The sequence below is a fragment of the Macrotis lagotis genome, chromosome 5 (genome assembly GCF_037893015.1).
Source record: "Macrotis lagotis isolate mMagLag1 chromosome 5, bilby.v1.9.chrom.fasta, whole genome shotgun sequence".
Taxonomy (NCBI): Eukaryota; Metazoa; Chordata; class Mammalia; order Peramelemorphia; family Peramelidae; genus Macrotis; species Macrotis lagotis.
In genome coordinates this window covers 69,538,211-69,610,299 of record NC_133662.1, presented here as the reverse complement: position 1 = coordinate 69,610,299, position 72,089 = coordinate 69,538,211, and positions in this window count along the sequence as shown.

Here is a 72,089-nt window from a genome sequence, read left to right as displayed (position 1 = left end):
ATTATCTGATATTGTATCAGACAGGAAATATCAGAGACAATGGAGCTCAAGTATTTGATAAAATGGAAAATATAAATAACTTGAAAAAGAACTCTTTCTTCCTTTAATAAAAATTGTGGGAAAAACTGAAAAGCAGTCAGTAGAAATTAGGATATAAATATACATTTATATACATATTATATAAATACATAAAGTATTCCTTCCTCTGTAAATAAGTGGTTAAAGGATATGAAAAAAACAGTTCTGACAAGAATTACAAAGCCTTAGCAACTACATGAAAGAATGTTCCAATCCTTAATAATAAAGCAAATGCAAATCAAAATATTATAAGGATTCACTTCATGCCCTACAAATTGGTAAAAATGATAAAAAATGAAAATAAACAATGTTGGAGGACAGATACAATAATTTACTTTTGGTAAAGTTATCAATTGATATAAAAGCTTTAGAAAGTAATTTAGAATTATACAAATAACTAAAAAAGTCTATACTCATTAAAATCAGAAATTCTATTACTAGGCTTAAACCTCAAGGAGGACTGATAAAAGAAAGGATACACACACACACACACACACACACACACACACACACACACACACACCACAAATATATGCTCAACAACTGGGGAATGGCTATGAAAATTGTGGTATGTAGAATATTCCTATGCTATAAGAAATGATGAATGTGTTGAATTCAGAGAAATATGTAAAGATCTATATGAACTGAAACAGAATAAAAAAAAGCAAAGCCAAATGTACATAACTAGAGCAATGTAAATGGAAAAAGCAACCACATAAAAATATCAAAGGTGAATGTAACAAAATTATATATGTTAAGCATGATTCAATAGAATTTGACCCTGATATATCCCTTTCTGGAGGTAAGAAATTACAGGTGTTGTACATTGAACATATTTTCAAATTTTTTATTGTATTGATCAGTTGTACAGATTTTTTCCCATTTTCTTTGCTTTTAAAAAGTACTATTTATTATATAGGTAGCTCTCTGCGAGGGATGGGGAAGAAACAAGGATGATGTAAAAAAACAAAAGATATTAATAAAAATTATTTTTAAAAAATCTCATTTCTGAGTTCAAAAATCAATTGTTGACTTAAAGAATGAGGTTTTATGAATTTTTTTTAATCTTGGCTCTTAATTTTTAAAAAAAGTATTTGAAGTTATTTTCATTTTTAAAATCTCTCTTGAAGTTGTTTTCTCTCCCTCTCTCTCTCTCTCTTCTTAGGCAGATCATGTCTGCAAATTGTAAATAGTTGACTCTGATTACAGTTGGGCAAATAAGCTCACTTGGACTGTAACAGAGATCATGTGTTAAGTATCCAGTGTTGGGATGCTGGCTCCTTCTCCTATTCTCTCTCTCTTGATTGAGTCCAGTAAAATATCTGCCTCAAAGAAGATACATGATAATGGTCAGGGTTGGTAACTTGGGAGAGACTTAACCAGACAGGGAAGAAAAGTCCATGGTGAAAGAACAGAAACAATTAGAAAAGAAGAAAAAGACTGAGCAGATGTGTTGTTATCCCACCCACACCCTCTCCCTTGACTACCCTTCTCTTGAACCAGAGAGATAACATGAGAAGACTGGAAACTCATTCAGCTTACCAGCTTAGACTGAAAAATTTTGGACTCTGCTACAAAACCATGAAAACTGGCAGTAAGTTAGAAAGACACCCAGCCAGAAAGAAGTGGGCCAACATAAAGACCTGATTCCAACTGACCCTTTATAGTCAAGATGCCAAGTGTCTCTGAGGATTCACATCATCTTTACAACTAGTAGTTGCTTATACTAGGATTTCCATTTAATTTTCCTCATTTTAATAAGGTTTTTCTATGTTATGTGACCCTGGATGTCACCCTCATTATATTAATATTTTTTAATTATGGGAAACTATTCAAGAAAGTGAGAAAACTCCTTGAATATAATCTGACCTCATATCAGGTAGAAATGTAAACCCTTTGAGGGAAAGAGGTGCTTTGTCTCTCCGGTACCTAGGGCTCATAGTCTTGCATATGCTACGTCCTTAATAATTCTTTTGTAGTTTTTATTTTACTGTGGTGGTCTATCCCATTTAATTTCTGGCTGTTGTTATTTAGTTATGTTCAACTCTTAGTGACCTTGGCAAAGATACTAGAGTGGTTTGCCAATTTTCTTCTCCAGTTCATTTTACAGATGAGGAAACTGAGGCAGAGAATAGATGGGGTCATACAGCTAGTAAGTGTCAGAGGCCAGATTTGAACAATGAAGAGTCTTCCTGAATCCACCCAGCTGCCCATATCTTCGAGAGAGGAGAGCTTATTTGAAAACATCTTCCCACCCTTATATCATGAAAGGAAATTACTTTGCTACCCTAAAGTGCTAACTATTCTCCAGGGAATTATCTTCAAAGTTATAGGGGAAAGTGTCAGCATTATTGAAACCATTCTAGCTACCAAACCATAGGAACTTGGTTTTCTGGAAGCACCAAAACAATAGTCAAATTTAGTTTGATTTCACTCAAATGGTGAGAAAAAGCCTGGCATGGAAGTAGGAAGTCAGTCAGCAACAGTCTAGTGGACCTAGAAGGGTTCTAGCAGGTGGCCCATCATTACTGTGTGTTTTGATACGGTCCAAAAAACCTTGGCTGTGCATCTTGACTTTTATAGTTGGGCTAAATTTGGCTATTGCTCCATGTGTGGCTCCTATTTTTGTGTATAATTAATAAACTGCCAATTTGAAGCCCTGTGGTGCCCAGCTTCTGTATATTTTGCAACCTATTACAGCAAAACTGCCTGCAAAAATTGACTCTGTCTTTTCATTTCTTTCTTGTTAGGGGTATTTTTTATTTCCTTTCATTATTTAGGTCTCAGGACCATATGTCTTGCAAATTTTGTTTCCCTAAAAGACTGTCTTAATGCCTCCTCTGACCACAATCTGTCCCAAGAAATGTAAAGACTTACTTTAAGCCTTAAACATTCCTTAGAAAGGAAGCCAGAGGAAGAATATCAACTGTCCCTGACTCATTTGTGACACAAACCATCTGTGAATCTTCTAAATCTGTAACCTTAATTTACCTATAGAGTTGTTTGATGAAGTTTTTTTCCTTAGGTAATATATGAGACTATGATTCTGTTTGACTAAGTTTATTCAACTTTTATGACATTAAAGTAAGTATAAGATTATGAATCCATCTTCTCTTTAACTTTATGGTCTAAGAGAAATGGACAAGATTGCAATATGTAAAAAAAATCATTTCCCTGTCACTGTAATGTAATTTTGACTATAAAAGATCTCGTGAGACTCCTAATAAGGGTTCAGATTTTCTCTAGGGGCTAAAACTGTACTTGAGCCTAATAATAAAACTTAGATGCTACATTCCAAAATTTCTATGCTGTAGCTTCCATAATTTCTGCATTGTGGTAAATATACATTTGGCAGAAGTCACTCACCTCATGAACTCAGAAGGAGATATGTCTTCCAAAACAACTCTCTACTGCCTTTTTATTCTCCCCTCTTAAAAGCTCGGGTCACTGGAAGCCATTCCCTCCTATTCCAATTTCAGTCAACCAACAAACCTCTGACATCTGGGGACCACACTTCCTACTTCTGGAAACACCCTCCCCCACTGTTAAAAGAAGCTTGGTTTTTTTTAACAGAATTAAAAAGGTTGCTTAAGAAAACTGGTGGCAGCCAAATCCTCTCCCCTACCAGGCTGAACACATCATTTCCCCCTCTCTGGGACTTAGTTTTTTCAGCTAAAAATGAAGGAGTTGGACAAGAGATACTCTAAGGTTCCATCCAGCTCTAAACCTATGATTCATGTAAAACAACCCAGTCTTCTACCTGGGTCTCTTTCTGATATGAACTAAGTGGTTTTTATATAAAGCTGTCTTCCCAAACTTGAGGGGATTGTTATTGTTATTGTTGTTGTTTACAGATATCAATTTACCACATACCATATATACTTTTCTGCAACCAAAAAAGGGAATGAGAAAGATAGATTTCATCATATTTACCAGAATTGAGGCCCTGAAGTGTAACTGTGCTCTATTAGCACTAATAGCAGTTCATGAAGATGAGGAAGCTTTGAGAAGAGAGAGAATTTATGTATACATGGTATGTGTGTGTGTGTGTGTGTGTTTGTATGTGTATCTGTGTTTCATATGTGACTGTGTGGTCTTTATGGGAAAAATGAATCATGACCAACAAGATTGAAGATGAAACCTACTACCCTCCTCCTGACAGAGAGGTGATGAATTCAAGATGCACAATGAGACATGTATTTTTGGACTTAACTGATAGGGGAATTTATTTTGCTTGACTGTGCATATTTATTATAATAGTTTTTTTTAATGGAGGAATGGAAGAAGATGAGAGAGGAGAAAATAAATGTTTGTTAAGTGATAAAAATTAAATAATTTTTAAAAGGAAAAAGAATAATAAATCAAATCCAGTATGAATGCTAGATTCCAAAGGTCCCAACCTCAAAAATGCACCATGAATGGTGACTGAGTACAAGTCCATGAATATGTAATTAGGAACTCAAGTTACCAAGAAGATGAGCCATGAAAAAATTACTGACATTTGACTCAGTTTCTATTCTTTCTGACAGCAGATTAAAACTGTCCAGGACAGGGCTGTGGCTTATGACTCATTTACCCATTTAGTCACTACCAGCCAAAGTGCACTTCAACATGGAAGGTCCAGCTGGACATGCTCAGCCCAGGCTGTTCTAATATAGAAGATAATTGAATTGCAAATTTTGATTTTTAAAGGGCACACAGATTGAGCATCTGGTTTCATGCAGCAAACAAACATGTAAATATTTAGGACATATTTTTTCCATCCAAGGCTGAGCAGATTAAAGCCCAAAGATATAGATCCTGTAGAATTTTGAAGCATAGAAATAAGGTAGCTTCCTTTTGATTAGTTGATGCTAATCTAGCCTTTGAATCAATGTGTTTGTGTCTCCTTTGGAAAATGTGGCTAGAGATGGATAAATGTACATATACTAACAGATTTTTTCCACAGTGCCTTTGAAGAAAACCGGAAGAATTAGTTTACTTCTCTGCAAAGCCTTAGTTTTGGGGCTTTGGGAACAAATAGGTTTCCATACTGACATGGAGAAAATGTTTTACCCCAGAATATAGATATCTTGAGACCTACTTCTTCCCCATGAAAATTACTCTGCATCATGGACTTTATCGTGCAAAATGGCCTTTTCTCTGTCCTTCACAAATAGTATTTTATTTTTCATCTCTGCATTGGCTATCTCCCCAAGCCTGTCATGTACTCCCTCCTTACTTCTCCCTCACAGAACCTTACTCTTTCTTAGACACAGGTCAAGTTTCCTTGTCCTTCCATGAGGTCTTGATAAGGTCTCAACCCACTGGTGTCCTCCCTCCTTTATTACTTGTATTTATTTTGATAGAAAGGGGTGGGGAGAAAGACAGAGACAGAGACAGACAGGCAAATAGACATAGGTAGATAAATAAATAAATAAGCTGATAGACATTCAGATAAAGGAAAACAAATTCGATAGAAAGATAAAGCACTTATTTAGTGCTTACCATATGTGAGGCACTGAACTAAGTATTGGAGATATAAACATAAGGAAACAAAATAGTCCATCTTCAAAAAACTAGTATGATATCCTAGTATGAAAGAAAATAATAAACTCAATAAACATTTATTAAGCAGTGTTACATCCCAGGCACTGTGGTAAGCATTGAGTTTATAAAAAGAGGTAAAAGATAATACATCCAAGGAGACATACAATATGGGAAATGGTATGGAGATAATCAGCTGTTGACAAGAAAGAAAAATAAACTAAAAACTCATTTATCAGAGGCAGAGATAGAGTCCAAGAGATGAGGATGATGACAGGAGTATTGGGAGCATGATGAGGAAACGGAATCCTGTTCCCCAGAAAGATGAAGTGACAGTTCACCTAATGGAACTTGGTTTTCCATCCTATCAATATAACAGCAAAGATAGGAAGCACCTAACAGTGTATTGAAACTTCAGATGTACAGAAATTGCAGTTCTATCTACCTATTTCATCTTCTTCTTCTATAAAATTATATTAATCTTGATTCAATTAGGCAAACACTGATGAGATCAAACATCACTGACAACTCAAATTGGTTATCATTAGTTAGCATTATCACCACCATCATTGATATTTACAGAACATTTCATGTGGAAAGAATTCTCGTATTCTGTAAAGAACTTTGTTATCGAGTCATTTTTTTCAGTCACTTCTCATGATCCCATTTGGGGGTTTTCTTGGTAAAGATACTAGAGTGGTTTGATATTTCCTTCTCTAGCTCATTTTACAGAGGATTAAGTGACTTGCCCAGGATCACACAGCTAGTGCTTGAGGTCAGATTTAAATTCGTATCCACTTCAACACCTTCAACACCTAGTTGGATCTGGTATTAAGAGACCAGTATTTTAAGTACTGGCCCTGCCACTACCTAGCTAGACAAGTCACTCAACTCTCTAGACTTCTGTTTCCTTATTTTTAAAATAAGGGAATTAGATTTTAATGATCTCCAAGGCCCCTTATAGTACTAACATTGTATGATTCTGACATTTGAGTGAGAGGTCAATAGACTGTTAAATTGTATGAACTAAAACTGTCTTCAGATTGTACCCAATGAGATGACAATACATAAGAATTCTGAGTAATTTGATTTCAATTCAAATGCAATTTAATGCAGACATGGCTTTTATATTCATGTTGTGTCAGAGACTTATATAAGGTTCCTCCTCCATCATTTCTACATTTTCTATATATGTTTTCATTGAAATGAAATCAAAGTCTTATTCTGTGTATTTTAGGAAAAAAATATGTATTCTTAGCTTTTATACTTCATTTCCTGCCCCACTGATTGAAATATTCTGATTTGAAAGGGTCATTTTTAGAACAGTCAAAGAGTATACCTAGTCCTGACTTACAGAAATATTGAAAACAGAGCAAGCATACAAATAAAATATTTCCTTTCTTATTCATACATTAGGATGGATTTGTTGCAACTTTTTAAAAAATTATTTTTGGCATTTTTATACAAATTAATTAGTCTTCATCGATACTTCAGAAATAAAATGGGTTAATATGGATTTTCCTAAGCAAAAATCTACCACATATAAGAAAATGTATCAATTTCATTATTTTATTCTTTAATGATTCTCAGAAATGGAAATGATTCACACAGTTCAGTGTTAGTGTTTTTTATATCTTTATGTTAATGAAAAAGGGAGCAACATGGCACTCTCTACCAGCAAGTGCCCACATGACCTTGGGCAAGTTACAACCTCTCTGAACTTCAAATTCCCTATCTGTACAATGAAGAGATGGGGCTACATGACTTCTAAAGTCCGATGAAGTTATAAACTGATGTTCCTAAAATCCTACATTATAATGGGAAACTCTATGGAACTCAAGTTCTGGATATTATATGACTCCAATAATTTTACCCCTTAGTTTTATTATTCTCTGTGACATTTGTTCTTTCCTCCAAGAAACTCAGGTCACTTAACAGCCATTCTCTCTTAGAATGTTCTCCCTCCTCACCTCTAAGTCCTGGCTTCCCTGACTTTCTTAAAGTCTCAGTTCAAATCCTGCAATCTGAAAGTAGTCTTCCTCACTAACAATGCCTTCTCTCTAAAATTACCTTCTATCTACAACAGGTACCTCTCTCTCTCTCTCTCTCTCTCTCTCTCTCTCTCTCTCTCTCTCTCTCTCTCTCCCACTCCCGCTCCCACTCCCTCCCTCATACACACATATATATACAACTCACACATAAACTCATATACATGTCCACACAGTAAATTTTCATAGTTTTCTAAAGGTAAGTTGGATATATAGAGACAAATTGATAAACACACAAAGAGATAGAAAAATTGACAGATAATATATATATATATATATTATTATTTAAACAAATGTCCAGCCAAGTTGATATACAGAAAAAGGGAAAATAGATTTGATAGACAAATTATTCTTTCCAGTTAAATGTGAATTGTTTGAGGACATGGACCATGCCTTTGTATTTTTTGATACTTGTAATGCTTAATATGACTTAATAATTCAACTAGATGACTCAAAGGGTCTGGAGTCAGGAAAATTTGAGTTAAAAATCTGGTCACAGACACTTTCTAGTTGTGTGACCTTAGGCAAGTCACTTAATTTCTGTTTGCCTAATCCCCTGGAGAAAAAAATGACAAACCATTTCAGTATTTTTGCCCAAAAAATCCATACGAGGTCACCATAAGTAGAATACAACTGAATGACTCTACAAAAACAACAACAAATATATCTAGTGTAGTTTTGGCACATAATAAATGCTTCTTGACTGACTAGAAGATTGAATTTTCTCATGTAAAAGAAGATATTCTGGGAAAAGAAGGTCTTTTCTCTAAAACTTGTCTCGTGGTGTTTACTTATTTCAAGTCAATTCTGGAAGAATAAATTGAGAGAATATTGCTTATTCTTTGTTTTCCAAGAAAACCAGTATATCACAATGTTGGAGTAAAAAAATGGATAGTAGGTAACGTCTTGACTTGTATGTGAATTGGATTTAAGTGTGCCAGCCTCCTTCTTTCTTCCAGAGTCATTGAAGTCCAATGGCAGGACAAAAATCAAAACTACTGGCAATGGCCTTGGATGTGGTGGGTGAGTTTGGCATTTTTGATGTCTGACCCAGATCAAAATACTCCACAGAATCTACTTCAGCCACTTTCAGGGAAAAAAATGTTTATCTGTCCATTTAGTTGTGCTCACCATAGACATCTTTCTGACTCACTTACAGAATTGCAGCCTGTCAGTTACCTTCAACCTGGTTCAGCCTAACATTAAAGATGGTTTTCCAGTCAGTATGTATTTATTGCACATGCTACAACTTCATGGAACTACAGGTGAGAGGAATTCTCAGTGAGAGGAATACTGATAAGGGAAATACCCAAGTGCCTTCTCCTAGGTCTTCCTTTTTAAAAGTTGAAGGGTTAGTTTGGCAAATACAATGTGAATGTATAAGTGAGTATGTGTGTGTGTATGTATACATATATGTGTGTGTGTATGTATACATATATATGTGTGTGTGTGTGTGTGTGTGTGTGTGTATACCCATTCTTTCTGACAAGCCCTCATTCTATTGATTTCTCAAAGATTTTTTTTTAAATTGTGACCTTCAACTGGGTGGGAGGGAGTACTTTAAGGATAAGGACAGATAGCAGGATGTCCCAGGTAGATGGTAAGGGAAATAAAGACCAGTGGATAGTCAGATAGTGATAAAGGTGTGTTTGTAACCACTTGCTTGCCATTATACAGACAAAATCAAGAGTCTAACCCCAGGACAGAGTTCTAAAGGTGAGTGGATTAACTTCTCAAGAAGGCTGGCAGCATGGTTCCTAGAGGTTTGATCCTGAGAATTGCTACATAAGTGAGCCCACTTGCAGGGCAGATTGCAATGTATTTGGAGTAGATGGAAGAATGGCAGATCATATAAGAAAAGACACCCATTACTGTGAATAGTATTTAGCTCCTACCAGTGATTGTGTTATTTGCAGCTCCCTGAATTTCTTTGCTTTGATTTAGGCTTTCCCCATACTTGGAATTCACTGGCTACATCTATACCTCTTAGAGTTCCTAACTTCATTCTGAGACTCTCTTATGAGATCTCTTTCCTGATCTCCTAGCACTTTGTCCTCTTCTCCTCATTTCTGTATATTGTTACCTATTTTCATATTTATATATGAGCTATACTAGAAGCTTTTTGAAGGGATTGACTACAGTTATCCCTTCCACATTGCCTGGGTTAGGGGCACAGCATCCCTGTGATCTGGAAAATCTGCATAAAATGTTTTGGCCCTATCTTCAAACTAGAGAAGTCCAAATTATTATTGTATTAAAGGATAAAATATGTTGATAATATACAATACTACATTGTTGCATTTTGGAGTTTCTAAATGTTTTCTGTTATCTGGTGGCCTTTGCATGTTGCCTGTGGCTTCTGCAAAGCTCCAGAAAATTTCAATTTAATTTCTCATGCCAACTTGCAATATATCAAAACCACAATGAAGAATGTCACAAGGTGAAAAGGATGACTGTATCTATACCAATGACTTGCACAAAGAAAGTGCTTAATAAATGCTTATTAGATTAGACTGGACTGGAGTAGTCTTAGAGTCAATAAAGATTTGATCTTTGATCCAATAAAGATCCTACTTCCTATATTTCTTCTCTATGGACAAATCATTTAACCTTTCCAGATCTGTTTCTCTATCTGTAAAATTGACATCAGCAGCAATATCTCATCTACCACCACTGATGAAGATTAGCATCATGTCTATAATTTATAGTTTTAGAGAGTTTCTGGGATACTGAGAGCTAAAGTGGCTAAGATAGAGGACTTTAACCCAAGTCTTCCTGACTCCAAGGCAAGCACTTTATGTGTTATGACACATCACTTTTCCTAGTTCTTACTAAGATGAGGCAAAATTTAGAGATCCCCCAATGACAGAAATCATCTGTCATAAAGGGTACAGGGACTAACCTGCCCAGAAGTAGAACCAACTGACCTCTGAGGACCGTCACTGCCATGATATTGGGTTCGTGGCCCTTGTTACTAAAAATATCCTCACATTAATTCATCCTTTGGCAGCAACTAAGTTTCTGAAGAAATGGATTCTAAAGTTCAAACAAGCTTCAAATTCTTTACAAGAAACAGATATTTTGCACATTGAGATAATTCATTTCACATTTTCCAACCATCTGATATTCTTTCCCTGAGGCTCTATTCCTTTTCTCTTTAATTCTCCACAAACTCTTCAATGAAAAGCTGTAACTGCATTTGGCTTCAGAGAGTAGGAGTAGTAACTCAATGCACATATGAAATTGTATATTTTAATGGACCTTTTAGACTTTTATTAAGTTAGGGCACAATGTCTCTCACTCATTCGTTTAATAACAAAATTTGGTTTGTTAAAAGATAAGCTTGAAGCAACCACCATAACCTTCTGTTTCCCAGTTTATTACTAATGACATGCTTGGCTTTATGCTTCACTTTATTCTCCACGCCCCCTTAAAAATAGCTCTAGCATTCCCAGTTAGAATAAATGAGAATGTTAACTTGAGAAGGAAGAACTAGAAGGGAGGCTTAGTAAGTCATCTACAATCTTCCTCAATATTATTCATAGTCTTTTGGTGAGAAAGGTAATGGATAAATGCCCAAGGTCATGGTTTTCATTTCATTAAGTCATCCAGTGCTTACAATGTACTAAATACTATGCTAAGTGGATAGAGCACTGGTCCTGCAGTCAAGAGGACCTGGGTTCAAATCTCACCTCAGACACTTAATACTTATCTAGCTGTGTGACCTTGGACAAGTCACTTAACCCCATTGCCTTCCTTGCAAAAAAAAAAAAACCCAAAATAAATAAATAAACACTATGCTAAGTTCTGGAGATACCAAAAAAAGAACAGAAAAAGAAAGGAAAAGGAAAGGAAAAAAAAGGAAAAACCAATCTCTGCCCTTAAGGAAATTCACAGTCTAATTGGGGAGACAACAAGCAAATAACTATGTACATACAAGCTCAATACAGATTAAATTAGAGATACCTTCAGGGGGAAGTTTCTGAGTAGTGGAGGAAAGGAGAATAGGAAAGGCCTCTTGCAGAATTTGGGATTTGAGCTGAAAGATGAATGAAAACAGGGAAGCCAAGAGGCAATATTTGCCAGGTGTTAAGAACAACCAGTGAAAAGGCACAGTCATTTGGGAGTATTGTATTAAAGGGGGAAAAAGGAGGCCAGTGTCACTGGATGAGAGTACAGGAAGAAAAGTAAAGTATAAGAAGAGTGGAAATGTAAGAAGGGATCAGGTTATAAATAGCTTTAAAAGTCAAACAAATGATTTGATATTTGATCCAGGAAGTAATAGGGAGATAACTAGAGTTTATTAAATAGTGGAGTGACATGGTTATATGATGTGTGTGTTTTTTTTCTTTTAAAAAGTTCACACCATAACAGGAATGAATTTGTAATGCATAGTGCATACTACATCATACTACATAATCATGCATACTTAGTTCTCTGAGAAGCAATATGGTTTAGTGGGTAGAGTTGATTTCACAGTGAGGAAAACCTGGATTTGAATTTTGCTTCTGAGGAATATTATCTTTGTGACCATAGGTAAGTCACTGTGTCCAAGGTCACACAGTCTGTAAGTGTGAGAGGCCAGTTTGGACTCAACTCCCATACTTCATTCAAAAAACTACCTAGCTTCCCCTGCTGAAATAATATTGTGACTATGACCAAGTCCCTTAACTTCTCATTGTCCTGAGAACTTCTCTAAGACCATAGGCTGCAAGATAGTTGCCTATACACTTTGGTAGAAGAAGCTTTTCTCTGAGTTCCCTATATGTATAGTTGAAATTATAAGAACAGACAAAAAAAATAAAAAATAAAAAAGATGTTTTGGTATCTTACAGGTACTTGCAATAATAAATCCCTTTAGGCAAGGTCCAATATAGACTTGACATAGCAAATTATAGGCTACAATATGGTGAGGTTCCAATGAATAGAAAATTGCCTCCCTTGCTCCACACTGTATTTTCTCCATTGGCGTAATCTTTTTTAAAAGATTTAACTGCTGCTGTTTGCCCTACCCTTATCGTGGGGAAATTTTCTGACCGTGTGCCCAGAACTATAAAAGCTGGTTAACTTGCCTGGGAGTCCTTTAGTCTACCCTCATACATGGAGAATCTAACTCGCTAATTGCTTTCTTGTAGTTGGTGGCTGAAATGGAATAGCAAAATGGAGAAAAAAAAAAAACAAGGAAAAAAAGTTGAAAGTGATCAGAAAATTAATATCACATCTATGTATGCCCATGTAAATTGTATACAGGTTAAGTGCCAAGCATGCAATGTGTCCATTGAATTGCCTTATGCATCAATATCATTTTAGAGACTTGGTCTCCAATTTGGATTTGCTTATTAATGAATGGCTTTCTGAATAGTTAGATTTACCATTGATGTCATTAATTTACAGATAAAAGTACATTTTCCCAATTGATTATGCTTTAATTATAAAAAATTACTAAAGTAGCCAAGCAAAAACATTGAAAAACACAATATTTTAAAAGATGATACACAATTTAGAACAAAAAATTTAAAAATATAAATCTAGGTTATTGTTAAGCACCTTTCTCACCTAGTTGTTAACAATTAAATTTTCCTTCCAGCTTTAAGGTCTCATTTCAATTTGCTCTAAATCTTTATATAGTACTAATAAAGTTTAGGGATCTATATAACAACTTTGTACACCTTTTGGCTGTTAGGTTAGTGCAGGCAGCGATTAGAACACTTGACTTGGAGTCAGGAAGATCTAAATATAAATCCATCCCCAGGCACCTACTAACTGTGTGACTTTGAGCAAGTCACTTAACCCTGCTTGCCTCAGTTTCCTCAATTGTAAAATAATTATAATTGTAGTGCCTATCTCCCAGGATTATTGTGAGAATCAAATGAAATAAGATTTTGTGCCTAGATGGTTATTATCAATTATTCAACTCTGATGTTTCAGTACTCAGAGGCTTCAGAAAAACTTGAAAGAAACTTATACAGCAACCCTTACAGATATTCTTTTACTATGTATTTTAAATTTACTAACAAGAGAGTTCTCAGTGCCTAATTACAGCTTACTGAACTAGAAATCTGTTTGCTCTTTCAAGTTTCCTCTTCTTAGTCCATATTTCTTGCAGGCAAAAAGAAAGAAGTTATATAGTCAAATGATGATGATAATGACAATAATGATGATAATGATGCTAATGAGAATGACAATGATGTTCTGCATGAACATCTGGAATTCCAAAAGCAAACAGTTATTTTTGGTAAAAAAAAAAAGTGAATCTGATAGATTTTTTGGTTCAATTCAATGGACATTTATCACAAATCCACTATGTAGAAGACACTGGGTTAGATGCTGAAGATATAAATATATATTTTGAAAAATCATAATTCCTGACTTCAAAGGTTTTACTAACTTTTAAAAAGAATGAAACATGAATATAGCTACAAAACTGAGGAGAGGGAAGAAGGAACAGGATCGTTAGGACCTATGATTTCATTTGTATAGGGAATGAGTTCCTTGTTTGGAAACCTCTTGACCCATGTAGATTGTCAATGCAGTTGTTATATACATTCTTAAAGGGTTTAAATGACATACCCTACTGCAAAATGATGAGTATGTGTCAGAGTGAAGATGACCCCCAGGTTTTTCTGACTCTAAGACTGGCACTCTCTCCATTATGTCATTTTTAGCCAACATGGATCACTTCTGTTGGGGAGATAACTTATTGAATAACAAGGCACTAGGGACTTCTGGGGTGCAAGCCAAGGTGTCAGTGCGAAGTTAGCCTCTACACAGACATTAAAGCTACAGATCCCAACAACAACAACAACAAAAGAGCAAAAGAAGTTTTCACCTGTAAACATAATGAAGGATCTTCAGTGAAGGTCTGTCTCTTCAGGAGAAAAAGGGAAACAGAGCCCAATTAGGCAGGAGAGTAGGAAATCCAGGGAAAGCTTCTAGCTTTCTGCAGTCCAGATCCCAGCTGCTAGACAATATCCCAGGTCCTGGTTCAACTAGACAACAGCAGAGGTCCCGGCAGCTAGATAGCAAGCCAGCAGGAATGGTCCCAAGCCCAGACAAAGTCTGAGCTCTTGGAACACTGGAGCAACAGACAAGAGCAGTTGGAAATAAACCACTGGATAGACAGGACTTGGACATAAAGGGGGAAATAGACTTCTGCATAGGCAGCACCTTGGCAAGCAATAAGCCAGGGACCAGACCCCAGACCCAGCAAAAAAAAGCTCAGGTCTATATTCCCTATCCCCCAGGAGCAGAACAGAACAATCAAAACAAGCACAAAACAAAAAGAATACTGACCATATAAAGTTACTATTCATATAGAGATGATAAAAAATGTCTTTTCAGATAAAGAAAAGAGTGACAAATTACCTACATGGCAAGTCTCAAAGGAGTTTATGAATTGGACTCAAATACAAAACCTCATGGAAGAGCTTTAAAAAAATTTTAAAATCAAAGAAGAGAGGAAGAAAAATTGAGAAAAGAAATGAGAACCATGAAGAAAAATCATGAAAAATTGACCAAAGAAATCAACTCCTTTAAAAGTAAAAATAGCCATCTGGAAAAAGAATGCAACTCATCAAAAAATAAAATCAGCCAACTGGAAAATGAAAACAAATCATCAAAAACTAAAATTAATCAACTGGAAAATGAAACACAAAAGCTAAATGAAGAAACTAAAACCCTAAAAATTAGAATTAGACAAAGAGAGGCTAATGAATCTACAAGACACCAAAATTCCATCAAAGAAAAAAAGACAAAAATTGAAGAAAACATAAAGTACTTTTTAGGAAAATCAAATGTCCTGGAAAAATAGATCCATTAGTCCAGATCCAAGAAGAAAAAAAACAATTTAACAAATAAACCTTTGGTTTAACTGATTAAAATAAAGAAAGTATTGGGAGCGGCTCGGTGGCGTAGTGGATAAAGCACCAGCCTTGGAGTCAGGAGTACCTGGGTTCAAATCTGGTCTCAGACACAATCACCTAGCTGTGTGGCCTTGGGCAAGCCACTTAACCCCATTTGCCTTGCAAAAACCTAAAAAAAAAAAAAGAAAGAAAGTATCAAAAATGAAAAGGGTGAACTCAACACCTATAAAAAGGAAATTAAAGAGATAATCTGAAATAGATCCAGGAGAGATAATTTTTTATGAAAAAAAAACAATTAAATAGATAAACCTTTGGGTTTTTTTGGAGCTATTTTGCCCAACTGCATGCCAACAAATTTGACAACTTGAGTTAAATGGATAAATATTTACAAAAATATCAATTAATAGATGAAATAAAGTACTTTAATAACACCATTTCAGAAAAAAAGAAATTGAAGAAACCAACAATTAACTCCCTAAGAAAAAGTCTCCAGGTTCAGATGGATTTACAAGTGAATTCCATCAAACATTTAAGGAATAACTAATTCCAATTCTACTTAAGCTATTTTTAAAAATAGGAAGAGTTCCGCCAAATTCCTTTTATGACAACAATGGTGCTGATACCTAAACCAGGAAGAGTCAAAACAAAGAAAATTATAGACCAGTCTCCCTGAGGATCATTGATGCAAAAAAATCTTAAATAAAATTTGAGCAAAGAGATTACAAGTTAATATTAGGATAATACACCATGATCAGATAGAATTTATACCAGGTAGTCAGGGTTGGATCAATATTAGGAAACACACAACATAATTGAACATATCAATATCAAAACCAACATAAATCATATGATTATCTCACCAAAAAAACCTTTGACAAAGTACAACATCTATTCTTACTAAAAACACTAACAAATGGAGTTTTTCTTAAAAATAATCAGCAGTATCTAAAACCATCAAAAAACACTATATTGTTACGGGGATAAATTAGGAGCACTTTCAATAAGATCAGGGGGGCAACAAGGATACTCATTATCATCATTACTATTCAATATAGTATTAGAAATGTTAGCTTTAGCAATAAGAGAAGAAAAATAAATTGAAAGAATTAGAATGGCAATGAGAAAGCAAAACTTTCAGTCTTTGCATATGATGTGATGATATACCTTAGAGAACCCTAGAAAATCTTCTAAGAAATTAGCTGAAACAATTACCAACTTCAGAAAAATAGCAGGATATAAAATAAAACCACATATATCATCAGCATTTTTATATATGAATAACAAAACCCAAAGGTAAGAAATAGAAAGAGAAAGTTCATTTAAAGTAATTATAGACAATAAAATACTTGGGAATCTACCTCCCAAGGCAAACCCAGAAGCTATATAAATACAATTACTTTTTACACATATAAAGGCAGATCTAAACAGTTGAAAAAACATCAATTGCTCATGGTTAGGCAGAGCTAATACAATAAAAATGACAATTCTACCCAAATTAAAATCATTTATTCAGTGCCATATCAATCAAACTATTTTGCAGTGTTAGAAAAAATAGTAACAAAATATCAAGAATATCAGGGAAATTGGTGGAAAAAAATGCAGTATGGTGGCCTAGCTATACCAGATGTAAAATTATACTATAAAGTGTCAGTCATTAAAACTGCCTGGTACTGGCTAAGATACAGAGTAATGGACCGAGGAATTAGAATAGGTACAAAAGATACAACAGAAAAGGACTATAGTAATCTTTTTTTTTTTTTTTTTGGAAAACCCAAAGACATTTGTCAAACCCAGAGACATCTGGGATAAGAACTCACTATTTGACAAAAACTGCTGGGAAGACTAGAAAATAGTTTGGCAAAAGCTAGACATAGATCCACATCTCATATCCTATACCAAAATAAGATCAAAATGGGTACAGGATTTAAGACATCAAGGGTAATATCAATTAACAAATCAAGAAAAACTCTATCTTCAGATCTATGGAAAGGGGAGAAAGTTATGATCAAACAAGAAATAGGGTACATTATAAATTGCAAAATGAATGATTTTGACTATTAAAATTTAAGGTTTTTGCACTTATAAAACCAATGTAGTCAAGATTAGAAGGAAGACTGGGAAATGATTTTGATAAATGTCTCATTTATAAAATATATAGAGAATTGAATCAATTTATAAGGTTGCAAGTCATTCTCCAGTTGAAAAATGGTAAAAGGATATGAACAGGCAGTTTTCAAACAAAGAAATTAAAGCTTTATATAATCTTATGAAAAAATGCTCCAAAACATTAATGATTAGAGAAATGAAAATTCAAACAGCTCTAAGGTATCACCTCACACCTATCAGATTGGCTAAGATGACTAAAAGGTAAATGAATGTTGGAGAGGCTACGGGAAGAGTGAGAGTGATGCACTGTTGGTGGAACTGTGAACTAATTAATCATTCTGGAGAGCAATCTGGAACTATGATCAAAGAGCAATAAAACTGATCATACCCTTTGACCCAGTAATACCAATACTAAGCCTATATCTAGAAAAAATAAAAAAAATGGGAAAAGTTCCAAAATATTTATAGCAATTTTTTTGTAAGGTCTTTGTGACAAAGAATTGGAAATTGAGGGGATACTCATCAAATGGAGAATGGCTAAAGAAGTTAAGATATGTGAATGCTGTGGAGTACTATTGTTCTACAAGAAGCAATGAATGATCAGATTATAGAAAAGAATGGAAAGAATTGCATGAACTGATGCTAAGGGAAGGAAGTAGAACCAAGAGAACATTGTACATATTAACAACATTGTGAATTGATCAACTACTATGAATGTAGCTCCTCTCTGCAGTTCAGAGAGCTAGGACAACCCTGGGAGACTTGTTATAGACAATGCCATCCACAATCAGAGGAAAAAAAAAATCAAAAAACCACAGAATCTGAATCTATGTTTACCTTAAAAAAATGTGTTGTTTTTTTTCCTTTTGGTCCTATTGTTTTCTTTCTTTTCCCTTGGTCCTAATTCCTCATACACAAAGTGACAAATATGTGAGTACGTTTGAACATAACTTGTACAACTTTTACTGGACTATTTGCCAATGGGGGAGGGGGAGTGGAGGAGTAGAAAGGGAAGGTGGAGGAAAAATGTGAGTATTGAAAGGCATTCATAACATGCAGTTGGAAAAATAAACATGAAAATAAAAAAATAGCAAGGCATTAAATTTTTTTCTTTCTCAATTCCACTCCACTCCATGAAATCATGAAGGCCAATAGCTCCTTTTCATTGATTGGGGTATTCAAAATCTAGTGAATTTGTCTAACAAAAAAATTGGAGATAAATAAGTATTATACTTGAGATGTTAATAGGCATTTAATATTTATTGATTGGGTATCTAGATCACTGTTTACAGAAGGAGACCCTGTCACACTTCATCTCTCAACTGGATTTCCCCCTTCAAGTTACTGTGCTTCCCCTTTGCCCCTCTTTTACAGTTCACTTTTATGCATTGTCTTCCATAATTCTATACTTAAAGATAAAGACTTTATTGGTTCTTTGCCTTTATATCCCTGGGTAGATACCCAGCCAGGATAGTAGAGCCTCAGGGGAGAGGGTTCTCCAGAGAGGGTGGAAAGATTAACAAAGAAGAAATGGACCGTGAAGTTTGGTCCTAGACAGAATATAGAACAAAAGTCAAGTTATTTTTTGTGGGGGGGGGCACATTACCCATGATCAAGTCAGGAGTGTAAACCAGAAGGGTAAAAGATGATGGTTTTGCCACACACTTAGTTTTTGTTGTTGCTCAACTTTATTTTCTTGCCATCTTGGCAGTGAGGTGGACTTTGTAGTCCTGTCTTTCATATAAACTACATCTATGGCCTTTTGGTTTTGGGGGGGGAGCAGTCTTGAAATGAGTCTTTCAAAATCTGTGTCATTTTCTACTCCTTACCTATTATAGCCAATCTGTTAACAATTTTTGTTCCATAACATCTTTCTCACATGCACACTTTTCTTTCTGAGCCACCATCCTGGACAGACCCTCATTACCCCACTCCTATCAACTCTGCTGGTTGGTTTCATTTCTTCAAGTCTCTTCCCATTCTAGCCCATCTTTGACTCAGTTATCAAATAGATTTTCCTTAAGTGCATATCTGATCATGACCCTATCACACATACATCACACATACACACACACACACACACACACACACACACACACACACACACATCTCAATAAAAGCTAGTGGCTCCCCATCACCTCCAGGATCAAATTTAAAAATTTCTGTTTCATATTCAAAGCCCTTTACAACCTGGCTTTCTCCTACTTTTGCAATACTCTTACACCTTACCTTACCCTCTCCCATACTCTATGATCTAGTAAAACCAATCTACTTGCTGTTCCTCAAAAAGGAAGTTCCATCTTCAGACTCAAGGCATTTTTACTGTCTTTGTCTAGAATGCTCTCCTTCCTCATTTCTGACTCTTGATTAAAATCCTGTCTTTTACAAGTAATGTCTTCTCTTGGTTATTTCCAATTTATCTTGTATACATGACTTGTGTATAAATAATGATTTACATGTTTTCTCCCTCATAGACTGAGCTTCCTAAAAGTAGGGACTGTCTTTTTGTCTTTCTTTGTATTCTAAGTGCCTAACACAGTACCTGATACATAATAGGAACTTAATCAATGATTATTGATTGTCTGACAAATACAAGATGAACAATAATCCATTAATTATTTTCTTGTTGCCTCTGTATGCACAATAAAACCAATTCTGCCAATTATTTTATCTAACCTTTCCAAGAAGGACCTGTGAACTATTTAATTACAATTTCCTCCTTGTCCTCTAGTTTTATCTTAACAAGACCATCAACATTTATAAGAGTCAGAGCCTACAATATTATTTCCACTCTCTTTTTTTCTGGACAAAGATTTTTACATTTAGAGTCACAGATGCTAAAGTGATGTTTATAGATAGTCTAAAAGCTGATCCTTAGCATAATGAGGGCTAATTTGCCTTGTGCTTCATTTCATGAGTTCTCAAAGCCAAGGAATTAATCACCAAGTCATCTGTCTATTGATGATGAACCTACATGATGAACTTTGGCAGACCAGTCTTCAGAAAGTAAAAGGTCTTTTGCTGATACTGTCAGCCCTTCCTGGGTAGTATAACTTCTCAAAGTTTGGGCACTTATTTGGTACATAGAATAAGAATCCCCAGGAATTACTTTAAGGTATCAGAATAGGATTTTGCAGAAGAAGTAAATTGTAAATGCTATTTTGTTAAATTATACATTTTAATCATCAATAACTATTAACTCAAAGCAGTAGATGACATATTATGTAATATATAGTATTTGATAGTATCAATGAGATAAGATTTGTAAAGCACTTAGCACAGTAACTAGCACACACATAAATAAATACATTTATGTGTGTATGTGTCTGTGGGGGAGGGGGTTTCTTGGTTGCTTCTTGCCCTGTGTTATTGAAGAAGACCAAAATGATATCACTATGTTAGAGATGAGTTACAGCTGTATGACTGTGGGTAATCAGACCAGTACAAGTTCAGAATGCTCTACCACAGGTCAGGCACAAATAGTCCATGTGAACATCTGGGGTGTTTAAGCTTGTATAGCTCATATTTCATTTGAGTTGCTTCTATTCTGCCTTGCTCACAGAGTGCAGCACCCTCTCTGATGAGGGCACACCATGCTGGGTGGTCCTGTGCCAGTGTCTCCCATGTTGTACAATCAATTCCAAAGCTTCCAAGAGAGAACTTCGAGGTATCCTGGTATTGCTTCTTCTGAGCATTTGCTCTGTGTGAGTTCTCCATAAAACAGTCTTTTTGGCAAGCATATGCCTGACATTTGAACAATGTGGCCAGTCCATCTTAGTTGTGCTCTCTGTACTATGTTTGAATGCTTGACAGTTTATCTCTAGAAAGGACTTCAGTGTTTATCATCTTCTCCTGTCAGGTGATTTTCAAGATCTTCTTAAGACAATTTAAATGGAAGCGATTCAGTTTCCTGACATGGCATAGGTATACTGGTCCTTATTTCTCAGGTATATAGCAATGAGGTCAGCACAATGGCTCTGTAGACCTGGTGTAGGTAGACTGGTCCTTATTTCTCAGGTATATAGCAATGAGGTCAGCACAATGGCTCTGTAGACTTCCCACACTTTCTTTCAGAGCCTCCCAAATATTGAGCTAGCTCTGGTAATGTGAGTGTCAATCCCATTGTCGTTGTGTACCTCCCTGGAAAGGATACTACTAAGGTAAGTGAACTTGTCCATAGTACTCAAAATTTCTCCATTTGCTGTTATCAGTGGTTCCACATATGGATGGTGTGGTGCTGGCTGATGGGGCACGTGTTTTCTTGGAATTAATTGTTAGGTCAAAGTTAACTCAATATGCAGAGAAATAGATCCATACTCTGTTCCCTCTCAGCTTCAGAATCAAGAGATCATGCACCAACACTCCCTACACTTTGGTCTTAGCTTATAGCCTTTTCAAATTGAAGAATTTGCCATCAGCACAGAAATTGATCTTGAGGCCATGTTCATCCTCAGCAAAGGCATTTGATAGCATGACTGAAAATATCCTGTTAAAAAGCATGGGAACTGAGAAAGCAATCTGAGACTGGCTATGGGAAGAAGAAACCCTCTTGAAAACTCCAGGGCAGAAGAAGGCCATGAAGAGATAGATTGAAGAGCAAAGGGCAGTTGGAATTCCTATGTCTACAAAGATGATTCAGCAAGAGGCAAGAATTGCTGATGAAAAAAAGAAGTGACTGATTTCAACGGAGGACACCATTGGTGCTTCAGGTTCATGAAATGGAATGGACTAAGCATGTATATATGGTTAGCCATAGACCAGACCACAGACAGCATAACAGTCAGAGCCTCTCCTAAGACAATGATTCATCATCAAACACAGATGAGAACAAGCTAATGGATGGGACTTTTGATAGTGATGAGGAGTTGTATGAATTTTATGATTAATAAAACAAGTTCATTAACTTTATTTAGTACAGATTTTTTTTTCAAATTTTAAGTCCCCAAATTAAGGTGTATCTTATACACAAAGAAATATTGTAGTCTATTAGATGCCAATGTTTGCTGTGAGGATGTATCCAGGGAGTTTTATTGCATTTAGGTAACTGGAAGGCAGGATTGGTGATGAGAAGACAGTCTTCAGTAGTAGGTGATCATTGCTGTTTTTGTTTCTAATTCTGTTCCTCCCAAGGACACCCTATGTATGGTAGTCTGAGCCTTCTCTAGAATTAAAGTCACTCAAAGTTATAAGCTTGTTCTCTTTTGGTACATTGATGATAAGAGTCTCCAGGATTTCATAAAATTTTTCTTTGACTTCAGGGTTTGTCATAGTGAGAACACAGCCACTGATGATGATGGCACGGCATTTTCCTGCTAGAGGAAATATCACTATCATGAGCCTGTCATTCAAAGCCTTTGGTAGGCAATTCAAATTTATTAATTAAATTAAAATGACATCTTAAAAGCATATCTAGAAAGTGATGTAATAATAATAATATCTAATATTTATATATCACTTACTATGTTCCAGGTATTGTTAAGCACTTTACAATTGTTATCAAATTTTATCCTCACAACAATGCTACACAAGAGATACTATTATTGTCTCTCTTTTGCAAAAAAGGAAACTGAGGCAAGTGTAAGTTAAGTGATTCACCCAGTGATATATAGCTAGTAAGTACCTGAGGCCAGATTTGAAATCAAGTCTTCCTGAATTCCTGGTGCTCTATCCACTGTGCCACTTATTTGCTTTTATTATATAAGAAAGTTTTAATTGTGCTTTGTTAAATTTGATTCTTTGGTTCTGCTCCTTTCTTTCTTGTTCATATTTATTGAGACTGTTACCAAATTTATTACAAAAGAATCTTTATTTTTTTTAAAAAGAGAACCTACCATGGTAACAGAGCAGTTCAAAAAGACATAATGTTTGGTCCATGAGTATAGGGTTGTATTTTGAAAATGTACTGTGCAGCAACAGGAATTGGGGCAGAAGAGGTAACCCAGCAGAGCTCTTTAGAAACTGCCAGAGACATTCAGAGCAGTAATTGCTCTGAAAACTGCCTTTAGGTTTTTGGAGCTTTTTAAGCTAGTGTGTCTCAGACCTCTGTGCCTTTTTCAATCCTTTCTGTCCATTCTATCTGTTCAACAAGGATCCTTGCTGGTCTCTATCCAGTCTGTATCACTGGATGTCAAGAGCACCTTCATCAGATGGACTCGACTCCCAGGCATCCACATCATCATTATTGTGAACTTAAGAGGCTGGAAAGAAGCCCAGCTTAAGGAAAACTAACAATGAAACCCTGAAGAAATTAATATAAAATGTTTCACTTTATAATCCTTTAAAACGCCAAGTAAATATTATAAGTTACTAAACTATAGGGAAAAGTAGTTTACATTATGTAAGCAATTATCACTTAATCATTGCAATTACCAAAATTAATAACTTCAGTTAATTATCTTTCAATTACGTTATTTAAGAAAACTAAATAACATTTCTAAATAATCTATGCCCTTTTTTTAGTCAGCTTTTTCCAAGAGCAAGTGGAAAGCAAGAAAATATAGGAAATAATACAATGTTTCTCCATAGAAAATTACTAGTAGGGGTGGCTAGGTGGCACAGTGGAGGGGTGGTCAGGTGGCACAGTGGATAAAGTACTGGCCCTAGAGGCAGGAGTACCTGGGTTCAAATCTGGTCTCAGACACTTAATAATTACCTAGCTGTGTGGCCTTGGGCAAGCCACTTAGCCCCATTTTCCTTGCAAAAACCTAAAAAAAAATTACTAGTTGTTTTGGTTCCCCTTCTTGCTTTTTATATCTCTGTTAAAACACATACACACATACACAAAACAAAAAAAATAGAAAAAAAATGAAAGATCATGGACTTTCAAGAAAATTCCATCATGGGTGGTTCAGGCAAGAATAGCTTAATCCTTTGAGTTGTTTGCTGTCCCCCCGCCCTTGTAAGCTAAAAGCTTGAGAAACTTTCTTTTGGACAGGTACCTTTAGTATTTCTTTTTCCAGCAAAGGCAATGTAGATTATACTGTCATTAAACAATTTGTTTCTGTTTTGGGCCGCAATTTGAGAAAAACTAAGGATCAGAAAGATACAGGCAATCATTTGGTATTTGGGTTGGTAAAATGGAGGGCTAAGAGTGTGTGGTTTTAACAGCTATCAGAAGCAGATTTGAAATCAGTAATCTAGTCAATAAAGGTTGGAAGAGAGGTATGGCGGTACTAGCTAGAACTGGCTCAGCTGATTGTTAAATTTTCAGCATTAGCATTTACACCTTGGAAATCAGAAAATAGGACAAATTAGTTCTTGATCCATTGTTTTGTTTATTTCTAAACTAAAGAAAATCATGAGAAAATGTTAATAATGCAAACTAAACTTAAAAATGTACCGTGCATGTATTTTTCCCCAGAAAGTTTGTTGTTAAACATTTACCAGCATACTATTAGAGGAACAGAGAATTGATAATAATAGGTAGGAATTGTTAAGGATTCAGGAATATAGATCGATAGATGTAATGAAGTGAAAAGAGGTAATTCCATGGAGCACACATGTTTCAACTTTTTTACAAGGGATAGGCATATTTTGCTGAAAGGATTGAGCAAGTTCTTATTGTGCCCTTCTTACTGGTATCTAAGATGATTGACAACTGAATCACCTATTCAGTCAGTTGTAGAAAAGTTCCATTTTCTCCCTTGAGTGCACCATTTTGAAACTGTTAGATTCTTCTTTGTACTTTAAGTGGAGGAGGGAAACTTCCCTTCCCATCCCCCACTCCATCCTTCTCAGGATGACCACAGTTCAAACATATGAAAGCAAGAACATGTGCTTGCCTAGGTGAACCTGAGCCTGGACTGTTAAGTCCTTTGTTGCTTCTTATGCTCTGTATTCCTTTTGCTATCCCAAGAGACAGATGTTTCCAGTCTTGGTGGCTCCCTAGAGACCTCAAGAGTTCAATAATTCCTAAGCCAGTAAAAGCAACCCAAAGGGAGGTGCTTCCTTCAACTTTACTACTTCAGAGAAGTAGTACCAAAATAATACTATAGCTGAAAGCACTGAGAATTACCAAGTAATGCTCTAGCTGGTCAATAAATTGAAACCTTATAAATTACTTGAACAGTGTGAGCCTTAAGTAAAACTGAAATAACATCTGTTTCTGCAGAAGTTGTCTTCAACTACATGGAAAGAATAATAGGAGTGATGGGTATATTTCATGTTTTAAGTATTTGTGTTTTAACCATTTATTTTGCAGCAAAGGAAATAACTATCCTATACCTGATATCTATGTTGTACATTAAGTATCTTTTCTAGAAGGGACTTTATAAGCCCTTTTTGGTGGATACCTCTGACCTAGTCATACCTAAACTTTTCGGTGGAGATTTTTTTCTGGAATTCCAGGGTGGGAGGGGGCAATAATGAGTTAGAGAGCATAACTTCTGATCTACTCTCTTATAGATCAGATTTCCCCAACTCTGTACCTTATCTAAACGAGTCCATAATAAGAGCCCTATAAAGGGTGTCACCCTCCTGGCTGTGGCTATTACAGGCTAGGTTAGTGAACAGGAGTATTTCAGAGGTCAGAAACAAATCAATGGGGAATCCAAGTAGACAAGACAGAACACAAGAAGGAAATCTAATATTAATGCAAAAGCTCTCTTAGTTTAGTGTTCTTTAAATATTAAGATATATTAAGGAAACTTTTTCTACCCCTTCTCCAACCAACCCTAATTACATCTGCCATAGGGGCTCCCTGGATTTGCATTTTAAAAATATTTTGAAAACTATATGATTGGTATCCTTTGTCTCATTATGCATTTTATCTTAGGCATTTAAAATATTATTTTGAGAATGGATCTTTAGGTTTCACCGACTGCCAAGGGGAATCATGATGCTCACAAAAATTATTAAGAAGCTCTGACCTGCCAGGTCCATAGGTTGAAGTCTGAAGGTTCCCCAGTACCTGAAAGAGATGTAGGTACCAGCCCTCCTGAGTCATTCTTTCTATCAAGATCTCAAGGCAACCAGTTGTCAGACTTTTTACTCATTAGATCCGTACCTGCATGGGTGATTTTGGATTATCAGTTTAGATTATCATGTCTTCACCAGTCAAATCATTCCATTCATTTCCTACTTCAACACTTCACCTACTCCACCTGCTTCATCACCTCCATTAATCTCTTCAATCTGTGCTCATTGAATAGTCTTAATGAAGGTTTTTTTAATGAAATTATAAAATTATTTTATTTTCATTTTAATCATAGTGATAATATACATAAGTCTATTAGTTTCAAAACAACGGACCTGTGTATTATGAACTAATATTTTAATTTAATTCTTCCTTCAACACTTCTCCCCCAACCCCCCCCACCAAGCAGGAAAAAAATATACCAATTCTTGGAGTGGCATCTCTATCCTTTCACTTATCCCCTTGCTGCAAAAAAGGCTACCTACATTGGGGTCTAGTATGATAGAGAATGCATATCTGCTTGGAAACAGTCCAGGGGAAATGAGGAGAGAGAAAAATGACATCAACTAATACATGGCATCAACTAGAAGTGAATTTTCTTATTCCTCTTCTTAAGGACTTTAGGAAGTAAAGTCCCTTCCTCTGTTGTGACCTCCACTTTGTTCAGGTATCAGCTAGACTCATTCCTTGTTTGCTCACAACCTAATCAAACAGAAAATTCTTCATTGAGTACAAAAAAAAGGCTAAGATATAAAGATAAACTCTGCTCAATCACACTATTCCTTCTTTCCCCTAAAAATTATTTCCCCCTAATTTTTTAAATTCTAATAACATTTCATTTTTTTCCAATTACATGCTAAACCAGTGTTGCAAGAACAATAAACTGCAGGATTATCTGTACAGAATACTTTGGAATAGTCTCAAAAAACAATGTATCCATGATAATAAAAAGGATTTGCATTAATATTCTGCCAACTGGGGAATGATGACTGGTAAAGAGAAGATGCCAGAGTTGTTTGATCAAGGGCATAAAAATTGGAGTGATTTAGGGGAATTGTGTACTACTCTTACAAGGGTTACTTATATGCATTATGACTACTGCATGTGATAATCAATAAACTTTTCATTAATTTAAAAAAAGCCAACATTCACTAGATCACATGCACTTATCTCTGAGAAGAACTCCAGTACTTAGTAGTTTGAAGAAATGTTCTTTATATACGTAGGATGTATTGGGGAAACTGCTTACTTTACCCCTCCTCCAGCTAACCCCAATTATATCTGCCACATGGGCTCTTGTTTTTTAGGTTTTTGCAAGGCAAATGATGTTAAGTGGCTTGCCCAAGGCCACATAGCTAGGTCACATGGGCTTTTAAATCTGGCATCCCTGGATTTGTTTTTTAGTCTGAAGAAGAAATAAAACAAGAACCCTAATAAATCTGTTACATCCTCTTCTCAAAGAAGAATTTGAAAATCGTATGGGCTATGTTTGAAGCCAATACACAAATATCAGAAGAATTATTATAGTTTATAATATAATATGAGCTTTTCATCCCAATTTTGTTGTTATTCAGTTGTTTCAGTCATGTCCAGTTCTTTGTGATTCCATTTGGGTTTTTTCTTGGCAAAAAATGCTGGAGTAATTTGCCAATTCCTTCTCCAACTCATTGAGGAAACCGGGGAAAACAGGATTAAGTGACCTACCCAGAGTCATACAGCTAGTAAACATCTGAGGCCAGATTTGAATTCAGGAAGAGGAGTCTTCCTAACTCTAGGCTCTGCACTCTATCCACTAATCCACCTAGCTGCTCCAATTTTCCTAATAATATAATAAAGAAGGCATCCCCATTAAAATTACATGAAGTAAGAATAGCAATGCAACATTATGCTTAGCATATGACGAAAAAACTTTTAACATAATATTGCATATATTGGCCCAAAACATAATTCATACACAAATAGTATATAGTATCATGTAACATGGATGCATGCTGTTCTACTTATAGGCAGAAACATAATTTATATAGACATATAAGACTATCTCTAATTTACCATAGCATGATATCTGTCATTATCTATCAAATCTGTCCAAGTTCATGTTCATTGTTTCCAAGACATTATCTCTCTATCTTATCTTCTGCCTTACCTTTCGTTTCAGTTTTTGCCAATATCAACATTTATCAGATTTTTCCAGTGAGTCCTGACTTTTCATTATGTGACTAAAATATTTAAAGCTTCAGTTTCAGTTTTTGATCTTCCAGTGAATAGCCTGATTAATTTCTTTAAGAATCAACTGATTTGACACCCTTGCCACTCAAAGGACTCTCAAAAGTCTTCTCCAGAACCACAACTCAAAAACATCAGTTTTGTAGTGCTCAACTTTCTTTATAATCCCACTCTCAGTCAGACGTTGCTCCTGGGAAAAAACACAGCTCTGACTATGCAGATCTTTGTCTGCAAAGTGATGTCTTTGCTTTTTACCAAACTGTACAGATTAATCATAGCTTTCCTTTCAAGATGCAATTTCACGCCTATGGTTGTCATCTGTAGTGATCTTTGAACCCAAGGATATAAAATCTGACATTGCTTCCATTTCTTTCTTCTTTATTTGCTAGGAAGTGAAGGGACCAGTTGTCAAGATCTTACATTTTGTTGTCTTTTTTCTTTTTTTCTTTTAATTTTTTTTGGCAAGGCAGTGGGGTTAAGTGACTTGCCCAAGGTCACACAATTAAGTAATTATTATGTGTCTGAGACTGGATTTGAACTCAGGTCCTCCTGACTCCAGGGCTAGTGCTCTATTCACTGTGCCACCAGCTGCCCCTTATTTTGCTTTTTTAATGTTAAACTTCAAGTCAGCTCTTTCACAGGAGCTTCTTACTTTCTCTTCACTTCCTGTCATCAAAGTGGTATCATCTACAATCTGAGATTATTAATATTCCTCCCTTCTTCTGGTTTTTGATTATCTAGTATGGCATTTTGAATGATATACTCTGCATGTAAGTTAAATTAAAAAGGTCACAACATACAGTCTTGTCATACTCCTTTTCCGATCTTAAACCAATTACTTGTTCCATATTTAGTTCTAACTGTTGCTTCTTGGCCTGCATACAAGTTCCTCAGGAGACAAGTAAGATGATATGTTACTATTGCCACATTTTGTTGTGATGCATATAGTCAAAGGCTTTCGTGAAGTCAATGAAGCAGAAATGGAAGTTTTTGAACATTTTTTCCCTGAAAATTCCTTGCTTTTTTCATAATCCATCAAATGAAAACAATTCAGGATCTAGTTCCTTTGTCTCTTCGAAAATCAATCTGCTTTGCTGATTATTCTTGGTTCACATATTGCTGAAGCCTTGGATTTTGTAGAATCTTAATAAAACCTTGTTGGTATATGAAATAAATATAATTGTTTGGTAATTTGAACATTCCTTGGCATTGCTATTCTTTTCCAATCCAGTGGACAACACTGTATTTTCCATATTTGTTGTTATATTGTTTGCAGTACTTTAACAATATCATCTTTTACATCTTAAATGGCTCAGCTGAAATTCCATGACCCTCACTAGCCTTATTATTAGACATGATTGAATGAATGAATAACAACAATCCTATATTCATCTTTTGCACATAGTTGCTTTTATTCTGTCTCTCTAATTAGATTGAAAGATTCCTAAGAGCAGAGACTGATTTCTTGGACTTTCTTTGTATCCCCAGATTTTATCATAGTACTTGCTTCGTGGTTAGTACTTAGTAAATGATTACTGATCCAACTACATGCATAATAAAAAATACATTTTAAAAAATCAAGCTAAACTATAGGATGCCTTCAGTCAGACTCTTAGCCACAAAACATACCAGTCATGAGCTCTACATCTTATTTATTCTAGGAGACTCCAAAGCAAACTTGGTTCTTGCCCATATATCAGCAAATATGGAGTAATGCCAATGATAACATTATTGATAGTATTATTTGTGTGTCCTAGAAATGCCACATATTGACTCTAATGAGTCTTCTGCTCAGGTTTCAAATGTTCAACAACCTAAATGTTCAGATTGTTGTGTCCCCTGAGGATAGTAAGTCTAGATATGTGATTTCCCTCCAAAGTCAACACCTTTTTAAGAAGTTTGTTCTCAAGTCTTTACAGGAATAGCAACTAGTAGAAAAATTATATAGAGAGGAATACCTTGGTTACACCTTAAGAAGCAGAAAGTCATTCTGGTTCCTAAATGACTATAGTATATCTGTGCATATTGATCTACTACCACTAGGGAGTTGCTTATATTTTTCCATCTCCTTCCAGAGATAAAGGTCAATAAACATAAGTTCTATTTCTCCATCTCCTTGAAAAAGTAATCATACTCTCCAAGTATGCAGGACAAGCTGGTAGCACTTTCCTATGAACACATTGAGTACATCACATATCTTAAAGACATCTGCTGCCATTTACTTCCAGTAGAATCTATTTTATACCAGCTCTATGGTTCTCTCTTTACCCAAGAGTCCAAGCTTATTCTATATTATTTTTGAGGCAACAGAGTAAAATTCCTTAAATAGCACTACCTGCTCCTTTGTTCCATTTATAATCTGTTACAATATACTCCTATTTAGTTTCATATTCTGAAGGGAATGAAGCTATGGAAGGAATGAACCTTAAATCTATGAGGGCCTTTACCTTGCTATTTGATTTGTATTGCTTCCAGAAGTCCATCATCAAATCATCAGCCATCCAAGGGTAGTTAGGCAAAGAGTGTTGGTTTTATGAAACAATATTCAATTTCATAGATAGGAGAAGCCCCAAACTCTCAGCTATACTTTCCAGTGGTAGGAACTTAGGTCTTTACATGCCACAGATTGCCTTTACCCATACAATGGGTATCACCATAGTATATCATTAATCTCATCTAATCAATAATGCATTCTTAGTTGATGAATGTCACCGTTATTTGTCTTGAAAGGTGGCATACAATTTAATACTGATGAGAATATGTGAATTCTTTTCAGCTTATTCTTGAGAATGTGCTCTATACACATAGGTCGGTAATGTCAATAAACTTCAGTGATGATGCACTTCAAATTCAAGTATAACAATTTGTGTCTATGATATTAGTCTCATTGCTAGTAGATTCTCTATTGAAAGATAAAATAGATTTCTGATGAATATAAGTCTAATGCAAGAATATTCATACTTTCTTGGTTTCGTGACCCCTTGAAAATTAAAAAATTAAGGATTCTTTCACAAAGAGTTCCTACTGGGGCAGCTAGGTGGCACAGTGCATAGAGCACTGGCCCTGGAGTCAGGAGTACCTGAGTTCAAATCCGGCCTCAGACACTTAATAATTACATAGCTGTGTGGTCTTGGGCAAGCCACTTAACCCCATTGCCTTGCAAAAACCTAAAAATAAAAAGAGCTCCTATTTATGTAGGTTATTCCTATTGACAATGACTATATTACAAATCAAAATGCCTCAGAATGATTTTGAAAATAGTTTTGAACTCATGAACCCACAACAAGTTCTTCAGACCATACTTTTTTTAAGAACTGTTGCTTCAATGATTAAAAATTGATTCCAAATCTTCCAGGTCAGTATCACTGTGGAAAACAAAGCCCTTGCTCAGGCCTATATAACAGCATTTGACTATTGCTGACATGTGCATAAGGCAAATGAGAAAATCCTTAAAAACCTTTCCACACATTTCCTGGAAATCTCCAAATGGTATCCCTTCTACTTCTTAATTTCAGTCAAACATACCCATGACTAGGATCATTGAGAAACTTAATGAGGATGGCAGTTTTCTTCAAAAATTTGTGCTAGAAGGCACTAAATCCTAGAAAAATCTTTAGTTCTTAAAACTTTTTTAGTCATGGCTAGTTGGTAAGTATTTCTGTGTCCTCAGAAGTTATATTCAGTACTTTTTAGAACATGACATATTGACAGAGAACCTGGCATTTGTCAATTAACAGCTTCAGACCCACACCTTACAGCAAATATAGCATTTTCCTGAGGTTTTTAAAAAATATTTTTGTAACCTCTTTCCTAAAGATGTTGAGATCACCTAAGTATAGGAATATCTTCTAAATATCTTCTTCATGAACTTTTGAAAAGTGCCAGACATAATATCATTATCTCAAAAGAAATGAAAAAAAAGAATTGTTTCAGAAAAACCTGGGAAGTACTAATTCAGAGCAAAATAAACAAAACCAAGAGAGCAATTATTCAGAAACAGCAATATTGTAAGTTAAATAATTTGTAAGACTCAAGAACTCTGATCAATGTAATGACCAACCAGGACTACAAAGGACCAGTGGAGAACCATACTACTCACCCCTTGATAGAAAAGTATTGGATTCAAGATGCAATATACTTTTGGATATGACCAATACAAGGATTTGTTTTACTTGACTATCCAAATTTATCATAAGGGTTTTGTTTCTATTATTAATCAGAAAAAAGGAAATGTAAGGTATAATAAATATATACTTGTTAATTGAAAAAAAAGAAAACTAAATAAAAATTCCATTTTTAAAAGATGCTAGATATCCTCAAGATACCTTCAGATATAGGATAAAATTGTTAAGCAGATGAAAAATGTCTTTTCCTTGGAAGCATTGTCATTGACTCTAACAGTATCCATTGAATAGATATAATATTGAAAACAAATGGATGAAGCATTATACCTAATTATATCGCAACAAAATTTGAGAAATGGATGAATGTTTGTAAAAATTCAAAATATCCAGACTAACAGACAAGTAAGATAATCTAAACAACCTGACCTCAGAATAAGCCATCAATAAACTTTTCTTCTTCATCTCACTCCCATCCCACATATGCAACACACACACACACACACACACACACACACACACACACACACAAACAGGCTCAGATATTCCATCTCTGACTTCTACTTCCTACTATGCATATCCACTGAAGGAAGGCTGTTAGGACTGGGCAGTGCTACTTTCATCAGAAACACAACTTCTTTCTGTTTGCAAGACTTTCACTTCATTGGGTCCACCTGTTCTCCACCACTCTAAAGCTAAGGAAGACTTTCCTCTTATCTTGGGCTTTGCATCTCTTACTGCTGGGTGCCAAGATGAGTAACTTGCAGCTGTCCCAACAAAAGGCAACTTCCACTCCCTACTGCCACCCTGATCTCCTGTCTATGAGATAGGAAGAAGAATAACATTCCTTCTAACCTAAGGTCTTCTAACTTGTACAGTGCCTGTCCCTTGAGGGAAGAGGAAGAAGAAAGTCAGTGGGAAGTAATGGGGTGCAACATCCTCTGCCTAACATCTAGCCTTTGGAGGGAAAAGAAGTAGTGAAATGTGGTCTCCTATCTAACCATCTAACCATAGGCCTTCCATCTCATGCTATTCTCATGACTTTATCCTGATCTCCATTCTTCTCTGGGAAGAGAACGAACATTTGTGAATTCAGTCATACCTCATACAGCCCAGTGATTTTGAACTACTATAGATTATCATTCAAACCCAATTCCTCATCCACAATCAGTTGATTCCTTGTTCCCATCCCCCTCGATTTCCCATCCCTGAGATCTATTAAATACCACCTACCCTTTCCTCAGTACCTTCTGGAATTCCTATTCCATATTCAATAAACTTCCTTGCATCCTACAATCTTTTCCTTTACTACTCATTCCAGCTTCAGGCAATAACCAAAACCTGGAATTCCTTCCCTCTGCCATGGCATGACCTCCTTGGTTTCCCCTTTTTGTACATCTTAATTCATCCTCCTTAGCTCACTGGTTGACTTAGGAGAACTGTAATACTCTTTGATCCCCATTGGAATCTTCATTTCTCCTTACAATGTCTTTGAGTTTCATGTAATTGATATATGCCAGTCAAAATCCTTACAGCTATTAACTGCAGACTTCTAGGTCACTCCATGTTTCTCCTGACTCACTCTTCTTACAGTCTTCTAAACTCCTTAAAATCTGGCTTCCAAATTCATCATTACAGTGAAATTGCTTATTTCAAAATTATCAATGATCCCTTAATTGCCATATCCAATGGTCCTTTCTCCAATCATATTCTTGGCCTCTCTGAAACCTTTCATGTTGATGATACTCTTATTTTTGATACTCTCTTCTCCTAGGTTGTGATCCTCACTTCACTTTTTCTCTAACTCCTGTTGTCCTACTAGGAGACTTAGAGATGCATGTTTAAATGGAGACTTTGAGATGTATACATATATATATATATATATATGTGTGTGTGTGTGTGTGTGTGTATGTGTGTGTGTGTTTTATATATATATATACATATATATGTATATATATATATATATATATATATATATATATCATCATACTCTTCTCTTCCCTTGAGTCCCTGCCCATTTACCATATTTCTAATTGTTCCCTTGCAAGGCTCCTTCTCTACCTTTGATTCTACATACATACTGATGAACAAAAGTGGAAAAAAAATCATGAAATATATTGATTGGGTCCATTACAAATTTATGTTATTCAACTTTAGATGGGCCCCTCATTGCCACTAGGCAAGCCCTCTGCACTTTCCTTATCAACCCCCCCCACTCTCTACAGTGGCTCTTCCAAATATTTTTATACCTTCTCAAATCTTCCATGACTTCCCGTCTTCTTTTCTTCCTCTCCATCTCATATTTTATAGAAAAAAAATCAAGGTCATTCAATACAAGCACCCTCTTTCCTCTTCCTCACTTCATATCATACAAATGCCTTTTGCTACTATTTCCTCCTTTACCCCTGTATGACATGAAAAGTTGACCTTACTCTTTAGCAAGGTTAATACTTCTACCTGTCCAATTGAACCAATTCATCTCATCTCTTCCATTATATTTTCTCCTCAACCATTCCATTCTCTCACTTATCTTTAATATCTTCCTGTTTACTGATCACTTCCCTATTACCTAAAACATATCTATGTCTCCCTCATTCACAATAACTTCCTCCCTTGATCTTCCCATCCCAGGTAACTATCACACAACTTTACTGTCCTTTATGACTAAACTTGAAAAGTTCAACTGCAATAAAGGCCTTCACTTTCTCTCTTCTTACACTCTTCTAACCTCCTTAAAATCTGGCTTCCAAATTCATTATTCCACTGAAACTGCCTTTTCAAAATGATCTTTTAATTGTCACATCCAATGGTCCTTTGTCCAACCACAATCTCCTTGACCTCTCTGGTCTTTAATGTTGATGATATTCTTATTTTTGATACACTTATATCCCTAGGTTTAGGGATCACCACTCCCTCCTAGCTCTTCTGCTTATCAGACTTCTTTTTCTCAATATTTTTGTTGGATCCTAATTCACCCTCTAATTATAAGTGTTCCACAGATCTGTCCTGAGCTTCTTCACTTCTCCCTTTATACTATTCAAATTGGTGATTTCATCAGTTCTATAGATTTAATTGCACTATCCTACCCTAGCTTCTATACTGAATTCCCATCTTGCATCTTGCATTGTCTAGTAGACATATTAAACTCAGCCTGTCCAAAATAGAACGCATTCTTTACTTCAAAATACCTCCACCAGGGGTGGCTAGGTTAGGCAGTGAATAGAGCACCAGCCCTGGAGTCAGGAGTACCTAAATTCAAATCTGGCCTCAGACACTTAATAATTACCTAGCTGTGTGGCCTTGGGCAAGCCATTTAACTCCATTTGCCTTGCAAAAAAACTTAAAAAAAAGAAAAGAAATACCTCTACCACAACCCCCCAACTTGCCTTTTAAATTTTTTTTATTTTTTAAAATTATATAAATATTAATATGTTTCCCAATTATATACAGTAGTAGTTTCTACCAATCATTTTTTGCAAGGTCTTGAATTTTAGAATTTTTCCCTTCCCTCCCTTTCCTTCCCCCTACCCTAAACAGAAGGCAATCTGATATAGTCTTTACATTTGGTTCCATAATATGCATAGATCAAAATTGAATGTTGAGAGAAAAAAAAATACCCTTAAGAAAGAAAAAAATTATTAGAGAGCCAAATTATGTAATACATAAAAAAGTTTTAAAAATTGAAGACAATAATCTTTGGTCTTTGTTTAAATTCCATAGTTCTTTTCCTGAATACAGATGATATTCTCTCTTACAGATCCCCCAAAATTGTCACTTATCATTACACTAATGGAGTGTGAGCATGTCCATCAAAGCTGATCATCACCCTATATTGTAGTTAAGGTGTACAATGTTCTTTGGGTTCTGTCATCTTACTCAACATCAATTCATGCAAGTTTTTCTAGGTTTCCCTGAAACCCCATCCCTCCTGATTTCTAATTGAACAGAAGTGTTCCATCACATACATATACCACAATTTGTTCAGCCATTCACCAGTTGATGGATATCCCTTTGATTTCCAATTATTTTCCACTACAAAGAGAGCTGCTATGAATATTTTTGTAAATGTGGAGTTTTTACCATTTTTCATGATCTCTTCAGGATATATACCCAGTAGTGGTACTGCTGGATTAAAGGGTATGCACATTTTATTGCCCTTTGGGCATAATTCCAAAGTACTCTCCAGAAAGATTGGACCAACAGTGTATTAGAGTCCCAGATTTCCCACATCCCTTCCAAAATTGATCATTATTCTTTTTGCTCATATTGACCAATCTGAGAGGTGTAAGGTGGTACCTCAGAGATACTTTAATATACAGTTCTCTAATCAGTAATGATTTAGAGAATTTTTCATATAATTATAGATATCCTTGATTGTCTTGTCTGAAAAATTGCCTTGGCATATCCTTCAACCATTTGTCAATTGGAGAATGGCGTTTTTAAAATAAATTTGACTCAGTTTATTTTAGACTATTTATTTTAGAAATGAGTCTTCTGGGGAGCCAAGATAGCAACAAGAGAGGATCGTCTCTTAGGTGCTCTCTCTTAAAATTTATAAGCTGGGGGCGGAGCCAAGATGGCAACAAGAAAAGATCCTGTCTTAGGTGTTCTCTCATAAAACTCATAAGCTAAGGACTCTAACTAAATTTTCCAGAGGCAGAGCCCACAGAGGGAAGCAGTGAGGCAGTGCTCCTACTCAAGGTAACCTGGAAAAAAACAGAAAGGCTCTGCTCCCCAGGGTTAGAGGAGAGGCCTGCCAGAGGGGTGGCCCACCAGAGTGAAAGAACTTCAGCCTCCCGGAGGCAGCCCCAGGGCGCTGGGAGCCCCAGCTCACAGCAGCTGGGGAGCTTCCTGAGCTACACCCCGGGGAGCAACAGGAACAAATTGGGGGAACAGTGGGGAACCTCTGCCAGAGCAAGCACTTGAAGCCCAGCACTCAGGGCAAATGGAGAGCAGCGTGGCCACCACAGACCAGATCCAGGAACAGAAGCAGGAGAAGGTGGTAAGAAGGAGCCCCCAAGGCATGAGCCCATTGAACCTAGGGAGGGGAGTGAAGAGAGAGAGAGACTGCTGAGCTCTGTCCCTGGAACAAGACTCTGGGCTTCTGACCACATTCAAATCCTGATCGCAGTCTAGGCCCCCCCATAGAACAGCAGTGCCCCCCGACCTCAGCCCTGTGGCAGAGAGGGGTGCATATGTTTATTCACAAAATAGAAGAGAAGACAGAGCCTCAGACACGGAGACCCTTGTGGGAGTGTCCCAAAAGCTCAGGAAGCACCCCCAAAAGAGGCTCAGGCTGGGAAAATGAGCAGAGAAAAAAGAGGAACACCACTGAGAAATATTTTGCATATGAGCCCAAGGAGGATCAAAATACTCAGTCTGAAGATGAGGAAGCACAAGCTCCTGCATCTAAAGACTCCAAAAAAAAACAGAAATTGGGCTCAGGCTATGACAGAGCTCAAAAAAGACTTTGAAAATCAAATTAGGGAGTTACAAGAAAAACTGGGAAAAGAAAGGAGAGAGATGCAGGAAAAACATGAAAATGAAGTCAGCAGCTTAGTCAAGGAAATCCAAAAAATACTGAAGAAAATAGCATGCTAAAAACCAGCTTAGGTCAAATGGATAAAACAGTTCAAAAAGTTATTGAGGAGAAGAATGCTTTAAAAAGCAAAACTGGCCAGATGGAAAAAAAGATAAGAAAACTCTCTGAGGAGAACAAATCCTTCAGACAAAGAATACAATTCAGGGAGACAGATGAATTTAACAGAAATCAGGAATCAATACTTCAAAACCAAAAAAAATAATGAAAAATTAGAAGAAAATGTGAAATATCTCATTGCAAAAAGAACAACTGATATGGAAAACAGACTCAGAAAAGATAATTTAAAAATTATTGGAAAACCTGAAAGTCATGATCAGGAAAAGAGCCTTGGTATTATTTTCAAAGCATTACTACAGGAAAATTGCCCTGATGTTCTAGAAGCAGAGGGCAAAATAGAAATGGAGAGAATCCACCGATCCCCCCGAGAAAGAGATCCCAAAAAACCAACCCCTAGGAACATTATAGCCAAATTCCAGAACTCCCAAGTCAAAGAGAAAATATTACAAGCAGCCAGAAGGACACAGTTCAAATATCGTGAAACTGCAGTCAGGATCTCACAGGACTTAGCAGCAACTACATTAAAAGCTCATAGGGCTTGGAATATAATTTACTGGAAGGCAAAAGAGCTTAGAATGCAGCCAAGAATGAACTACCCAGCAAGGCTGAATGTCCTCTTCCAGGGAAAAAGATGGACTTTCAATGAACCGGGGAATTTCAAATGTTCCTGTTGGAATGGCCAGAAATGAACAGAAGGTTTGATCTTCAAATATAGGACACAGGTGAAGCATAGAGATTGGAGGAGAGGGGGAAAATATGAGGGACTTCATGATGAACTGCATGTATTCCTGCATAGAAAAATGACACTGATAATAGTCATATTAACCTTCTCAGTCAATAAAGCAGGTAGAAAGAGCTTTTATAGTTGAAGCACTAAAGAAAGCTGAGTTTGAAGATAAAATATGGTGAAAATGGAGTCAAAAGAAAAAAGGGAAATGTAATGGGAGAAAGAAAAAGGAGAGGGGAATAGGCCAAGATATTTCATATAATAAGATTTTTCTTTATTATAATGAGCTATTGCAATGATATGGAAGGGGGGAAGGCAAGGGGGAATGAGGAAATCTTCGCTGTCATCAGAGGTGGTTAGGAGAGGAAACAGCATATATACTCAATGGGGTATAGGCATCTGGAGTAAGAAGGAGGGGGGGACAGGGGGAAGGGGGGGGATGTGAGTGATGGAGGAGAGGATGGACCATGGCGGGAAAGTGGTCAGATATAACACATTTTCTTTTTTACTTCTTGCAAGGGGCTGGGATTGGATGGCCTGTACAGGACCATAGGGCCAGGTGGATGCTGGGCCTAAGGGGTGGTATGGGGGCTCAGTGCCTCTTGGCCCCAGGGCCAGGGATATGTCTGCTGTGCCACTCAGCTACCCTACAGCAAAGTCAGAGAGAAATGAGAGAGAAAATAGAGTACATGGTAGTAGAGAAATATGAAAGGAAGGAGTTGAGATCAGCAATGGCAATGGTGGAAAAATATGGAAGTAACTTTTGCCATGGACTTATCATAAAGAATGTGATCCACGCACAACAGAATTGTTGGTGTTGGAAAAAAGACTCAAGCACATTTGTTATTATTATTATTTTGGGGGAGTGCAGGGCAAATGGGGCTGGGTGGCCTGCCTGGGGCCGCATAGCAGGGTGATTGTTGGGTGTCTGAGGCCGGATTTGGACCCGGGTACTCCTGGCTCAAGGGCTAAAGCTCTGTCCACTACCCAGCCACCCCTACTATTATTATTATTATTTTATTTTATTATGGGTCTTTTGGGGGGGAGGTGTTGCAGGGCAGTGGGATTTGGGTGGTTTGCATGTCACACAGCTGGGTGACTTTTGGGTGTACGGGGCCAGATGTGGGCTCAGGTGCTCATGGCTCCAGGGCTGGTGCTCCGTCCATCGCGAAACCTGGCCATACCTATAATTAATATTATTATTTTTTTAATTTTAATTTTTTTCTCTCCACTTTATTGCTCAAGCAAGTCTATATTTATGGGGGAGGGGCTATTTCATTTACTCTTAAACAAGAATATTTTATTAATGTAAAAACATTATTTGTACAAAATGAGAATAAATATTAAATAAAAAATAAAAATATTAAATAAAAAACTTTAAAAATTAAATAAAAAAACAAAAAAATTAAATAAAAAAAAACTTATAAGCTAAGGATTCTAACTACATTTTTGAGACACAAAATCCACAGAGGGACCCAGTAAGTCAGGTCTCCAACCCAAGGTAACCTGGAAAAGAGCAGAAAGGCTCGGCTCCACAGGGTCAGAGGGGTGGCCCAGCAGAGGGGTGGCCCACCAGAGCAAAGGAACTTCAGCCTCCCAGAGGCAGCCCCAGAGCACTGGGAGCCATGGCGCACAGCAGCAGGGGCAGTTTCCTGACCTACACTCTGGTAAGCACTAGGCACAACTTGGGGGATAAGCGGGGGGACTTCTGCCAGAGTGAACACGTGAAGCCCATCCCTCAGGGCACACAGTGAGTAGCATGGTCATGACAGCCCAGACCCAGGAACCGGAAGCAGAAGCCAGTAAGCAGGAGCCCCCAGGACTTGAGTGCTGAGCCCAGGGAGGGGAGTGGAGAGAGATTTCTGAGGTCTGTCCTCTGTCCCTGGAACAGGACTCTGGGGTTCTGACCACATTCATATCCTGATCGAAGTCTAGGCCCCCCCCATAGAACAGCAGCCCCCCCACCTCAGCCCTGTGACAGAGGGGTGCACTTATGGTCATTCACAGACCAGGAGGAAAGACAGAGCCTCACACACAGAGATCTTTGTGGGGGGGCGGGGTGTCCCACTAATACTCAAAAGCTCAGGAAGCACCCCAAAATCAGGCACAGGCTGGAGAAATGAGTAAGCAGAGAAAAAAAGAGGAATACCATTGAGGAATACTTGGCCTGTTATCCCAAGAAGGATCAAAACACTCAATCTGAAGATGAGGAAGTACAAGTTCCTGCATCTAAAGATTCCAAGAAAATAAGAAATTGAGCTCAACCTATGACAGAGCTCAAAAAAGGCTTTGAATATCAAGTGAGGGAGATAGAAGAAAAATTAAGAAAAGAAATGAGAGAGACGCAGGAAAAACATGAAAATGAAGTCAACAGCTTAGTCAAGGAGATCCAAAAAAAATGCTGAAGAAAATAGCATGTTAAAAACCAGCACAATCAAATGGATAAAACATTTCAAAAAGTTATTGGGGGGGGGGGAAGCTAGGTGCTGTAGTGGATAAAGCACTAGCCTTGGAGTCAGGAGTACACAGGTTCAAATCTGATCTCAGACACTTAATAATTACCTAGATGTGTGGCCTTGGGCAAGCCACTCAACCCTGTTTGCCTTTTAAAAACCTAAAAAAAAAAAATTATTGAGGAGAAGAATGCTTTAAAAAGCAGAATTGGCCAGATGGAAAAGGAGATAAGAAAGCTCTCTGAGGAAAACAAATCCTTCAGACAAAGAATGGAACTGAGGGAGGTTGCTGAATTTACAAGAAATCAGGACATAATACTTCAAAACCAAAACAATGAAAAATTAGAAGAAAATGTGAAACATCTCATTGAAAAAACAACTGAGATGGAAAACAGATTTAGGAAAGATAATTTAAAAAATATTGGAATACCTGAAAGTCATGATCAGGAAAAGAGCCTTAACATCATTTTCAAAGAATTACTACAGGAAAATTGCCCTGATATCCTAGAAGCAGAGGGAAAAATAGAAATGGAGAAAAAGAGATGCAAAAAAAAAAAAAAACCCAGGAATATTATAACCAAGTTCCAGAACTCCCAAGTCAAAGAGAAAACATTACAAGCAGCCAGAAGGACATAATTCAAATATCATGGGGCTGCAGACAGGATCATACAGGATTTAGCAACAACTACATTAAAAGCTTGTAGGTCAGGGCGGCTAGGTGGCATAGTAGGGGGCGGCTAGGTGGCGTAGTGGATAAAGCACTGACCTTGGAGTCAGGAGTACCTGGGTTCAAATCCAGTCTCAGACACTTAATAATTACCTAGCTGTGTGGCCTTGGGCAAGCCACTTAACCCCATTTGCCTTGCAAAAAAAAAAACTAAAGGAAAAAAAGCTTGTAGGTCTTGGAATATAATATTCTGGAAGGCAAAAGAGCTTACAATGCAACCAAGAATCAACTACCCAGCAAAACTGAATGTCCTCTTCCAGGGGAAAAAGATAGACTTTCAATGAACCAGGGGAAATTTCAAATGTTTCTGCTGGAACAGCCAGAGCTGAACAGAAGATTTCATCTTCAAATGCAAGACTCAGGTGAAGCATAGAGAGTGGAGGAGAAGGGGAAAATATGAGGGACTTGATGATGAACTGCATGTATTCCTGTTTAGAAAAATTATGGGGGGTAGCTAGGTGGCATAGTGGATAAAGCACCAGCCTTGGAGTCAGGAGTACCTAGGTTCAAATCCGGTCTCAGACACTTAATAATTACCTAGCTGTGTGACCTTGGGCAAGCCACTTAACCCTGTTTGCCTTGCAAAAAACCTAAAAAAAAAAAAATGAAAAATTATATTGATAATACTCATATGAACCTTCTCATTGAATAGAGCAGGTAGAAGGAGTTTTTATAGATGAAGCACAGTGGAGAGCTGAATTTGAAGATATAATGTGGTGTAAAAATGGAGTCAATAGATAAAAAGGAAATGTAATGGGAAAAAGAAAAATGAGAGGAGGAATAGGCTAAGATATTTCATATAATAAGATCTTTTATTTATTGCAATGAGCTATTGAAATGATTATGGAAAGGGGAAGACAAGGGAAAATGATGGAATCTTTGCTCTCATCAGAAGTGGCTAGGAGAGGAAACAGCATATATATACTCAATGGGGTATAGACATCTGGAGTAAGAAGGAGAGAAAGGGGACAGGGGCGAAGGGTGGGATGTGAATGATGGAGGAGAGAATGGACCATGGCAGGAGAGTGGTCAGATATAACATTTTCTTTGTTACTTCTTGCAAGGGGCTGGGATTGGATGGCCTGTCTGGGACCATAGGGCTGGGTGGATGCTGGGCCTAAGGGGTGGTATGTGGTCTCAGGGCCTCTTGGCCCCAGGGCCAGGGATCTGTCTGCTGTGCCACCCAGCTACCCTACAGCAGAGACAGAATGAAAGGAGGGAGAAAATATAGTACATGGTAGTGGAGAAGTACGAATAGAGGGAGTTGCAATCAGCAATGGCAACGGTGGAAAAATATGGAAGTAACTTTTGTGATGGACTTATCATAAAGAATATGATCCACCTGCAACAGAGCTGATGGTGTTGGAACACAGACTGAAGCCCATTTTTATTATTATTATTATTATTATTATTATTATTATTATTATTATTATTATTTGGGGGGGGTGTTGCAGGGCAAATGGGGCTGGGTGGCCTGCCTGGAGCCACATAGCTGGGTGATTGTTGGGTGTCTGAAGCCAGCATTGGACCTGGGTGCTCCTGGCTCAAGGATCAGTGCTCTGTCCATCACCCCGCCACCCCTACTATTATTATTGTTAATATTTTGTTTTATTTTGGGTCTTTTTTTTAATTTTAGTTTTTTGCAGGACAATGGAGTTGGTGTGGCTTGCATGGGATCACACAGCTGGGTGATTGCTGTGTTTGGGGCCGGATTTGGGCTCAGGTGCTCCTGGCTCCAGGGCCAGTTCTCTGTCCACTGTGCCACCTGGCCATACCTAAAATTATTACTATTATTTTTTTAATTTTAATTTTAATTTTTTTCTCTCCCCTTTACTTTGTTGTTCATGCGGTTCTATATTTTGGGGGGGAGAGTGGGTATTATGTCTGCTCTTAAACAAGAATATTTTATTAATATGTAAAAAATATTATTTGTATAAAATAAGAATAAATTAAATCCAAAAAAAAAAAAAAGAAATGAGTCCTTTGTCCAAAACACTAGTTGTAAAAATTGTTTCCCAGTTTTTCATTTCTTTGGATCCTAATTAGAGTGGTTTTGTTTCTGCAAAAGCTTTTAAACTTAATGTAATAAATATTATCCAGTTTGTTTTTAATATTGTTCTGTATCTCTTCCTAGGTCATAAGCTGCTCTCCTTTCTTTAGATCTGAAAGGTACACTACTGTTTGTTCTCCTAATTTTCTAATAATATTATGTCTTTTATGTCTAAATCCTGCACCCCTTTTGATCTTATCTTGGTATAGGTTATGAGATATTGGTCTAATCCTAGTTTCTGCCATACTATCTTCCAGTTTTCCCAGCAGTTTTTAATAGGAGTGATTTCTTATCCCAGAAACTGGACTCTTTGGGTTTATCAAATAGCAGATTACTATAATCATTTCCTGCTGTCTCTTTTGCACCTAATCTATTCCATTGATTCACCACACTTTTTCTTATCCAGTACCAGATAGTTTTGATGACTGATGACTGAATATAATTTTGATGACTGAATGTAATTTTAGATCTGGTAAGGTGCAGTTGCCTTCTTTTACATTTTTTTCATTAAATTCCTTCATATTCTTGACTTTTTGTTTCTCCATATGAATCTAGTTACAATTTTTTCTAGCTTACTAAAGTAATTTTTTGGAAGTTTGATTGGTATGACATTAATAAGTATTTTAATTTAGGTAGAATTGTCATTTTTAATATTATAATAGCTCAGCCTATCCATGAGCAGTTGATATTTGCCCAGTTATTTAGATCTAATTTTATTTGTGTGCTTTCATAGAGTCTCTGAAGCTGCCTTGGCAGATAGACTCCCAAATATTTTATGTTGTCAGAAGTTATTTTAAATGGGATTTCTCTTTCTAACTCTTGCTGCTGTATAATATATATGTAATATAGAAATGTTGAGGATTTATGTGGTATTTTATGTCCTGTAACTTTTTTAAGTTGTTTACTGTTTCTAGTAGCTTTTTAGATGATTTTTTTAGGGTTCTCTAAGTATACCAAGTTTGTTTCTTCCTTTCCAATTCTAATTCCTTCCATTTCTTTTTCTTCTCTTATTGCTTAAGCTAACTTTTCTAATTCTAACTTTTCAATATTGCATTGTAGTGGTGATATTGAACTTGTTGGTGATTTCAGATAGATACTGCTTATCATTTTAAGGAACAATCCATTTTTCCTACACTCGCTAGTGTTTTTAGTGGGAATGGGTGCTGTATTTTGTCAAAGGCTTTTTAGCATCTATTAAGATATATGGGGGGGGGGGGGGTAGGCAGAGCCAAAATGGCAGCATGAGAACAGCCTTTCCTGGGAGATCTCTCCAAAATATTCTAAAAGCCTTAAAATTATGGTTCTAAATTTTCAATAGATAGAACTTACAGAAAGATCCAGTGAGGCAATTCTCCAGCCCAATGTAACCTAGAAGATCTTAAGAAAGTTATGTTCCACAAGGGTGGCAGCATAACCAGGAATATCATGCCAGAGTGAAGTAACTCCATTCTTCCAGGAACAGCCTGCTGGGTGCCTGGATGCCTGGGTCCCCAGGAGTACCAGCTCCCAGCAGCAGAAGCAGTTTCCTGACCTGCAACCCAGAGAGCATTAAGCATAACTTGGAAAATCAGCAGGGAAAACTCTGCCAGAGTAAGTACGAAGCCTGGGCCAGTGTGGTCCTCCTCAGTGTGGCCTTGGCCATCAGTGCAGCCCAGATCCCAGGAAATGGAAGCAGGCCCACAGAGCCACCCAGCAGGGAGTCGATCAGCAACTTCTTGCAGAACACTCAGGCTATGGAAGGTAAGGGAGTGGGGGGAAACTGTCCAGGTCTCTGCTCTGTCCCTGGGACAGGACTCTGCTGCTTTGTCCATTTTCAGACCCTAGTTGCAGTCTGGGGCCCCTGTTATCAAAGAGCAGGGACCCTTCTCACAGCTCCAGGGCAGAGGGATGTGCTTGCTGTGGTCATCCAGACCAAAGCACAGATGAGGAGAGCAATTAGAGCTTCTCATAAGATCTTTAAAGAACTGAGGTCCTTGGCAGGAGGGGTATCCCAATAATACTCAAAAGCTCAGGAAGCACCCCCCAAACCAGGGCATAGGCTGGAGAAATGAGTAAACAGGAAAAAAAAAGGAACCTGACCATAAACATTTACTTTGGTCCCATGGAGGAACAATACACATGCTCAGAAGATTATAAAGTTCCAGCTTCTGCATCTGAATCCTCCAAGAAATATAGAAGTTGGTCTCAGGCTATTTCAGAGCTCAAGAAAGATTTTGAAAATCAAGTAAGGGAGTCAGAGGGAAAATCTGGAAGAGAAATGAGGGAGATGCAAGAAAAATGTGAAAACCAAATCAACAGTTTAGTCAAGAAGATCCAAAAAAATGCTGAAGAAAATAACATACTAAAAACTAGTTTAGGTCAAATGGAAAAAAAAAAAAGTTCAAAAAAGTTAATGAGGAGAAAAATATCTTAAATAGCAGAACTGGCCACATGGAAAAGGAGGTAAGAAAGCTCTCTGAAGAAAACGAATCCTTCAAATATAGAATGGAGGTAAAGGAAGCTGATGACTTTGTGATGAATCAAGATACAATAAAGCAATATCAAAAGAATGAAAAACTAGAAGAAAATGTGAAATATCTCATTGAAAAAAACAACAGACCTAGAAAACAAATGCAGAAGAAATAATTTTAAAATTATTGGGCTACCTGAAGGTCATGATCAGGAAAAGACCCTTAACTTCATTTTTAAAGAATTTCTACAAGACAATTGTCCTGATATCCTAGAAGCAGAGGGCAAAATAGAAATTAAGAAAATTCACCAATCTCCTACTGAGATTCAAAAAAATAAATAAATAACCCCCAGGAATATTATAACCAAGTTCCAGAACACTCAAGTCAAAGAGAAAATACTACAAGCAGCCAGAACAAAACAATTCAAATATTGTGGAGCTGCAGGATCACACGGGATTTAGCAGCATCCACAAAAAAGAGTTCATAGGTTTGGAAATATAATATTCTGGAAGGCAAAAGAGCTTGGAATGCAACCAAGAATCAACTACCCAGCAAAACTGAACATCCTCTTCCAGGGGAAAAGATGGACTTTCAGTGAAACAGGGGAATTTCAAATGTTGCTTGAAATGACCAGAACTGAACAGAAAGTTTGATTTTCAAGTACAAAACTCAGATGAAGCATAGAGAAGATGAATGAAAAGGGTAAACTATGAGGGATTTAATAATGATGATCTGCATGTATTCCTGCATGGGAAGATATGCTGATAATGCTCATATGAACCTTCTCATTTATTAGAGAAGTTAGGAGCTTATACAGACAAGTTATGGGAGGAAGCTGAATATGAAGTTATATATTTTTAAATGAAGTCAGTGGGTGAAAATGAAATGTATTGGGAGAAAGGAAAGGAGAGTAGAAGAGACTAAGACATTTCATGTAAAAGAGTCAAGAAATAGCTTTTGCAATGGTGTGGAAGGGAGGAAGGTTGGGGGGATTGAGGGAGCATTCATTCTCATTAGAAATAATTCAGAAAGGAAACAACATATATATTTAATAGGGCACAGAAATTTAGAAGAAAAAGGAGGAAAAAGGGAATGGAGAAAGGGGATGAGGGAAGGGAGGGGGAATGGAGAGGACAGAGGAGAGGGTATATTATGGGAGAGGACAGTCAGATATAACACATTTTCTTTATTTTTTGCAAGGTGGTGGGATGGCCTGTCTGGGACCATAGGGCAGGGTGGTTGCTGGGTCCCTGGGTGGTGGGGAATGTAGGCTTGAAGCCTCTTGGCCCCAATCTGCTGTGCCACTCAGCTGTCCCACAGCACACTTTTGAAGAGGGGCAGAGTGAAAGGAGAAAGAATATGTAATAATTGGTAGTGGGGAGAAATGGATGGAGGGAATTATAAGCAGCAACAGCAACTGTGGAAAAATATGGAAGTAACTTCTCTGATGGACTTATAATGTGATCCACCCCAGACAGAGTTGATAGCATCAGAACATAGACTGAAGCACATTTTTTTTCTTTCTTTCATTTTATTTCTCATGAGGTTTTTATTTTTGTTGGGGGAGGGGGGATTATGTTTACTCTTACAACTAGACTATTTTAGTAATATGTAAATAAATAAAAATGTAAAAAGAAAAACCTCCACCAAAAAAAGATATAGATATACATATGATTTGTTAGATTTGTTATTGATAAAGTCAATTATGTTGACAGTTTTCCTAATATTGCACCAACCCTACATTCCTGAATTAAATCCTGCTTGGTCATAGTGTAATATCCTAGTGATAACTTGCTGTAATCACCTTGCTAAAATTTCATTTAAGATTTTTGCATACATATTTATTAGGGAAATAGGTCTAAAATTTTCTTTCTCAGTTTGACTCTTCCTGGTTTAGATATCAGCACCATATTGGTATCATAGAAGAAATTAGGCAGAGCTCAATATTCACTTATTTTTCCAAAAAAGTTTATATAGAATTCAAACAAATTGTTCCTTAAATGATTGATAGAATTCACTTGAGAATTTATCTGGTCCTGCAGTTTTTTTTCCTTAGGGAGTTCATTGATGACTTGTTGAATTTCTTTTTCTGAGATAGGGTTATTTAGATATTTAATTTCCTCTTCCTTTAACCTGGGCAATTTATAGTTTTGTAAATATTCAGCCATTTCATTTAGATTATCAAATTTATTGGCATAAAGTTAGGGAAAATAGTTCCAAATTATAACTTTAATTTCCTTATCACTGGTGGTGAGTTCACCTTTTCATTTATGATATTAGTAATTTGGTTTTTTTCTTCCTTTTTTTAATCAAAGTCATCAAATGTTCATCAATTTTATTGTTTTTTCATAAAACCAACTCTTGGTTTTATTAGTTCAACTGTTTTCTTCCTTTTGAATTTATTAATTTATCCTTTAATTTTTAGAATTTCTAATTTGATATTTAATGGGAGGTTTTAATTTGTTTTGTTTTTTCTAACTTTTTTTAGTTACATGCTCAGTTCATTTAATTCCTCTTTATTTTATTCATGCAAGCATTTAGAAATAAAATATATTCCCTAATAACTGATTTTGCTGTTTCTCATAAGTTTTAGTATGTTCTCATTATTGTCATTGTCTAGGATGAAATCATTCTATGATTTATATTGTTTAACAGATTTTTGGTGTCTCGTGAAGTCATTAGGTTTCCACAGATTCCAATCTTTTTTTGTTTTTTTTTTTGGTTTTTTTAGGTTTTTGCAAGGCTAATGGGCTTAAGGTGGCTTGCCCAAGGCCACACAGCTAGGTAATTATTAAGTGTCTGAGACCGTATTTGAACCCAGGTACTCCTGACTCCAGGGCCAGTGCTTTATCCACTACACCACCTAGCTGCCCCGATTCCTATCTTTTTTTAGAGAAGAGTTGTCTTCATTTAACTTTTTGCATCTCCTTTTCCAAATGGTCAATTCCATTTTTGAGGGAGTTGTCTTTTTTGATTTGCCCAATTGTGTTTTTGAAAAAATTATTTTCTTTTTGCACTTGTCCAATTGTATTTTCTTTCTTTTGAAAGATTTTATTTATTTTGAATTTTAAAATTTATCCCCTAATCTTGCTTCCTTCCCCACATGCCCTCACAGAAGGCAGTCTGTTAGTCTTTACATTGTTTCCATGCTATACATTGATCTAAATTGAATGTGTTAAGAGAGAAATCCTATCCTTAAGAAGAAAAACAAATTAAATAGCAAATTTACAAAATGAGATAATTATTTTTTTTTTAAATCAAAGGTAATACTTTGGTATTTGTTTGAACTCCACAATTCTTTCTTGGAATATAGATGGTATTCTCTATTGCAGATACCCCTAAATTGTGCATGATTGATGCACTGATGGAATGAGCAAGTCCAGTAAGGTTGAGCATCACTCCCATGTTTCTGCTAGAGTGTAAAATGTTCTTCTGGTTCTGCTAATTTCATTCAACATCAGTTCATGCATATCCTTCCCTGAATTCCCATCCCTCCTGGTTTCTAATACCACAACAATGTTCCATCACATACATATACCACAACTTGTAAAGCCATTCCCTAATTGAAGGACATTTGCTTAATTTCCAATTCTTTGCCACCACAAAAAGGGCTGCTATGAATATTTTTGTACAAGTGATGTTTTTACCCTTTTCCATAATGTCTTCAGGGTATAGCCCCAGTAGTGGTATTGTTGGATCAAAAAGTTTGCACATTTTTGTTGCCATTTGGGCTTAATTCCAAATTGCTCTTCAGAAAGGTTGGATGAGTTCACAGCTCCACCAACAATGTATTACTGTCCCAAATTTCCCACATCCCTTCCAACATTGATCATTGTCCTTTCTGGTTATATTAGCCAGTCTGAGAGGTATGAGGTGGTACCTCAGAGTAGCTTTAGTTTGCATTTCTCTAATAATTAATGATTTAGAGCAATTTTTCATATGACTATGGATCACTTTGATTTCCTCATCTGTAAATTGCCTTTGCATATCCTTTGATTATTTATCAATTGGGGAATGACTTGTTTTAAAAATTTGACACAGTTCTCTGTATATTTTAGAAATGAGTCCTTTGTCAGAAATACTAGTTGTAAAGATTATTCCCCAATTTACTACATTTCTTTTGATCTTTGTTACAGTAATTTTGTCTATGCAAAAGTTTTTAAATTTAATGTAATCAAAATTATCTAGTTTGTTTTTAATCATATTCTCCAACACTTCCTTGGTCATAAACTATTTCTCTTTCCATAGTTCTGACAGGTAAACTATTCCTTGATCTCCTAGTTTACTTATAATATTGTTTTTTATGTCTAAATCCTATTTCCATTTTGATCCTGTCTTGGCATATGGTGTGAGGTGTTGGTGTAATCCAAGTTTCTGCCATACTAACTTCTAATTTTCCCAACAATTTTTATTGAAGACTTCAGTTAAAGCAAAATATATTTTGCTCCAACCTTTTAACTTTAATATATGCATATTTAACTTTTAAATATCCTTCAAATGAGTTTCTTGTAAGTAGCATATTGTAGGATTTAGGTTTTTAATCCACTTGGCTATTCACTTATGTTTTTAAGGGAATGTTCATCCCATTCACATTCTAAGTTATAATTACTAACTCTTTATTGCCCCCAATGCTATCTTCCCTCTGTTTATATTTTTCCCTTTTTTTCACTTTATCCATATTTCCCAGTATTTTGTTTGAATTCCACCACCTTCAGTATGTTTGCACTCCTATATCCAATAGCCCTCTCCTTTCTTTCCCCTTTCCTTTTGCCCCTTCTTCCTTCTCTTGCCTCTGTTAGTTCCCCTTTTCCTCCCCCCTCCCCTTTTTCCCTTTTAATACTTGAAAGGTAAGAGAAGTTTCTTAACTTAACTGAGTTTATGTATGTTAACTTTAAGCCAAATCTGATGAGAGTAAGATTCAGGCAGTTCTCACCTCCTCCTTTTTTCCCCTCTATAGCAGCAGGTACTTTGTACCTCTTAAGGTAATGAGATTTACTTCATGTAATCTCCTCCACCCTCCCATCTCTTTACTGTCCCCCTTTTTTTAGGAAGTATTGTTTTTTTAAATCATTCTATCTGAATCACAGAAAATTCATGAGGGTCCATCACTTCTGGCTAAGTATATTCTCTCCAATAGAGTTACAATTCTCAAGAGCTATGAGAATCTTTCAGTTTCATCATATTGGATAGCAGTTTTTTTCTTTACCCTTTTATTTACATTTTCATGTGTCTCTTGAGGTTCCTGTTTGAATACCAAATTTTCTATTTAGCTGTGGTCTTTTCATCAGGAAATCTTGGAAGTCTCCCATTTTGTTATATGACCATCTTTCCCTTGGAAAAGAATGCTCAGTTTTGCCAGATAGTGGATTTTTGTCATTCCAAACTCCCTTGCTTTTTGAAATATCTCATTCCAGGCCCTTCAATCCCTTAATATTGATGTAGCCAGGTCCTATGTAATCCTTACTGAGGCTCTTTGGTATTTAAATTGTTTCTTTCTGGCTGCTTGCAGGATTTTCTCTTTCATTTGATAATTCTGGAATTTGACCACAATATTCCTTGGTGTTTTCATTTTAGGATCCCTTTCAGGAGGGTATTGATGTATTCTTTTAATAAATATTTTGACCTCTGGTTCCATGATATCAGGTCAGTTATCCATCACTAAATCCTGTAATATTAAGTTCAAGTTTTGTTTTTCTCTTCAATGTTTTCAGGAAGACCAATAATTCTTAGGTTATCTCTTCTTAATCTATTCTCGAGGTCAGTGGTTTTGCTGATGAGGTATTTTACATTTTTTTCTATTTTTTCAATCTTTTGGTTTTGTTTAACAGGATCTTGTTGTCTCATGAAATCATTAATTTTCTTTTCCTTTTTTTTAGGTTTTTGCAAGGCAAATGGGGTTAAGTGGCTTGTTTTCAGGAAGACCAATAATTCTTAGGTTATCTCTTCTTGATCTATTCTCGAGGTCAGTGGTTTTGCTGATGAGGTATTTTACATTTTTTTCTATTTTTTCAATCTTTTGGTTTTGTTTAACAGGATCTTGTTGTCTCATGAAATCATTAATTTTCTTTTCCTTTTTTTTTTAGGTTTTTGCAAGGCAAATGGGGTTAAGTGGCTTGCCCAAGGCCACACAGCTAAGTAATTATTGTCTGAGACCAGATTTGAACCCAGGTACTCCTGACTCCAAAGCCAGTGCTTTATCCACTACGCCACCTAGCCACCCTGAAATCATTAGTTTTCACAGATTCCTTTTTTTTTAGAGAATAATTTTCTTCATTTACCTTTTCCATCTCCATTTCCAATTGGTCAATTCTGTTTTTGAAGTTTTCCATTTGCCCAAATGTAGTTTTGAGGGAATTATTTTCTTTTTGCTTTTGCCCAATTCAGGATCTGAGAGAATTATTCTCATTTTGTATTTTCCATGGATTTGTTTTCTTGTTGCAAGATGTTAATTTTCTCTTGCAAGGTGTCAATTTTCTTTTGAGTTTCTTTTCCAATTGATTTTTCCAATTGATTTTTAAACTCCTCCCTGATTTCTTCAAGGAAGTATTTTTTGGGCTGGAGACCAAGTCATACTCTTCTCAGAAGTTCTAGATCTCTCTGGGTTAGGATCTGTTCTTCTAAATATTTCTCAGTGGGTCCCCCTTTCCACTGGCCTTTCTTCATTTACCTAAGATTTTGTGTTGGAGGAGGGGCTGGTTCTCAGAGGTTTGCTTTTGAAAACCCTAGAGGCTTTGTTCACTTGGCTTAGTAACTCCAAGAGTCAGCCAGTAGGGAGTGGTGGTTGCTTTCTCAGGAGTGTTTGAGGCCCTCTCCCTAGGCCTGGAGTGGGTAAGGGGAGGCAGCAGAGTCTGAATTGTCCTTGAACAATAGGCTGGGCCCTGGGGGGGAGATAGTTAATCTCCCTTTCAGCTGAGTGAGCTCTGCTGTCCACACCTGAGGTGGGGGGGCAGTTACTGTGTTTGTTCTGAGAGGACTGCACTTAAAGTATGGTGTTCAGGCCCCTCAGCCCAGGGGTCGATCTCCAGCCCTCCTCTGCCACTCTCTATGCTAGAACTCATCCTCCAGTCTGGTTGGGATTCCCCAGACCTCCACCCCACCAGCCAGAGATTCCAAGGCTAACATTGGTAGCCTCTGCAGCTAAGGTCAGTCCTCTGACTTCACCCTGCCACTACTCCTGTGCTAGTCTCCTGATCTCCACTTCCAGTTCACCAACAATCCCTTGAGACAGACCTTTTGGTAGGTGTTCTCCTAGCTTCTCTTTCTGGGTTTTGTCAATCAAATTTCTGTTAAGAGGTTTCTTTCATGTTATTTTTGAGGAGAAACCAGGAGAGCTTAGCACAGTGCCTGTCTTCTCTCCTCCATCTTGGCCAGAAGTTCCTCCAATTGTATTTTCAAAGGATTTGTTTTCTTGTTGTAAGATGTTAATTTTCTCTTGCATTTCTTTCCCCAATTTTTCCATTCAATTTTTAAACTCCTTTCTCATATCTCCTAAGAAGTCCTTCTGGACTGGAGACTAATTTATATTCTCTTCTGAAGCTATTGTCCTCTGTGAGTTAAGATCTTTGTCTTCAAGGCCTTGCCCACTCCAGGGGGTTACTCAGTGGACCGGCCTATGAGGGACACTAGAAACAACTTCTGGATTGTCTGTGATTTTGATCAGTGGCCCATTCACTAGGGGAGGGGTGCAGTGGACTGCAGCAGGATCTGGGCTGTCCTTACACAATGTGGGCTGGGTCCTGGGATTAGACAGTTAATCGATTTAATCTGTAATCAGCACTGGGGAAGATCTGCCACCCACATCAGAGCCTTGGGGCAAATCACAGCCATCTGGGCACTGTTACTATGTTTCTTCTGGAGAAAGTCCCACAGGAATGTGAGGAAACCCCAAGGACTCTGCTGAAAACATGGGGGCTTTCTGAGTCTTCTAGACCAGCTGAGCTGTCCAGATAGATGTCTGAACCACTGTTCTGAAACTCACCTGTCATGCACACAGCAAAAGTTTACACCACTGTTCTCAGGTTAATCCCCCAGTCTCACCCCACTGCCCCTACACTGGGACAGACCTTGCTGCACAATGTTCTCCTCAGTCCTTCTTTTGGTTCTGTGGGTCCAAAATCTGTTAAGAGGCTTAATTCATGTTAGTTCTAAGGTAAAGCCAGGAGAGCTTAAAATGGTTCCTAGCTTCTCTCCACCATCTTGATTGGAAATTGAATCTTCCCTGTTAGTTTAAAGGGCAACACCATCCTCAAGTCCTTCAGGTTCACAATGTGTCATCTTCAACTCTAAACTATTTTCACCCCCAATCTGTTACCAAGATCTATTAATTTCACCTTCACATTTCTCAAATCACCCTTCTCTCCTCTGATACTGTCACTACCCTGATTATGCCTTCCCCACTTCATACTTGGATGATTGTAGTAGCTTGCCTTAAGTTCTCCCAACTCCCATCCTTCTCCAGTCAGCCTCTAAAAACGAATTTCCAGAAGTACAGGATTGGTCATGTCTTCCTCCTCTACTTGATAAACAGCAAAGGCTTCCTAATAGTCTGCAAGATCAAATACAAAATCCTCTGTTTGGCCTTCAAAGTTCTTAGTCCCCCGGCCCTCTCCCTTTATTCCTTGCCACATAATTTTCAATACAGTAACTACAGTCTTTTGTCAGTACCATGACAAGGTACTTCATCTCTCACTTCCAGGTATTTTCTATGGTTGCCCACCATATTTGTAATACTCTCCCTCCTTGTCGCCAACTCCTGGCTTTCCTGGATTTCTTCAAATCCTAACTAAAATCCCATCTTCTATAGGAAGCCTGTCCCAAACCCTCCAAATTTTAGTGCCTTCTTTCTCTTAATTTTTTCCTGCATATCTTATATATAACGTGTTCATACATATTTGTTTGCTTGATGTCTTTCCCATTAGAGTATGAGCTCTTTGAGGATAAGGACTATTTTTTTCTTCTTTTTTGTATTCTCCAACACCCAACACAATGCCTGAGACATAGTAGGTGATTGATAGATGTTTACTGACCAACTAAAAGATGGATTTATACATGAATCCTTTTAGACATTCAAAGAACAATTAACTCCTATAATACATAGTTTGCAAATATGTAGATAGGTAGAACCTTACCCAACCATTTCTATGAATAAACATAGTTCTGATATGCAAACTAGGGAAGATAGAAGAGAGACTGAAAATTATAGTCTAACAACAGGAATGGATTATTATGAATAGAATACCTGCAAAGGGGAGACAGAAAGGTTTTCAAAAATTATTCACAATGACCAGGGGGGTCTTTGAAAGCCAAACAGAGGATTTTGTATTTGATCTTGTAGACAACAGAAAGCCACTGCTGTATATCTGGTAGAGGGGGAAGACATGACCAGTCCTGTACTTTCGGAAATTCATTTTAGAGGCAGACTGGAAAAGGATTAGAGTCGGGAGAACTTAAGGCAAGCTATTACAATCATCCAAGTATGAACTTGTACCAAAAATTTAAGAATGATTTATCATTAATAAATCTGTAATTATAAGAAATATGACTATATCATAGAATTATATAATCTTAGTATAATAGGCAAGATTGGTATGGGATAGATTCTACATTTCTCCTAGATATCTGGGGCCATTGTCAGAAAACTCTTTGGGAGAATAAGGACTCCATTTCCCATGAGGCCATGAGTGTCCATTGTAGGTTGCTTGTGTCAAGGGGTTAAGTAGAAGACATAGAAGAATAATGGTGGTCACTGTCAGGTTCTCATTGATGTAGGGCAATAGAGGAATCTAGGACTTCAGGAGTCCTGACACTTATAAGGCCCTACAGAACAAGGAAATGAGTCATCCTAACTATGAAAAAGCTGATTAACTGAGATCCAATCTGAGGACAGTAATTAGCACTCAAGACAACCCAAGACAAGAGCTGCACTGGCAATATCTGCAAGATAGGAAGCCATCTAGAAACAGACTCAAATTTGACCAGAAACAACCCAAGTCAGAACCAGTTCAAGAGTATGATTGGGCTGCTATGACTTTGCCTAGTAGTACTTTCCATATTAGAGTTATAAATTGTCCTGGAGCTTGTTACATTCTGACTTATAAGAGGCCCATAGAATATCTAGTGGAGGCCTTCAGCAGAAAGCAACATTAGAGTTTGTGAGAGAAATTAGAAGTACACATATAGAATAAGGAGCCATTTGCATAGACATGATAATTGAACCCATGGGAGATCAATAAGAAAAAGGATATAAGGATATCTGACAAGTATGACTGTTCATAGGACTCTTTCCTGTAGTGTCTTCTTTTCTCCCTCTGCACTATTTCCTTTAGTGATTTCATCAGCTTACATGGAATCAATTACCATATCTATGCTAATGATACTGAAATCTATATCTCCAGCCCTAATCTCTCTTCTGACATCCAGTCTCAATTTCAAACTGCCTAGTTGATATCTCAAATCAAATATCCTGTAGATATATTAAATTAAACTTGTCCAAAATTAAACTCATCTTTTTATCCAAACTCTCCTTCCTTAACTTCCTTACTGCAATTGAAAGGACCACCATCCTCCTAGTCATTCAGGTTTATAACTTAGGTGTCATTCTTGATTCTACACTGTCTTTTATCACTTCCATATCCAATCTGCTGTCAAGTCTTATTGATTTTACCTCTGTAACATTTGTCATATACATTCACTTTTCTCTTCTGATACTGCCACCACCCTGGAATCAGTCCTCAACACCTCAGACCTGTAATATTTTTTAACTTTTAAATATTTTATTTTTCCAATTACATATACAATATTTTAACATCCTTTTAAAAAATTGAGTTCCAAATTATCTCCCTCCTCCCCCATTCCCCTCATGAGAAGTCAAACAATTTGATATAAGTTATAAATATGTGCAGTCATACAAAATATATTTCCATATTAGTCATATTTAAAAGAAAATATATATCACACACAAATGACACAAATAAAATGAAAAACAGTATGCTTCAATCTGCATTCAGAGGGTGGATGGCATTTTTTTCATCATTAGTTCTTCAGAATTATCTTAGATCATGCTATTGCTGAGAATAGCTAAGTCATTCACAATTGATCACTACAGTACAATACTTCTGGTTCTGCTCATTTCACTTTGTATCAATTCATTAAAGTCTTTCCAGGTTTTTCTAATAATATCTTGCTCACAATTTCTAATAGCACATAGCATTCTACCAGAATCATATACCATAACTTGTTAAACTGACTGATAGTGAACAACTCCATTTGCAATTCTTTGCCCCTACAAAAATAGCTGCTATAAATATTTTTGCATATATGAGTTCTTTCTTCTGCCCCTTTTTAATCTCTTTGGGATACCGACCTAGTAGTAGTATTGCTGAATCAAAGGGGCAATAATCAAATCATTATTCTAAAGCCCTTTGGAAATAGTTCCAAATTGCTCTCCAGAATGGTTGAATCAGTTCACAACTCCATCAACAATGTATCAGACCAGGACTACTGCAATAACATGTTGGTTTATATTCTTACCATAAGTCTCTCCCTACTCTAGTCTTTTCCTCCACTCAGTACTTTCTAAATGGCAAAAAACTCCAGTTACTAGCCTCCACCTTAATACTAAATATAAAACCCAAAGGGCGGCTAGGTGGCGTAGTGGGTAAAGCACCGACCTTGGAGTCAGGAGTACCTGGGTTCAAATCCAGTCTCAGACACTTAATAATTACCTAGCTGTGTGGCCTTGGGCAAGCCACTTAACCCCATTTGACTTGCAAAAGCCTAAAAAAAAATAAAACCCTAAGTCTAGCATTCAAAGCCCTTCATAACCCTTTCTCTTCCCACCTTTCAGTCATGTTACACCTTACATTTTTCCATTTACTCTGAAAGCCAGTGACACTGGACTCCTGTTGCTATTCATACTCCAGACTGCAGATACTTTTACTGGTTGACCTTCATGCATGGAATGCTTTCCTTCCTCATCTCTGCCTTCTGGCTAGCCTGACTTCTTCAAAAGTCCATATGAAATCTCATCTTCTGGAAATCTTTTCTGATCCCTTTTAATTCTGGTGGCTTCTCTCTATTATTATCAATTTATCCCCTATATAGCCAGTTTGTATATAGTGACTTACATGTTCTCTCTCCTATTAGTACTGCTTGAGAGAAATGTTTGCTATTCTTTGTATTCCAAGTGCCTAACATAGTGTCTGGCATTTATTAGACACTTCATAAATGTTAATTGTCTTCCTGACTGGATGGGAAGGTTGGATTGGAGTCAGAAAGACCTGGGTTCAAATTCTGCCTCTATCATTTGTTAGTTATGTAACCCTAGGTAAGTCACTGACCCTTATATCCCAATAATTTATGTAATAAAACAAAGATTTTCATCTAAGTTTGGTGGAGGCAAATTCCAGTGTGGAGGATTCTTTATGTAGACAAAATCACAAATCCTTCATATACTTGGAAATATTTGCCATTGTTCTTTCATATTGAGGTCTTTTTGAACTTTTTTTTCATCATTCAATATTTTTATACCTCCTGACTTATTGGAAAGAACATTGAACTTGATGTTAGAAAACCTGGATTTGTGTATCATCAATTCCAATAGTTGCGCTCAATTTTACAACAAAAATTTTTTAACTTCTCCTAGACTCAGTTTTCTCATCTGTAAAATAATAATCAAATTATCTATTACACAAGAATATTATGAAAAAATGCTTTGTAACATGAAAATGCTATAGAAAGTTTAATTAAAATTATATAAATGTGTTGCAGTACAGAAAAGTCTAATATATTGTTTGGAGCTTCTATGGAAGACTTATAGAAGAATATGGACAAGTCACATAGGACTAGAAAGGAATAATTTATTGAAGTAAACTTCAATATTCATGTGATCATAGAACCAAGAAAGTATTTAAGTAAGTGGTGATTGTAATAGTAATGTTAATAATAATAATAACAATAACAATAACAAAAAGAAGTGGAGTAAAAAGAAGGAGAAGGACAAGGACAAGGAGAGGGACAAGGAGGAGAAGGAGGAGGAACAAGAGGAGAGAATGAGAAAGAGCAACAGAAGAAGGAGAAGGAAGGAGAAGGAGGAGAAGGACAAGAAGAAGGAGAACAAGAACAAGAAGAAAGAGGAGAAGAAAAAAACAGAGTTGACACTAATATAGTGTTTACTATTTGTCAGGCACTGTGCTAAGTATCTTAAAATTATCTTATTTGATAATCCTAACCCTTCAAAGTAGGTGTTGCTATTACCCCACATTATAAATGAGGAAATGGAAAAAAGCAGAGGTCAAATGACTTGCCCACTTTACACAGTAAGTATATGACACTGAATTTGAATTCAGTTCCTGATTCAAGGTCCAATGCTTTATCCACTGTACTTTGTAGAGGATTTAATAAAAACTTAGATTGTATTAAAATTTGAAATCTTTTTTGTCTCTATTACCCCCAAAAAAGATTAGTATAAAACAAAACCAATTAGCAATCAAAAATAATTTGTTACCTTATCTTAATTTTTATTTGATTATTTCAGTGGTATAGGGGAGCTATATGCATACCAGTGCATTTTTTCTGAGTTGCCTAGTACACTGAAAATTTAAATGACTTGTTCAAGTGTATGTGTATGTATGTTTGTATACATAAATAGGCAAAAATACACAAATATATATGTATACATGGGAATATGTGTGTATATGCCTGTGGTAAAATGTGAAACCAGAGAAGTATCTAATGGGGAAGCAGATATAAGTTTAGGACTTAAAGGTCTCTGACTCTTTCTGTCATCTCTACATGAAAAAGACAGTCAATTTGGACTGTCTGCTCATGAGTCTTTCATGAAAGGAAATGTTTCATAGAAACCTGGAAAGACTTGTATGAATTGATGCAGTTATGAGAGCAGGACTAGGAGAATAATTTATTTATAAAAATAATCTTGTAAAGATCAACAACTTTAAAATACTAAAGAACATTATTCAAAGCATTTACCAATAAAAATTCTAGAATACACATGATGAACAATATTGCCCACCTACTGATAGGAAGTTGATGGACGTAAAGTTCAGAATGAGACACATTTCTGAACATGCTCAGTGTGGACATTTGTTTTGCTTCTCCCCTAATTATAGCTTGTAAGAACCTGAAGGTCAGGGTCAATCTTTTTCCTTTTTTTTTTGTAACCCTGATACTTAGCACGGTGCCTAGAACATGATAGGTATTTAATAAATGATTATTGATTGATCAATTGGATATCCATATTTATTCAAGAGTTTCACTGTTGGGGAAGGGGTTTCCCCACGGTATTGTAGTACGTGGGAAACAGAAAATAAATGCTTCTTAATTGAGAATAGAATACTTTTAAAATATTAAAATGACCAAAGGTTATTCTTTTTCTTTGTAAAGTTTGATAGACTTAAATAATCATTTCCAATATTCCTTTGTAAATGCCATGACTAGGGATTTAAATGAGATTACCTATCATAACTTTTCTTCCCAGGAAAATAATAAGTAAAATATATGAACAAATAAGAGATGCAAGATTAATCCTTTCTGTTTCTCAACTCTGCTTTTTCTATCAGGTCATTCAACTCTAATTCTGAGTTCCTATTAATTATATTACTTTGGCTAAATGACCTTACTTCTCTGAATCACAGTTTCTTCATCTGGAAAATATGAAAAATAACACATGCCATGCTTATGCTACAAGGTTTCTGGAAGAATCAAATGTGAAAATGCTATGTAAATGTATGGTATTATTAATACCAGGGTCTCATTTGTCACTTCTGTTTAATAGAGAAGGACTGAAAACCTGAATCCTAAAATCCAAACTCTCTTTTTCCTACTTCCCCATCACTAATTCTCCCTCCCTCCTCCCAATACTATTAGAATTAGAATTCTTATATTGACTTAGAATCCTAGTTATTTCCTCTAACTCCATTCTAATAACTTTCATTGGCTCAAATGACCAGTGCATGTGTGTACACACACATTCTCTCTCTCTCTCTCTCTCTCTCTCTCTCTCTCTCTCTCTCTCTCTCTCACACACACACACACACACACACACTCAAAATTGTGTTAGAAACTAATATCCCTTACTCAGTTGTTTCCTATTCCTTAAATGTAGGGTTTGCTGAATTTTTGTCTATCAAACACCTTCTGTGCTCTATTGATTGATTGTGGTAATGCCCATTCAGTCACTAGAGTAGGTAAATTGAGACCTGTTATAGACCTTAGCCAAGGTAGCCCACTTTATCCAGTGCTAACTGCAGTCATTCTGATCCATATCTGGCCACTGGACCCAAATGGCTCCAAGGAGAAAGTGAAGCTGCTGACTTTTCACAGCCCTCCCTCATTTAAATCCAAGTCATCATCTCCCTGATATCATGGTTCTCTTTGAGAATGAAGGACAAACAACAGCATTCTGTTGACAATTACATTGTTAGCCTGTCAGTCTCTATTTCCCAAATGAGAAATCTTTTATTTTGTCTGTATTTGCTTCCCCCTTTTACTCCCCCATATCTTGTAACATTCTCCCTCAAAAATAAGTAATATGGAAATAATAGAAAGCTGTAAATCTTATTTTATAAAGGGTTACTGTTTTATTCCAATGACATTATTAGACCAGTTATGTGAAGAAGGTGTTAATAGCCCTTTAGCTTGCATTGGATGTGAAAATGGAGTAATCTTGTTATTGAAGTACAAGATTGAACTGAGAAGCTTATTCTTTAGGAACTAATACAATTTCAATAAACTCAACTCAAATAAAATGGTTGGCTTTCAACCTATGAGATTAATCTTAATGGTATTTTTGCCCAAGTGAGCATATAACTTGTAGGATTTATTAACTTTATTTTTATTTTTCCATTCTAAACATTGATGCCTTTTTAAGATTATATTCATTTCCCAATATATCCTCCTTCCCAATATATATACCCATCCTCGCCCACAACCACACACACACACACACACATGCACATGTGCATACACACACACATCAAACCCTCCTTTATAAGAACAAAAAATTAACTAAAATTAACAATAAAGCAAATCACCTCTAAAAACATCTAATACATTACTCACCCATAGTTCCTCAACTGTCTGCCAAGAGGAGAGATTTTTGTTTCATCCTCTATTCTCCCTGAATGAAGACTGTTCATTATAATTTGTCTGAGTTCAATTGACCTTTAATATCATTTTCAATTGCACCATTGTAATCATTGTGCATATTGTTCAACCTGTGAAATTTAAATATTATTTGAGTTTGCATAGCACTTAAAATTGAAATCCAGTTTGAAATTTTGCCACAGCTCTGATTGAGAATCATAAGCTTTATTCTCCAGCATAGAGCAATACCTAAAAGGGAGGTTCCTTACTTGTGAACCACAGACAATTGGTGAGGCAATGGCATCATAGAAACAGGTCCCACGAATCCCTATGCACATCAAGCTTATTCGTTTAGTCATTTGTTCTTCAATCAAAGGTTTTTAATAGCCCAACTATTATCATATGAGGGCCTACAATATTTTTTCAATGAAATGAGGTCCTAATATTTTAAAAGATTGAGAATCGCTGTCTAAAAGAACTGCCCTTGTTCATAAACAGGAAGGAAGTTGTTTTACACATGAATGGAAAAGATTGATTCTTTGTAGTTTACTAGCTTAAGAGGTGGCCTTAGAAAATTCCACCTTTCGGGTCTATACTCTTTAATAGTTATAAACTCAAAAGTAGATCTAAGTGCAATTTTTAACCTATTTTATACTATTGATCATGCCTCTGATAAACTAACATTCTCTACTAACATTGTTAATAAGGAAATTATAGAAATTTTTAAAAAAAAAGATTATAAATCACACAGGAACATTTTAAAAATAAGACCAGTGAAGAGCATAAAATGTAGATATTTGCTTCACCTCTTTCACAAAGCCTCCCCTACACCCTAAACACACATACACTCTAACAATTTCTAGTCCCCAGTGATCCCTCTCTTCTCTGAACTTACTGTGCTGCAGGAGTGTTAACTGGATGATTCAGTAACTTGGTTGCTAGGGTAACATTTTCGTTATTGGAAGCAAAACATCATAGACTTGGGCACAGATTTCATAAAAATCAAGGAGGATAAGATGCAGAATGATTTTTTTTTCTGTTTCTGATCTGGAAGAGAAAAATACTAAGACTAAAAAATGTAGGGGGGGAAAGAAACAGTTTGTGGAGTTCCTTAAGATTAACAAACCAGGGGTGGCTAGGTGGCACAATGGATAAAGCAAGGGCCCTGGAGTCAGGAGTACCTGGGTTCATATCCGGTCTCAGACACCTGATAATTACCTAGCTGTGTGGCCTTGGGCAAGCCACTTTAACCCCATTTGCCTTGCAAAAACCTTAAAAAAAAGATTAACAAACCAACTTAGTTTCAAGACATGATCTAGCAATTAATGAGAGATTGAGTACTGACAGAAAGAAACCAAATCATCAACATACTGGTCTCTAAGAAGATAAAGGGGGAGGAGGGAACCATGTTTTTTAATGGTCAAATCATAAATGATTTGCCAAAAAAAGTGACAGATGAAAAAAATCTATTGATTTTCAAAATCTGCAAATATTATGAGAGAAAGAAAAAAATTTCCTATAGGCTCAAGGAAAGCAAAAAGTTAGTTTCTGCCAATAATTGAATAAATAGGAAAATATTTAACTTATAATTAGCAGTTTATTGCTGCTAATCTTGATCTTTTTTTGAAGGAGTGAATAAATGAAAAAGCATACGTGCTTAGTCAAGTATTGTGCTAAGCTGTATATATAGTATATGTATACATATAATACAAATGCATACATATAAACGTGTGAGTCAAACACACAAACATAAAGCAATACTTGTTCTCAAGGAGTTGACATTCTAACAGACACAATACATATTTAGCAGTAGTCTTCAAAGAAATGAGCATCTAGGCAGTTGTAGAGAGGGTGAATTTTGCCACAAGGCAATTAACTGTCAGTTCTCCAAGAACAATGGTATTATTGATCTGATTACTGAACCCAGAACAAGGGATGCAAAGGAAGGAACAGGATGACACACAAGTATGGCAGCAGTGTAAAGAGCAAGATAGTAGCCTAAGTGGATGGTGAAATGATATATAAAGCTTGGCCTAGTTTAGTGTCTGGTGGTGTTTAAATAACTCACCAATTAAGCTAGTTCATATAATACATAATGTATCTTGATGAATCATTATAGAAAATCATATTTGGATATGAAACAGGTAGGAGGAACTCTAATCAATGTCTACCTCCATCTCAATTATCAATAAGCATTTATTAATCCCTTTCTATGCTCCAGGAACCATGATAATCACTGATGATAAAAAGAACAATCAAGATCTTGAGCATATGATTCAGGCATTCACTCCACATTGTTGTTCTCCTTGAGCTTTTATTCTATTTAAACCTAAAAATTCTTTTCCCTAGAATATTAGGGGGATGTTTAGATATAATTCTAACCTGGTACCCCTGACACTTTCTGAGAGCAGACCAGCCAGCCTCATGGACCCAGTCTCTTACTTCCCTCCAGGAAAGACTATAAGTATCCCTTGGAGAAAGGTGGTAAGAATGGGCAGAAGAGACTCTAGAGGAATCTATTTCTATCTTCCTATAAGTCACATCTAGACAATCTGTTGCCCACATACCTAATGTACATGGGCACATACACATTACCCGATCTATATGGGAGTGTTAGTCATTCAGTATCTTTTAGACCCCTATCCCCACCTACTTGTGATTACCCCTCTTTTACCTTTCTCCATATTGCTCATTAAACTGCCTACACTTGTCATAATTTAATAAACACAGTTTAATTAAATTAGAAAGTTCATTGTAAAAAAAAAAATAGAAACATGACCTAAGGGAAACATAGACCATACACTCCCATTCAATCCTAGATTTAACCTCACCAAGGGTAGGAAAAACCCCATTTTAATTTAAGCTGATTTCCGCAGCCAAAACTTTGCCAGTCAACATCTGGATCTTGGGAACATAGGAATCTAAATTTGTTTGGACTTAGTATGGGACAAGCTAACTCACAACATATGTGCTATCTTGACCTCAAAAAGGTCCCTTTTACTCTCACTTGAGATCTTTCTACTGTTTTCTGCCATGCCAATAATTTGAAGTCTCTTCATTCTCACTATTACCTATCCAGGACAATTTTTTTCTGCTTCTTGGGTAATTATCTGCCCTTGAAGTCCTATCTTCTTTTTTGTTTTGTTTTGGTTTTTTCTTTGTTTGTTTGTTTGTTTGTTTGTTTTGCAAGGCAATGGGGTTAAATGGTTTGCCCAAGGCCACACAGCTAGGTAATTAGTAAGTAAGTGTCTGAGGAGGGATTTGAACTCCAGTACTCCTGACTCCAGGGCCTGTGCTCTGTCCACTGAGCCACCTAGCAGCCCGAAATCCTATCTTCTTAAGGGAGGGTCTATGTTTAAAGGTTCCTAAGGCCAGCAGGATCTCAGAGTCCAGTAGCAGGATATACTAACTTTGCCTTTGTCACCTTCTAAAGTTTATGCCAGTGTTGTTTTCACCATCATTAAACTCACAGGTCCCCCCATTAGACAAAGAGGGTGCTTAATAAGACAGTCAGAATATCAGCACACTGGTAAAGAGGGCTAAAATCACAAGATCCCCTTTTGTTAATTTTTAATTTTTAAAGTTTTGTGTATTTAAAGCAATGGGATTTTTAAGTGACTTGCCCAAGGTCACACAGCTGGGCAATTAAGTGTCTGAGGTCACATTTGAATTCAGGGCTTTCTGACTCCAGGGCTGGTACTCTATTCACTGTGCCACCTAGCTGTCCCAGGACCCCCTATTTAAAAAAAATTATATTCTTACTCTCAGTTAACCAAGGCTGAGAAGAGCCTGTTTGTCCTACACAATTGGTTATTGGTAAGGGCTAGTCACACTATCTGGGTGAAAATCAAAATGAGATATTCTGGGAGGCTGTTCTCCCTTCTAAATTTATTAAGTGACAACAAACATCACAGTCACTTAGAGTGATTTACTAGACTAGGAATGTAGCAAAAAAAATACCCAAAAGGTCATTGCTGCTTTTTTCTGAAGACCTTGCCATTTGTAAGTTGCCATACATTATTGCTGGATTTTGCTTTAGCTCTTTTCACATCCACTGAGCAATATGAGTGACTGCAGGACTTGGACAAGGGATGTTTTCCATTTGGCCCTGAGCTTTGTCTTCTTTCCTTTGACTCAGAAGTATTTCTGGATTCTTTTTTAGTTACAGAATTGCTTTGTTTAAAATATTGATTGCTGCTGGATTGCACCAATTTCTTTGGACCTGCCCCTGGTTGCTATGCGCCCATGGCTTTTCATTTTCTTGCTGTGTTTACAGCTAAATAAATTTATTTCCTGATGAGACCCCAGAATGGAACAGAAGCCCAGAGAAGACCAGTGTAAAATGAAACAAAACAAAAAATGTGTGTGTGTGTGTGTGTGTGTGTGTGTGTGTGTGTGTGTGTGTGTGGTCTAGAATCAACAAGGCAAAGGGCTTGGTAGGATTTCCTTTTACTCTGCCCAGAGTGGTCCCTTATGCCTTGCCTCCTTCTCTGAAAAACAGAACCTGATTTTTCAATGTATAATGTCAAATATAATTTCTTTCTATTGGTATTATTTCTTTAAACTTCAGGCATGAACAAGATCATCAGATATAGAAGAAGAATACAGTTATTTTGGTTTTTTAAACTTTGGTAGGAACTGTATTAAGGCAGCTTAGTGGTTCAGTAGATACTGGACCTGGAGTCAGGAAGACCAAAGTTCAAATGCGACTTCAGACATTTACTAGCTGTGAGACCCTGGAAAAGTGACTTAACCTTATTTGCCTCTGTTTCCTCATCTGTGGAGAGGAAATGGCAAATCATTGCCAAGAATACTACAAATGGCATCACAAAGAGTGGGATGAAACTGAACAACAATAATGAAATATACATTTATTTCTGTTTCTATTTTTCTATTATTACTGTTTTTAGATGTGTGAATTCCTTCTGTTTCATTTTTTGGTTCAATAGTAGGACTTCTAACAAAATAAGCATTTTTTTTATATTAGTCATGTGTCTTTTCTTTGCTTTTCACTATAACACAAAAAACATCCATTAAGCCAGAGTTGTTGTGACTTGGTATATTCTGTTATTTGGATTTTTGGTTAATCAATCAAAAGCATACCTGCTGTGTATTTGATACTATATTGGGCCCTATGGGAGATAGAGAACTGTAAGGCACAATCCACCATCTCAAGGAGCTTATACCTGAATCTATCAGTCCATATTGCTGTTACAGATATCCATGTATATCAACAGAATATCAAGAAGAAAAGGATAACAGAAGTAATAAAAAGGAGGCCAGCTTCATATAAAAGCTTAACAATACACAAAGCAGAATGTAAAAAAATGGTTTTTGCATAAAACTATAAAACTCAATTATTCACAGCTCACTCTTCTTTTAAGTGTATAATGAATTTAAAAGATAGCTTTCAAAGTTACTCTGCTTGTCTGTGACATCTTTTTGTCTTCTTCTATTTACTTAAAAGCAATATTAATATAAATTTACATTAAACATGTAAATATCTTAATATGGTAGATGGGTGTGTATATATGTATATAATATATATACACACACATACATATTTACATGCTAATTTAAAAGAGTAGATTTCTAGAGAGCACACATGTTTTAGGAAAAACTGTAGAGGCTTTTCACAAAGGTATTTAGGAAAGAGAAAGGCAGCAGCAGAAGAGACAGTTCAAAAATGGCAGATACATTCTCTATTTTGAGGAATGTGTGAGACAAATTGTTCTCTCCCCAGTATTTGCACTTGGAAACACTATAAGAACCATTGGTTTTGAAAAGCCAGCTGTTGTAGTTAATCTTCAACACTGGGTACTGAATTCAGTTTGGGTAAAATGGCCCACCCCTCAGATATGCTTTCCTTCCTGTGGCCCAGAGTAGAACAGAAAGCAGTGATGCTATTCAAGCAGAAAATCTATTTTTGTTCCTTTAATCAGCAAAGGACTGACTAAGATGGTGACCCTGTTTGTGATTATTGGCTAACTTCCCCACTGAATGCTCTGTTTACTTCCCCCTTCTAAGTTTTAATTAATCCCCCTTTATACAAAAAACTATTAAGCATATTAGCCTAATCATATGATCATTTGGAGAGCACTGTAGGTGCTCCCATGCATCTTGTCTGCAAGACAAGGTAGACTGGTCATTAAAAATTTCCTTTTATATGTAAGAAATAAATAGATTTCCTATATCTGATTCATATAATCCATTGAGTACTTTTCTACTACTTCCTTTGGCAGTACCTTAGAAATGAGTCAAACTTAAACTTCAAGCAATTTTTTCTGGTATGTCAGAGTAAGGATTTAATGAACTAAAGAGTGAGAATGTTGTCTAATCCTCCCCAGGCTGCCAAAGGGATGTCAAACATAAAAATATTAATAATCCTTGTACTACCTTAAAAAATCAAACAGAAAAAATTCTCCCCTCCCCAAAAAAAAGGGATTCTCCAATAAAGTACTTTGTAGTTAGATTTCATTACTACAGGCTTCTAAACCATAAAGAAAGCTTGATCCTATAGCCCTGCAGTCCTTTGGTGTCTCAGACAAGCTTCCTGGACTCACACCACAATAAAGCAAGGTATCTAAATATGCTAAAAAGCAAAATTAAAAATAATTAACATGGATGAGCTCTCACAGTGTGTTCCAGAATTGCTAGGCAACACTGTTCTAAAGATATATCATTCAAGCTTATATCATCTATATTCATAATGGACACAGTAAAGCAATAGATATAAGTAAATAAGCATTCAACCTTACAAAATATCTCAAAGAAAAGTTATCTCAAAGAAACCAGTCTGATTTAGAATACACACCAGAAACTGCCTAATGATCGTCTAAAACAAGAGAAGAAAAAATACTGATTTTCTCCCTGCAAACTTGAATCTAAAAAGGAAAATCCCAAATAAAATTTCTAGAACAAGTCCCTGAAAATATGTGGGTTACCCAAAATATACTGGATGAGCCCTGAAGTGTAGGCCCCTTACAGAGTTACTTCTATCAGCTTGGCACTTGCAGGCTGAAGGGTGAGCTCAAGTAAGGCAATTACTCTCACAGATTTTAGAGAAGTCTCTAAGTCTACAAGTCTTATATTTATATCTCATGAGTCTCACCAGTGAGCTTACTTTTAATAGTAAGCTACTAGATACAATTTGGTTTTCTACTGATATGACACTATGAGAACAGAATTATAAAATATTTCCCCCTCAAACCTGGGGTATAATCTCCCACAAATAAATATACTGTTAATGACACTAGTAATGAGACACATTTAGGAAACATGTGTCCAAAGGAACTCATATCTCCCATACTGCAGGACCCTAATGCTTGGCCTTGATCATTCTTAGGCCTTGTTCATTCTGCTTCATTCTGAGCACAGTGTCTCTGATCTCTGTGGATCACTCAGACAGTTTCTCTGCACTTCTGTTCTTCTTGACTCAGCTCTGGACTGGAAAGGCTAGTTTTCTCCTACATCCACAATTGTCTGATGTCTGTAGTACCAGAGGTAATGTTCCTTGAAGCTGCTTCCTATAACTGTACCTGTGTCTCCTTAGAGAAAGTATCTTATTTTTGTAAAGGCTGTCAGGCCTTTAACCAATCCCATCTATTCTTTAAGTCCATCAAACAGAATTTCAAACTTCCTACTGGAATACTAGAATATTGTGAGAATTCTCATATTTCTCACATATTAATAATACCTCCTTACTTCTGTGATCTATCACTTCTCTTCAGGGACTACATAAAAAGGGCTAATTAAAAGCCAACTCCTCCCATCCCCATTAAATATATTTAGGTGGAAGAAGATCTCTGGACATTGTATGTGAACTAGGCTAAGGGTGGTTTTTGTTAGACATTAATATGTCAGCATGTAAAGTCTTGGAGAGCCATGAAAACCAGTTGTCTAAAATGTTGGGGGTAAGAAAAAAAAGAATAACCCAATATTCAAGGGATCAGAGAGAGCTGAATATCTGGTATATATATGAATTCCTTGGGTCCAGAATTTTGCTAATTACTTATTAATACCTATATATAAACTGAAGAAAGTAACAAACTATGTATGTATACATATATATCATTATGTGTCAGAAGATAAAAATAGGCATCCATCAGCTATTCCTCTTAACTTCCCTTTAAACTGAGAGGCATTCATCCCCCAATTGATAAATGATTAAAGGAAATTAATAGTTTTTAGAAGAGATCCAAGCTATCAATAGCTATTTTTAAAAAGAATGTTAAAAATCACTAATAGAGAAATGCAAATTACAAAAATTCTAAAGATCTATTTCATACCTACCAGATGAAGTTAACAAAAAAAATGACAAATTTTGGGGGGTCAATAGGGAAACAGGTATATTAATGTACTATTAGTGGAACTGAGAACTGATCAAGTCATTTTGGAAAACAATTTGTAACTTTGTCCCAAAAAAACCCTTAAACTGCATATCTTTTGACCCAACTACACAAAAGAGATGAAAGAAAGAAGAAAAGGACCTATATGTACTCAAATATTTACATCAGGTCTGATTGTATGAATTAGAAAATGAAGGGGTGTCCATCAGTTGAGGAATAGCTTACAGGTTATGGTCTATGAATACTATTGTGCTATAAGAAATAATGAAAGAAATGATTTCAGTGAAATCTGGGAAAACTAGAATGAACTAATACAGAGTAGAGTGAACAGAATTGGGATAGCACTTTGTACAATAGCAATCATATATAAATGACTTTGAAAGACTTAAGAACTCTGATCAAACCAGTGGTTGGCTACAATTCTAGAAGAGTTATAATGAAACATACTATCTACCTCCTAATATAGAACTTATGGACTCAGTGTTTAGAGTGGCCAATGTGGGAATTTTTTTCACCTGACAAGTGATATTTGTGATAAGAGTTTTTGTGTTTCTTGCTTTCCCAATGGGTGTACAGGGGGGTAGGTGGGAGGAAGGGGAGACAGAACAGTATAAAAATTTACTAAAATTTAATTTTTAAATTGTTTAAAAAATAAATAGGCATTGGGGGCAGCTAGGTGGTGCAAGTGAATAG